The 72,089-nt window shown below is 34.3% G+C and overlaps 2 protein-coding genes across 2 annotated transcripts in view; both read left to right on the top strand.

Moving 5' to 3' along the window:
* LOC129230231 (DEAD-box helicase Dbp80-like) overlaps positions 1-9,454 on the top strand; it is a 10,468-nt gene extending 1,014 nt beyond the window's left edge. Inside the window, exon 2 of the mRNA XM_054864632.1 lies at positions 9,170-9,454. Coding sequence (XP_054720607.1) covers positions 9,170-9,454 — 285 coding nt within the window. The remainder of the gene's footprint in view (positions 1-9,169) is intronic.
* A 6,030-nt stretch (positions 9,455-15,484) lies between these two features.
* Positions 15,485-61,456, top strand: LOC129229877 (uncharacterized). Its single transcript, XM_054864255.1, has 3 exons — positions 15,485-15,620; positions 48,807-48,887; positions 61,016-61,456. Exons 2-3 carry the CDS (start codon positions 48,824-48,826, stop codon positions 61,345-61,347), a joined length of 396 nt encoding a protein of 131 aa, XP_054720230.1. The 5' UTR covers positions 15,485-15,620; positions 48,807-48,823; the 3' UTR covers positions 61,348-61,456.
* The last annotated feature ends 10,633 nt before the right edge of the window (positions 61,457-72,089 follow it).

The following is a 72,089-nucleotide window of genomic DNA, read 5'->3' as shown; positions in this document are numbered from 1 at the left end:
ATTCACCTATTCTCTGCCACAAGAAAAAAAAAAAAGACCACTGTCGAAAGTGTGTGAAGTCGTTGAAAGTCTTGTAAATGTTATATGTCAGTCCTTCAAACACTATTTACAAACTATCTGTACAATTCCTAAAATATCCACAGCGTTAAAGCGAAACGGACAAAGCACCTCAAACACATGGTAAATACGTATTCACAATTCAAATACACAATAGCAGGCACTGCAGCCGCTGGCCAATGACTGATGAAAGAGGTATAACAAAGACCCACCCACTTTCACCTGTCCAATCAGACAGCTACCTTATCCTCACCAAATCGCAATATTTTACTGTTTCACCTCTTAGGCTAGTTTCATACACCACCACAAAGTGACGCATGCAAGCTCTAGATCTGCGAATTCACACAAATTCGATGAAACAACAAAATCACAATTCCAAACAGCACATAGACAAAAGAAAAGAACTAAAGAAATCACAGCAAAGAAACTGAACTGAACTATTACAACAAGCGCAAAACAATTATGATGTGTTGTTTACTGTTTTGTTTTTGTTTCCAAATTTGATGCATTCTTAAAATTCGAAGAAATTTCATATAAACTGTGAAATTTTAATGATTTGCTATTATTATTATGTCGCTTTTACGCCACCACGCACCAGTTATGTACGCTATCTTTGTATGAGTTTTAGAGCAAGAAGGAACATTAAATTTTGAACATCAATCAATAGGCACCAGTAACAGACATGCTTAAGACATCGCTCTCATGCTAACTCAATTTTCTGCCCCTTTTAATGTATTTAGACTTTTTAAACTAATTTTCTCTTATGCAACTACATCTCATCTAACGTTTGGTTGCTTCTGGATCCTCTGAATTAGTTAATTCTATTTTTATTTGCTTAATTTCGAAAAAGGTCCGACCCCCAGTAATAGACAACGACAATTCTGATGATACCCAGGAACAGACAGAATGAGTAATAGACAGAATTCCCCTTATCTGTTTAAAACTTGCAAAAGTTCTTTAGTTTTTAGATCTAAAATTTTATTAAATTGAAATGAATGTGAAACACCGGCAGACCTCGTGGTGGCTGTTCATAACCTTTCACCACTGCCTTAAAAATACCAACTGGCTCAAAAAATTCACTCTGACAACACTAGATGGTTGCACCGTATTCATGGGCCACAGCAACATCAGTTTTTCCCGCCTAAAATTCTTATTATTAAAATCGAAACTTATAACCGAGGAGTAATTAATCAAAAGGGAACATAGCCACTTTTGAGAAAAAATCATTTTCTGACATTTTCTGAATTTTTCAGATGACATTTATCAAATCACTTACTCTCAAAAAGTCCGAACGCGGAAAACCCTATTTTATTTAATGGTAAATTGTGGCTTTTTGATCAAAAGGTAACCAATCCTTCCTCTGCACGTTTTATTTTAAATAAAAGGGGACATATCCCGAAAGAATCTGTACACTGTAAAAAAATTCCGAAACGTTACTGGTTATTCCCGTGGAACGTTTCGGGATTTCGCATGTTTTCACCTATTTCCTCGTAAAATCAAATATCTTCGCAAAAATGTTTCCTGAATTGCTACAAGTTACACGAATGCAGACTTTCCACTGTTGGGAAAAACATTTTTACTACCAGTTTTAAAATTGAAAGAGCGTGTCTATTAATTGTATCGGCCTATTAAGTCGCTTGTGGCCCATTCAGAGTGACCAAGCTCTCAATGGGAGCGAATGAGTCACTGGATAGCTGCAGAAATTGCTTGGTTCTTCTTGCAATTCTCGCATAGTTTTGGTCTTGGTTGCTCTAATGCTTCTGGAGCTTTTTTTGGTAAACCAGGAAGGTTCTAATCAATTGTATTAAACCTACTTAATATTTCTAGAAGGTTTCCGGAACATGACAGGCTTTAACGGAAGAGATTTCCCAATTGTTCAGAAAGTTTCATGGAAAATTTCAGAAAGGTTACTGACTTTTAGCGGAAAACATCCCTATTTTTTGAAAGATATGTTGCTGACAGAACTTGGGCATATCAGCTGCTTACTATTTTCCAGGAACGTTTCTGAATCGTTTTCACAGTGTAGTACGAAGACTTTTAGATTCAAAAGAACACATGTCCAAAATTCTCAAGTTTTAATCCACTACTTTTAGGTTCTTGTACTCCGATAAGAGAATATGAGAAGGTGAAATATTAGGGTTTGGTGAAATTGGAATTGTTAAAAAGGGCACATATCCAAAATTAAAATGGCGATATTTCCTTGTTTCTTTTTTTTTTTTTTGAACACGAACATTTCGTACTCTGGGCCATGATTTGCTGTGCTTTCGTGCTCAAAATTCTGTACCTAGAGGAGTTGATAAAACTATTTTGTTCTTACCCTAGTTCGGTTTTCTCACCTCCTGAACATTTTTAGAAAATGGAAATGTCCCCTTTTGATAAATTAGTTCTCAACTGTCTGTTACTGGATCGTTGTCTGTAACTGGTGCCGTAACTCTTTCAGTTGTGTCACTTTCCTTGCCGGGGTGCCCCGAAAAGTAAGGTAATTTTTGGAGGAAAAAAAAATAAAATAACGGGTTAAACGCCAAATTTAGGCAAATAACAACAAATTAAGCACATAAAAATAACTCTAAAAAGCTTTGCAGTTATCTTAATATTTCGTTAAGTTTAGTAATTTACTCTTTATGAACGAGGAAGGTTAAGAATGTTTTCGTCACTTGATGATTTGTTTCTTATGCAACAAGTTTGTACTACCAGTAACAAGTGCTACTTTTGTTTTAACCTACTGCAAATCTGTAGCGATGGATCTGGTTCAGAATTTTTCAGCTTGAAATTTAAAATTTGCTTACGAAATCCAGCACGTTGTTTCTACGTCATAACTAACGTTTCAACAATTTCATAGGCTGCTGCGACACCATTATTCGATTTTATTAGAAACTAGGGAGTTCTTCCCCCTGTTCACTATCGCTCACCAACCCCCGAAGATTGCAATCTTATTTAGTTCGCAAAGATTTAAATCGTCAATTTTAAAGAATCAGATTAAAAACGCGTTTCAAGTTCCGTTTGGAACAAAAATCACCCCTTTCACGGGTTTTAAACTAACTTGCAGAGCTATAGGTGCTAAGAGGCTTCTGAGCATTGCAAAACGGCAGTTTTGTACGTTTGAAAAGTCGTTTTCAAAGTGGTGGTATCTAGTAATATATTTTGCTTTTTATTTAAGGACTTAATAGAGTTGCGCCTAGGATTTTCCGTTTAAATAGAAACCCTTATATATGCTGTTCTAATTAATTGAGAAAGTTAAAACAAGCTTTATTTGATGCAGAAAAAAAAATCTTTCGAACGACATGGAATGTTAAGGGGTGTGGGTAATTTTTCACCCATTTAATAAGCAATTTACGTGAAAGTTTAGCTTAAAAATTAATTAAAAAACTAATTCGAAATTTAAAATAAAAAACCCCAGGTGCAAACCCCCCGGTGCTCAAAGTAATTTTGTACCAAATTTCAAGGCTGTAGGTGCTATGGAGTCTCCTGGACGCAGGCCCGCCACAGACTTCCTTTAACAATTTCTTTGACGTCACTTTTTTTTAAAAATATATAGAGACAACTATCTCTGCCTGCATTCCAAACGTGCCGACTTTTCTAGAATCTTACAATTGTTTGAACATGAAAAAAAGGGGAAGATAGTTTGCAATCAAGAATTTAGTGTAAATATTCAATGGCAGTCCGTACATCATGGAAATGATTGATAAACTTGTTTTTCAGACTCATCTTTTCTTGAAAGTTTGGATTTCTTACAAGTGTAAAACGCATGGATAGTTGCCAACTCTCCCGATTCGTTCGGGCCCGAGATCTCCCAAAATATTTCCCTGTTCGGCAAATTCGAGATACATAATTGCAATACAGCAATTTTAAACGACCAAATATCCCTTTTCAATAGATGTACAGTCATAGAAAAAAAAAAACGAAACACTCGATCGTATTCAAAGACTAATGACACTAGAGACACGTGTAAAGTGTTATTGTTTTAGGAATAAAAAGTTCTACATCATTATGTTAAAAAATTGTTGTTAAGGGGTCGTCTTCATATTAAAACGAGCATCAACTTCAGATTTTTCAATGAGAATCCCCCTTTTTTATCACATGTTTGTGATCAGCATGCTTTTTTAACTTCGTATACAAAATTTTGTTGAATTCGATCCAGCCGTTACTTCAGAATCGAGTTTTGAAAAATTCCTCTCGTAATGTTAAAACGTAATGTGATATTTTTGCTCATAACACAAAAACTAGATTAGGCACGGCAAAGATTGTTTTTTTATATCAAAATATGAATCGACCCAATAATAAAAACATCCTTTTCACCACCAAAAATATAAATTTAATTTTTTTATGAATTATTATAATATTTTTTGAAAAAAATATGATCTGAAATCATATTAAATTTTAACAGAGAAACAATCTAGAAGAGCTCTTATGAGGGAATCCAAAATTTGAGCTCAAAATATTCAGTAGTTTTCGCGCTATGCTTAAAAATTCATTTTTTCCCACTTTAGGGGACCGTATACTTTTGTAAAACAGAAATTATGAAAGTTAGTTTCTTCGTAAAAAAAGAAAAAAAAAATTGTTCAACAAAATAAGCAAACCAATTATAACGTGGTTTTTCTACATTAGAGTTAAGTCTACGAATTTTTTAAATGTATAAATGTATTCGCTGTCTCTGCAGAAGAACAACACAATATTGCAACCTTCAGTTTTTTGTGGATATCGGTCAAACGTCAATGTGTAAATAATGCGAAACACTACTTCATCGTCTAATAAAAGAATATTTTATAGAACTTTTAAAATTAAAAGCTACAGTTAAAATACTTTTGTCTTTTTTTTCTTTCTGCGTTTAGCCATTGCCTTTTGTAAAACAATAACTCAGAAAAAATATTAACATGGCCAACTTTTTCATAGAAACATACAATAAAACCTCGTTTTCTTGCTAGTCATGTTGCAATAGGCGGTGTAGAATTAATGACCCTTCCCGGTGATAATTTGCTAAAAGGAAAAATTATTACCTCGTCTAAATCGGGAAAACGCACTCGAAAATTAGCCGACAACGTGAAATTTCCTCTTTAACAGTATCCAGATAGGTCAATAAGTAATATTTTCTTTTAGATAAGTTTTCTGGTTTTTAGGGTTTTTTTTTTTCTTTTTGGTAAAATGTTTGAATAATTTTCAATGTTTTAAGATCTAGGAGAGGAAATGTCAGTCGCAGTAGTAGGCCGCGTGCCTTGAGCCCGTATTCTGAACGAAAGTAGTAGTTGTGGCTAATTGTAAACTTCTTTTTTTTTTTTTTTTTTTTTTTTTTTTTACTTCGTTAAATATTTAACAAAACATTAATTTGGGTGTTAGATTAAGTTGAGTTTTTGTCTATTCTTAATTATAATTTAAATATTATTTTTCTACTTACTTTCTCTGTCATTGTCCGTGCATTTCACATTAAAATCATTCTCGCAAGACAAAGATAAAATTTCAAATTATTTTCTTCTTTTTTGAATAACATGGAAAAATATCGAAAAAGAAAGAAAGTTATAATAAATTAGTGTTATCTACTACTAAATGCCTGTCTTATTAAATGCATGTTTTTCAGAATCCAATATCTGAATATTCGTCTTCAACTTTATGATACTGGTAGTAGTTCTCCTTTCTGATCTTATTCTTTTAGCAAACAACGGGCCGCGTAGACCAGCTTCGCGGACCCGAATGCAGCCCGTGTCTTCACTGCGATTTAGCTATCCCACTCGAAGGCTGCTGTTGGTCCGAATAATGAGCACAACATCCTTGATAGAGGTTTAAACGATCAATGAAGCAGGTGTCATGTCATTGAAGCTGAAAGTGCCTAAAAACTGGTGGATGAAGAAAATTTATCTCACCACTGAGAGGCCGTAAACATACAGCAGATAAATTTACTTTACCTACCAGTTTGTTCGCACTCTCAGCTTCAATGAAGTGACTTCTGCATCCCTCCCGCTTGATTCCGAATCCAATATGCGAAATCCACAGCAAGCTCGAAATCGTAACTTTCTGGATCGATTGAATCGCCTGTCGGGTGTGTTGCGGTAGTTGTGCGGCAGCCTAAGGCTCGATGCTACGGGAAATGTTCGTTTACAAGTATATGGCGCGCGAAACAAAATTAAATAATGCTATGCTTTATTTGCAAGAGCAAAGTTATGAAATCAGAGAAATGATAAGAAATCTGATTTTGGTTCACCTTGGTTTAAGATAAAATAACTTTCGTCTTTTTAAATTACGGGTTGGACAATCTCGTTGCTAACAACAGCATTGGGAAAGTACTTTCCTAAATTGCTTTTAAGAAACATTACATGTTTAATTAAAACCGCCAATTGTGTTATGCTTTTTAAATAATACCACACATTATGATCTTCTGCATCAAATTTAGATTTTAAACAAATTCTCGTTTTTTTGATTACAAAAAAGCCGCTAGAACAATTACTGTGTTTGTCCACTGTGTTAATTCAAATAATCAAATTTTTCCCAAATAAAGTTCGAGCAAGAACGGTTTGCTCATTAACGGGTATTTGTATTCTCCTGTTTCTGTTTTATTTTTTAGATTAATGCTTCGTTCATTTTATGTATTTAGGGCAAATTTTCACGGAATAAATCGACCTTGCTTCGCTCGAGTATCCAATCTATTTAACGCAGCGTCTTTCCACGTTGTGCGGTACATTTTTTACATTTTTGTATGCGATGGCCCAAACTTCTGCTAATGTTCTGCGAAATTAAAAACGCGCAATTATATTTTACATCAAAGACTTTCTATTTATTCCAAAATAAACCTGTAAGATAGGTGAAATACATTTATCAAACATATTCACATCATGACTCTAGGTATAAGGTTGGATATTTACATTTCTTTGAGGCTTGAATGATTATATAAGCAATCTAATAGGTTCATATTTGAAAAAGTCAAAAAGTTCCATTAATTTAAATTTGTCATTACTCGATTTATTAAACAACGATCTATACGATGGCCCAGTCAAACCCCATCCGTCTTTCTTAGGTTAATCCAGATAGACAAAAATCAGTTGTTCTAACCTTTTTCTCAAAAAAAAAAAAAAAAAAATCGACCGTAAATCGCTTTGTGGCGCAACATTATCGGTCAAAAAGTATCGAATTACGGAAAAAAAAAAGAGTAAAAAAATCATGCATTAAGCTGGATAATCTCGAACTTTTTTTTTCTGTTTACACTTCGTTACTTGATAAGCCGTGACCTTGAAAGAAGCGTTTTCAATGTTGTGACGGTCCCTAAATCGTTTTTCGTTAATAACTCCTGTTCTACTGCACGGAATTCAATGAAATTTCGTACCCTGGCTGCATTTTGCTGTCTAAACATAATTATTTAGCAAAAAATAAGGGTTCCTATTTGAAAATCAAGAGTTAGTGCTAATTTTTCTTTGTATATGGTCCCTTATCAAAAATTTACCTAAGTAGTTTTAAAGAAGACTTTAAACCAAGTCGGATGACACCTTGTGAATTATGTAGCAAAAAATAGGGTTTCCTATTTGAAAATCAAGAGTTAGTGCTAATTTTTCTTTGTATATGGTCCCTTATCAAAATTTTACCTAAGTAGTTTTAAAGAAGACTTTAAACCAAGTCGGATAACACCTTTCTTTCCTTTCTAGCATGTATAATGGCCGAATAAATAGAAGTGTTTCGTTTTTTTTTTTCTATGACAGTACCTACCCGTGTGTCCACATTCGTATTTTATCATTCGGCAAAATTTGGAGTTCCCTTCGGCCAATTGAAAAATTTTCACCCTCCCAAAAATTAAGTTCAGAGCTCTCCATGTGGAGACTCCCGAACTTTCATGCCTTCTCTCAAACTCTCTAATAAAGTAAATATAGTCCCGAATTTTTATCAATTAAATAAATTCCAGAAAAAAAGTTCTTACAGTAATTAAAAATTTGGGGGAAAACTGACAATAAAACGATTGCTATCGAAAAAAAGAAAATTTTTCATACAAGAGAATGATAATTATTGAAACATACTTATTTATTCATTTTTATTCTATTTAAAACTTTTATGTCCCGAAAAATGCAGGAAAATATTCCTGGTTTTATCCTAACTTACTAAAATTTTCCCTACTGCAATGAACCCTTATTATGCCTTATACGAGAAAACAAACTTTTTTAAATCTAAAAGTTGTAATCATTTTTATTAATACATCAAAGAAGTAAAAATAGGTTTCTCCATTTCCATATTACTGTTAGTGTCGGATGTCCGAATACTGGCACTGTAAATTTATTTAAATTCGAAATCAACTTAATTTTCATCTTTTAATGCTGACAGCTATGCGCGCGTATGCAATAAATTTAGCCGTAGCAGTGTTAATTTAGTAGTTACTCAATAGAAGGCGCAACTTACGTAAGAACGAACAATTCATTTCAGTGGCGCCATCCATTGAGGAACTATATAACTAGAGTGACAGATTAGGGGGCCATTTATTAATTATGTAAGGATGATTTTGGCAAATTTTGACCCCCCTACCCCCCATTTAAGGGTACGTAAGATTGTTCAAACCTCTCCCCCCTATTCTTATGTAAAATTCCATTTCGATTTTCAAAATGATAAAATAACGAATCTTACATCACTGGAATCGTTATTAAATTCGTTTATTATTAAATTAAACCTTTTAGTGCAAAGAAATAGTTACTAAAAAGTTGGAATCTAGACTGAATGTTTTTCTGACATTTTGTTGTATAAAATGTGATACCGATACTAATTAAAAATGTCACACTCCATACATTTTGCGATCCTTTATTATATTTTACACTTTCATTCTTTGTAAAATAAATAAAAAACAGCTCATCTTAATACGTTTTTTATTTCAGACGCAAATGAAATATGATAACTGCCAAACCGTTTGACCGCGCGATTTCGAATGTAAAATATCGATTTGGAAAATATTACGTAAGAATGGGTTCGACCCCTCCCCCCCCCCACCAAAGTAAGGGTATGTAGAGATTTTTCAAACACCCCTCCCCGCTCGGGACCCTTACGTAATTAGTGAATGACCCCTTACCTCCTACACCATTATCAACATTTCTTCCGTCATAATGGTTATGTTGGAGTTACTGCTTTGTATTTATTCTTTATTCATGTCTTGTTACAGGTTTTGATCACGACGAACGTGTGTGCCCGTGGCATCGACGTGCAACAGGTCAGCATCGTCATCAACTTCGACTTGCCAATCTTGCTGGACGGTAACGCCGACTGTGAGACGTACCTTCATCGGATCGGTCGTAGTGGTCGTTTCGGCAGGCGCGGCATCGCCGTCAACATGGTCGTCGACAATAGAGACTTGAACGTGGTGAAGGAGTTGCAAAGTCATTTCAATAAGGAGATACAACTTATTGATGCTGAAGACGTGGACATGCTGCAAGGAATGGACGGATGATTTTTATTTTTCATTTTTACCATTTTTAGCCCATGTCTTTAATGAGATTTGTGTATTATAAACTATTAGTGTTCAATTGATTCTGCTTTCATTTGGTGTAAGTTTCCTTGTTTTGTGTCATCACAAGCTTTTGCTGGGCCATGAAGCTTTTATTACCTAAAAAATAAAAGCAATAAACATGTGATTAGTAAAAGTATTTCTTTCTCCATTTAACACACGCAAAACGGTTTCATTATTGGAAAGGTAGAATTCACGAAAGCAGTCGAGTTCTCCCCCAATCCCCACAACATACAAAACAACTGCATGCCTATATAACTGAAACCTGCGAAAGCAATCCCATTATCCCCAAATAGCAATATGAGGATATAACACAGCGTCATAACTGTATGATCGAAACTCACAAGAAATTTTCCCAATTCTCCTCCAATAGCAATAGGTGCATTTCACGGTATTTGTGACATTGGGGTGTCCGTAACAAAACTTATTAAAAGGTTAAAATTTTTATATATATTGAAAAAGCACATTCTTAAGGACATAATTGTCATTTTTTTTCTTTATTTCATATTTTCCATGTAATCGCAATCAAAACATCAAAAATGAAACTTTTACCGTTACGGACTCTACATTGAATTTTTCTTCAATAGTGACTTGAACTGAACTTCAAGCCAAAACTGGTGCTTGGGACAAATAAAGTAAAGGATTATCTTTAATGCATATAATAATTTTAATCAAAAAGTGAATTCATTAAAAAATTATAAGTTGTGAAAATGGTGATTGTAGAGTCCGTAACAATAATTACAAGAGAAGTTTTGTTAAAATTTTTATTTATGCATTTTATATCACTAAATTGAATATTTTCCAATTTCACCTATGGTGTTAAAATATTCTAAAATAAGTTTCATAAAAATTTAAATTCTAAATTTTTTATTAATTTTCTAAATTTAGTTACAGACTCTACAAAACGTTGCGGACTCTACATTTGGCAACTGTTAAAACACAGTTCTTTCTTTATCAAAATGCTTGAACAGCCTGCACAGGAAAAAAAACAGTAAAAGTAGCCATTTAAAGGGAATTGCAACTTATACTTTAAAAAATTTTTGACTTTCAGAAGAATTTAGATTGCACAAGTGTATAGAGGGAGTCAGGGCATATTGGTCTGGCTCTCTACTTTCCTTCTTTTTTCTCATCATAAATTCAATCAGTAGTTTTATTTTCTACCATGAGTTACATGAAATATTTCTCATCATCGCAGACAATTTTCAATTAATTAACTTTTTTCGCATTAATATTTTAACAGAACTTTGTGAAGTGAACAAACCTGCCACAGCACGGGGTCCCCACATTACAAAAACAACTTCTGTTACAATTTTAATGATAAATATTATCCAACATTTGTACCAAACAAATGTTGTTTTGTGATTAGAATTATAAACCAAAGTTCAAAGATCAATATAATTAAAATTTACCAACATCTACTGTTAATTTTTTTCAAGAATCAGCACAATTTGTGTTTTTAGCAACTTCACTATTGCTAATACTAGAGTATTGCTTTTTTAATTGTTCTAAACTTTTTGTGGGTTTCCCAAAAGTGAACCAACAGACCCCAGATTCTTGGTCTAAAAAGAGTTGTCCTGATTTTTTCCTTTACAACAAAAAATAACTGCTAATACTTAAGAACTAAAAGAACTTATTTTAGGAGAGAAATTCAATTTATTGCTTCATTCTTCATGAAAACCATCTAAAAAAATTAAGTTGCTTAGTTATGAAAGTTAATCAAAAATAGCTCTGCCAAAAATAACAGTTTCTGAAATTTGTTCAAAATAACTGTACCATATGATTTTATTATAGGAATTGTAAAACTATAGTCGCTACTTTTTGTTGGTCGTAAATTAAAAAAAAAAAATTAAATCAAAATTATCAAGGTATAAAAATTATCAAGGCCGGTCTAACGAGCCCCAATTTCCCCTATTATCTTAAGGTATGTTGACTGATCTGGTGGTCCCGAATTTCAGTAAATTTCCAGTGTGACATTTGAAAAATTTCCAGTGTTATATCATACCAAAAAAAAAAAATTCACGATAAAATATAAGAACAAAGTAAGGCATGTCAGATGTCATGAAGTATACATTAATATTAGGGCCATTTAACGAAAAAACAGATCTTTTGAGCCATACATGATCAATGATACATTTAATTAATTAAATGCAATTATTTAAACCGGAAATGAACAAAGTTTTGTTGCTTAAAAATATATGTGTTTTTTGAAGCAGGAAATATTGCTTTTTTAAATTGAATTAACAGAAAATTTAACTTACCTTAAAAATACAATTTAAAAAGTTTTGGTTTAAAAACATCTTCTCCCTAACATGTCCTGCCCCCCTTAAAATTTATCGAGAAATTTCGATTTACCGAAGATGGTCCGTTATTGATCACATCAGATAACCAAGGTTCTACTATAAAAGTTGAATTGCTAGTAAAATTTGAATAAAAACCTATCACTTCAAATAACAAATTCAAGACTGAAGAAATCAACATATCACTTGGTCTGTTCCAAAAGGAGGCCAATCAATCTGGTCCCCCCCCCTCCAAGAGCTTGGGTGCACCTTCCTTAAGTATCCCACAGACCTCCCCCCTGCAATATCAAGAACCTCCTCCCAAAAATGAGAAAAATTGTACCCCCCTTAAAAAACTTCAATGGCACAGTCAGCGGCATGACCCCCCTCCCCCCGTGGGCGCCCCTTACATATATGATGAAGAAATAGCCATAACAGTTGATTCTATCATTGAAACTGTTGAACATTGAGGTAGTATTGTTGTCGTTTAGATTCTATCAAACAATACTCAAACGTGACAAATATGTAGAGTCCGTAACATGTTCACAAACTTGTAGTTCTTTAGTAAATAATTCCGTAAAAAATATTTTTTACCTTTTTAAAAATTGTTATTGTGCTTAAATGTATTATAGATAAACTGAGACATAGTAGAAAACCTTCATTTGGTAAAAATAGTTATTACTTTCACAGAAAATTTGAAGATAGTTTAAGCAAAAATTTCCATGTCTTTTGAGTGTAGAGTCCGTAACAAGCTATATATCTTCCTATATCTTTAGAAATTCAGCTCAAATCTCAACTTTTTTCAAAGTATACATAAAACTAATCATTTACAAGAAGTTTAACTTTATTATTTGCACTAATCGTGAGTAGGAGACTAAAACATTCTTATGAAGTGTAGAGTCCAGCCAAATACTGTGAAATGCCCCAATAACGAAATAATTGTTTTTTGACTGTATAATTGAAACTTGCAAAAGTTGTCTATTTCTTCAACAAAAGAATAATGTAAAAACAGGTCCATTGTTTGCAGAAGAGAAGTTTTACTAGTGTTTCAATCTGTGCTTAGAAAAGCAACCTGGGGAAAAAATGTTGGTTTTTCATACTATGAGGATTTTAAGAGATCTCTTTATCGTTAAATTTCTCATTAATGCGTCGGCATAAGCGAGGGATACAAAAGGTTAAAGTTATGAAAGTAAAATAGAAGTATAAATGAAAAATAGCTGCCAACACTCGATTTTTTTCTGGAGGTTCCTTAATTTGGATATCTTCTCCCGTAAAAGTCTCATTAATATTCATTAGAAAAAAATTAAAATTTAAAAAACAAAAAAAAAAAAAGATTTCCTATATATATATATATATATATATATATATATATATATATATATATATATATATATATATATATATATATATATATATATATATATATATATATAGGGTGGTTATAATTAAAGTTACCCTGTTTAGACCCCTCTAGTGACCGTTCTATACATCGGATTTCGATGAAACTTGGAATATAGATTATATAGACCATGGGGAGCAGGGATTATGCAATAAGAAAAATTAGTTCAAAAAACTACCACCAGGGAAGAAAAGGTCGCGTGTATCAAATAAAACGGGGACTGTGTCACAAAATCAATTTTATTTACAGAATTGGGTAAATGTGCATTCCATCTGCGTCAATCACGTGTTCAAAACGTGTTATAGCGTAAGTCACAGTTGCACGAAGGGTTGCCCTATCAGTGGCATGAACATGGCACCTTAATGCTATCCTTCAGGCACCGTTCGTTTGCTTTCACCATAGACTCGATCTTTTTCAAGGATTGCCTTGACATGGGCCCTTTCCGTATGCCTTTCAACCTTGATATTCACGCAGTGCGGCAGTGTGATTACTATCCTTCTAATAGAAGACCTTGATCAGTAAGGCTCGCTCCTTCTTTTCCAAAGTCATCGTGATGAAGATGAGTGGTTTTCTGCCTTTCTATAGCTCATTTAATTTGCATAATGCATCGGCGGTTGTTGCTGAATGTTTTACGTGTGTAGAGCGTCCCCTATCGTCGATTTTCGAACTATTTTTTTATTGCATAATCCTGCTCCCCATGGTCTATATAATCTATATTCCAAGTTTCATCGAAATCCGATGTGTAGAACGGTCACTAGAGGGGTCTAAACAGGGTAACTTTAATTATAACCACCCTGTATATATTTAAAAAAGGGAGTTTTTTCTCACATGGAAATGATAACGATCGCAAAAAGGAACGGTCATTTTTTATGCTTGTTTATTTCATTTTAATTCTTTTAAAATTCATATTTCCCAAAAAATGCGGTTAAACAAACGTTCCCGTTTTTTCTCCGACTTAACTAAATCTTTACTTGCTGCAATGAATGTTTATTATCATTTGTAACAGAAAACTAACTTATACCTATTCTAAAATAGTTTTTTAAACCTAAAAATTTGTATTTTTCTAACTTCAAAAAATTAATAATAGTACTCTCAATTTCAACATTTCGGATACACATAAAAAATACAGATACTTGAGGAGCTACAAGTAAACCTTTTGCCATTGCATTAAAAAAAAATATTATGCAAGTCCATTACGTGCGCGAAAGCTATCTATTAAATCATATTAAATCAGAGGTGTTTATGATTCGACATTTTTGAAAATTTTGGGTTGCCGTTTCCGAAAGTTTTGGTCTGGCAACATTCTAAAACTGAAAAATTATAATAGGAAAAAAAAAATTAAATGTTTTTTGTATGCATGTTTGAGGAGTTTTCACGGGAGAGGGAGGAAAAGTCGAGTAAATATAAAAGTTTTTTAAAGTAGATTTTCTTTTGCTTCTTAACTCCAGGGGTAGTAGTATATAAGACCATAGACTTAACATGTTGGCCCTCTAATTCTGAAATTGTACTTTTTTCGTACAGAAGAAAGAACTTTTAATTTTGCTATAAATGATTATTAAGTTGAAAGTCTTTTGGTTCCGTTCTATGTTTAAAGATTTTTTTTTTTTTTTTTGAAGCATTTTGACAACGAATTGAAATAATTATTTTCCTGTGATAATTCCAATATTATCTCTTTAAAACTGGGTTGGGTTCTTTGTAAACTGTAGCACAATAATTCTTTCGTTTGTTTTACCTACATTTGTAATCTTGTACGTTTCAAAGAAAAAAGAGTTTAAAATGTTCCTTTTATTAAAAGTTTATTGGAGAAAAAATGCTTGCCAGTTTTAAGGAATGAATTTCGTATCAGTTTTAACCCATATAAGAAAAAATCCCAATGATAATTGTTTAACTGTTCAAAATGTGCATTGAAGATAATTCAAAACCTCAACAATTGAGAGATATCTATGGCTGATACGTATTTAAAAATCTATGTAACTGTAGAGAAAATTAGACTGGTTTAGCTCTAGATTAAATTGTTTACATCTAAAATGCTTCAAGAAATTTTTATCACATACATATCGAACAGTTCTTGAATGTATCTACATAGAGAACACATGAGAAACAATAGACATAAATTATGTCAGGCATGGGGGAGAAAAAGCTGACCGGCATTTATTTCTAGACAATCTACATTCCACCACCACAAAATGCGAAAGTAGTTGTAGCTTTTTCTTCCTACAATGGCCATCGTTTCTTCGTAGCAGACGATTGTTAAGCTGAGTTGACAGACTGTAACTGTGACTGAGTCTAGTAAGTTTCGTTTTTCTGAGCTGCGGCGACGCTTCATTCAGATAGTTATATCGAGACTCGACTGTATGAAAAATGTTTGGGATAATTGGATAGAAGAAAAGAACTTCTATCTATTGTGTCAAGTAAGCTCGGGTGATATTTTCAGGTAAGATTTTCGTTACATTTGTGCACTACCTCAAATAATACCTGTCAATAACGATATTCGCAACTCCAGGAACTCGAATACGCTACCTTGCGGTGATTAACGTTACTGCCGGAAAAGGTAAAACATTCCATTCCACGTGTTTTCTTTGGGGTAAATTACAGGTTTCAGACAGTTTGTGGTAAAATGTAATATCAGAAGAACAGAAAAAAAAAAAAAGCTTCCCACAAACACGATGAAGAATTACTGTCATTCACTAAGAGTCAAAGCAAAGTTATAAGTTTCGGCATTTGTTTGTTTTACCTTTTTCATCCGCCATTAGACAGTAGCTCCTGCGCCCCCCTATAGTTTATTGAAGTTGGGAATTGCTGCCCAGGGTTGTAAGATTTTCGGCCAGTGGTGATTTTTAACCGTGGATAAAACCGGCTTAAGGATAAAATCAGTTTTGTCCAGTTTTTGCCATTGCACGTGGGTATAGGAAATAATAAATTTTTAAATCAAAATAAATGAGTACATGCTATTTAAAAGAAATATGAAACATCAGTCTCATAATCAGTCACTGTTCATTATTTAAGTAAACAGTTAATTTTACACTATGCAAGTAATAACACAAGGCATGTTCCTAAAGGTTAACCACATAATAGGAGAAATATGTGATAAATTTTTAAAAATATGTTTTGAACAGTAAATAGCACAATATACTTACTACTTGTTTCATAGTTTTATGCACACAAAATAAATTTTAAATTTAATGAAAGTATATTACTTATTTTTAGTACATTGAATATACGTTACAAGTTTTGTGAATAATAGCTATTAGATTATATTGCAGGCTGTTTAGTATTCCTAATAAACGAAGTCATAAAATAATCTTACACATAATAATACAGAATACAACATAAATATTTAGGTATGGTTATAAACAGAAGAATCTGGTGTAATTATCACACAGGTTGGGCAATTTTATGTCATTATTGTAATCTAACTTTTTCACTTTGCAGCCTTGCCTTAATCTGCTGTTAAAAAATATTCCCTGTTAATTTATTAAAACATTTTTTGCAACAACGAAAAAACAAAACGTTTGAAAGTGATTGAAATAGATAATTTTAATTAATTGGAGCATCCATAAGCACTTTTAATACTTTAGAAATTGTTCAGAAAGAAAGATGGTAATTTCTGGACTTGGTTTTGAATAATTTAGTTATAATCATTAGTTTGTTGCTGAAGTAAATGTTTCAATATTCTGTAAATTTTAAAAAACCCACGCTATCGAGATAGTACGATTTTTCAAGGGGGCCCTTGTGAAAAAAACCCTGGTGGTTTATTTTGGGCTGAGCAAGGTTTGGCGAACCCTGTTCATGAATGAATGAAAATAATTCAATAAATAAAATACACATTTTAAATTTCTTACAACTTTAAAATAATGTACAGCTTTGATATGTATACTACAAATTTGGAAAGAGATATTTTCAAAATAAAATAAAACAACTTGTTAGCAACTTTAGTAAAAATATCATGTGTCTAAAAATTTTTAGGAGGAAATGTTTTTAAGTGCTTACTTCTCTTTTTCCAGTTGGTCTGATAACTAATTTTTAAAATATAAAAAAGTTTACTTTAATAAAACTTTTTGATGAGTATATTTTAAAAAATATCTCAAGTTTTTAATGAATTAAACCTGCAAAGTCAATTTGCGTTTGAGATTGATTTTAAGGGCAATTCCACAGTATTTTTTACAAATGTAGAATCCACAACATGATACTTTTTTTTCCATAGCTATTTAATTTACTGTTTGATTAGCACACTGTTTTATTTTGATTTCATACGTTGGTAAGGATTAACTCAGAATAAAATTTTGTGCTATTCAAAGAGCAAATTAAATAGTTATTGCAAAAAAAAAAAAAAAAAAAAGTCATGTTGTGGACCCTTCATTTGGACAAAATACTGTAAAATGGCCCTTAAAGAATTTTTTGATTAAAATCCTTACTTTCCTACTAGAGATGAGTTCGGGCTCATTTTTGAGAGCCCGAGCCCGAAAATTTGTAACCGAGCCCGCCCGAGCCCAAGTGATATTGTCTCGGACCAAAATCCGAGCCCGCCCCGAGCCCGAAGGAAACTTTCTTGTATCAAAAGCCTTCTACAATCTGTTACGTCAAATGTTCTTCATTAACAGAAGTTTCTAAATTTTCTTAAAATGCTTCACTTCAAATGCAATACTGTATGACATATTGCAATAGTAATCGCAAAAAAAAAAAAAAAAAAAAAAAAAAAATTTGAATTTTTGGCATCTTGAATTCAAATTATGTTTTTCGCAATCACGAGCGTGTGTGTTTGTGTAGGCGCATGTGTGTGGGTGCGTGGGTGCGTATGTGTATGTATGCATGTGTGTGAGTGAGTGTTGTGTACGTGCTTGTCTGTGTAGGCGTTCGTGTGTGTGTGTGTGTAGGCGTTCGTGTGTGTGTGTGTAGGCGTTCGTGTGTGTGGGACATGGACGCCACCGCCCAGCAAAAGTGGATTCCGGGGGACAGTGCTCAGGACCAGCCGCGCCGCCGCCGGTGGACGGTGGTGCTGCAGGCCTGGTCCAAGCTGAAAAAGGCACGGACGCCAAAAACGGTCAAGTGAGAACAATAAGCAATCGTGATTGCTCAAAAAAAAAAAAAAAAAAAAAAACACTATAAATAAGCGTTAATTTATTTATTCATTTATTTATTTATTTAATTTTTTTTTTTTTTGGGGGGGGGGGGTAAATTTGACATTGATTGAACTGATTTAAATGTTCCTTTCATTTTCTCACAGTAGGAAAATGTTTATTTGGTTTGAATTTGTATGGAGATTGGCAATAGAATATCTGTGCTTGAGCCCTAGCCCGAAACCTATTTTCGAATCTAGAGCCCGAGCCCGCTTCGGACTCGGGATCGGGCTGTCGGGCCCGGGCTGAGCCCGTCTCATCTCTATTTCCTACCCCTTCTTCTTTTTCTTTCTGTAAAATGCAAGTAGGGGAATATGGGGCAAAGGAAAACAGTTAAAATGACTGAGCTTTTATAAAATGAACAAATTGGAAATTTATTTTGAAAATTACAGTACATAAAGAAAGAACAGTGTATTTTATAATAAAACTTGTATGGAAACATTTCTTTTTATTTTTGGCAGTTAAATTGTGTCTTCAAAAAAAAAAAAAAAAAAAAAAGCGGAAATGTTTCACTTTTTCTTTCATGGGGCAAAATGAAAAATAAAATATTTTCCAAATTAATTATTTTCTATTTGATTATAAAAAATAGTTAAGATCAAATAACTCAGTAAATAAAAGTCAGGATTACAAAATTTAAGAATAAGGAAACAATAAACGAGTAATTAAATAGATTAATTAATTGATGCATGAAGAAAAATAAATAAGTAAAAGAGTGAATGAATAAGAAAATAAGTGCAAGAATGGATAAATAATCGAATAACTAAATGAAGGAATGTTAATGAATTAATTAACAAATGAATACGTAAGTGATTTAGTAAATGATTGAGCGACCAAACGAAATAAGCTATTTAACTTTGCCCAGCAAGTACATGCCTAATTGTAAAAAATATTTAAAATACAAATCAGCTGAATATTAACTAAAGAAATACTGCACCGAATATTAGAACGCCTCAATTAATGTGTTAAATGTTAATAAGAAGAACTTCATCATTTTATAATAACAAAAATAATTTTTTACTTGCTACAAAATATATCAATATGAGTATCAATTTTTAAAAACTGCATGTATTACCAAATGTTTTTATCTCCGGCGGTTTTTTTTTTTTTTTTTTCTTTTTTTCCTGACTGGAGTAGACAACATGTGCTACTACATATTTAAAATACTACCAGATAGGTTTCGGTAAAAGCAGAGTAAATATTTACCATTTCACTTTGCCCTGCTATTTCACTTTACCCCACACTCCCCTACGTTTATTAGACCTCAGAAATAACCCAATGAATTATATTCTTATGTTCGTTACTAAATAAATTCAGAATAACATATTCAAACAAAAATGAATTAAGAAACACATAGTCAATAAAAAATTTGATTAATAAATATCCTTTATTTAACATTATACATTTTTACACATATTTTAGGAACAACCAAAAAGAAATTTTAAAAATGATATCTGTCCCGTTTATGGCTTTGAGTTCCTTATATTAAAATGAAAATAAGTAGACGAAATTCCCAACTAATAACATAAGTGCATTAACAATTAGAAATACAGTCAGAAATTATTTAACTTAATCATTCATATTTTTTAGTGACAACTTAAGCTAAATAAGTTGAACACAAAATTATTATCCGAAGCGTTCAACACAAATAGTGCAGTAAAACCCTTGATAAATACAATAAATTAGGAACACAATATTTTTGTCATTTCTGAGGAATAGTATTATAAAATGGCAATTTTTTTTTTTTAAATCAAAAGACAATTTATTTGTGACAGGTGCTTGGAATTTTAGTACTTGTTACATGAGGAAATAATATAATGCTGTTTTAAGAAGTTTTTTTTAAATCAATCATATTGATAAATTGCTTTTAGTTTTGATTAAGTATGAAGGAAAGAAAACCATGAAAGAGGTTTCACGTTTTTCAGTTCTCTGATCACAGAAATACGATATAAGATTATGCAACATTTAATGCAGTAATACAGTGGCTCCCAAAAGTCTTCGTACACCTACGACTTTCAACGAAATAGGCCCCAATCCATTGGTTAGAATTAATATTTCGGAATAGGTATTTAATTATAAGATCTATGATCATCTTTTAACAAAACTACATGAAAAGTTTTTAAAAAATATTAAAACTTGATTTTTTAAAAATCGAAAACCAAAAAGTGCCGGTAATTTTATCTCACAAAAGTCTTCGTACACTTTATAAAATGTCTATATATTATCAAATAATCTAACTTTTGATTAAGTTATTAATTAGTAGAATATCATACGGTATTCATAGCACCTTTTAAACGTCTGGGAATAGATTTCATTCTTTTTCTTTCTTTTTTTTGCGTAATTTTTGAGTAAGTGTTCAACCACACTTCGAGTCTCCTTGTTTCTAGTTCGGTTTTCGTTTTAAAGCCCAATTTTCGTAATCTAGCCTCCAGATATCTCTAAATACGTTACATTAAGTTAAAATCTGGAGATTGAGGGGGTATTTACTAAACTTAAGGAAACTTTTCGAGGCACTAGACGCAAACGTTGAAAACCGTGTGCTTCTTATCGTTATCTTGATAAAAAAACAAAGTTGTTTCCAATAACCAAATTTTCGGCTAAGAGTTCAAAATTGGTTTTTAAAATATTTAAAGGAACAGCATGATTCATTATTTCATCAAAAAATTACAAACTACCAATTCCTGATGCTGATATGCACATTCACTCTAGAACACCTCCACCGTCCTGATAAACTGATCCAAATAAGTTCTTAAGATTAAGTTCCTAATTTTTTCTTCCACTTACAGTTATACAACAATTTAACCAAAAATGTTAAATTAATGTTTATCTGTAAGTAAAACATGATTCTAAAACGATTTTAGCTTAATTATCATTGGTTTTGCAACGAAAAGCGTAAGCTTTCTGTTTTACGCACGACCAAGAAAATTTCTGCGGGAAGAGGTCCTATTCATTCCAGCTAATCGGAGAACTTGACAAACAATTTTAAGTGAAAATTAAATGTAAAATGTTTCATTTAACTCTGCAGAAACTTTTACAGCACTCAAATGTGTATTTTTCATAATTTTTTTTGATTTTAAATCTCCGATCACGTTTCGTCAACTTTGCCGGTTGACCTTTTCTTACCTTGTTTTCGGTCCGTTTCCTTTCTTTAAATTATTTTATCAAGCACTTTACTATACAAACAAATAAATTAACTAATTTAGAGACATTTCAAACCAATTTACCACTACAGTGGGGAAAAAATTCAAATTTTGAATGGTGTTTGCTGTTTTTTACGAATACTAGCCTTTTTACAGTAATAAGCACAATATTAAGGGATAAATAAACAAAAAATTAAAGCCAAATGACTTATAAGGGTCAACACAATGCAAAAATATTAATAAAATGACATATGATAATTTTAATCATGAATTTCTTCGAAAATATTTGAGTGTACGATGACTTTTGTGGCGTGTTATTTCTCTGTTTCTTCGTTTTCTGACCCATTTCGAAAAAAAGATCCGTCAATATTTTGAAAAAACCAATGGGTTGTATTTAGAATGACATAGGAATGATCTGAAAAAATATTGGACTTCATATTCGAATTCGGTTTTGAGTAATTTTGGTTTTACTAAAAAATTTCAAAGTGTACGAACACTTTTGGGAGCCACTGTATATCCGTAAATTATTCACCAAATAGTTAATTTTTTACTTCAACATAACTACGATTTGGCAGCCAAAATGGTAAAATAATAGGCAGAATATTTTTCAAAGTGATAATTTTAAGTCCAGTAACCTTATGAAGCGATCACTTTAATTTTTTTTTTTATCCCTATCCGTTTACAATTCTTTTTATTAATTTTCGCTGTCTGTTGAATCATAAACAAGAGGAAATTCCAATTGGCAGGTGATATCGTTAAAATCAGACAAATCTGCAACATATGGCTACTCGCCATTTTGTTTTGGCTGCGGTAAAACAAACAATACTGTTTTAGAATAGAATGAATTCAATTTTATCCCCTACGAATTTTATTTTTATAATCTTGACTAATTAGAGATACGTAATACGATCTTTTTTAAATGCTATTTGAACTAGGAATATTTTCTATTAATCAAATATGTTATTCATAATGAATATTTTTAACTGAACAAAAATTCTTTAATACAGTTCTGTTATTTTTTTCCCCTCAATACTCATTTTGTTTTAATTTATAATACGTACAGGTACCCACTTACACACTTAAGTTAACTCGATTACTTACTTTTGACAAAAGTTAATCCTTCAGTGTGTTTTTTAATCTTCCAAGAAACATCCAATTTTACAGTATTTAATTTATTTGAACGGGGAAGAGAAGATCACAAGGAAACTTCTAGCTCATTACACTGTTTCGCGGTAAACACAGATAGAGGGCGCTCGAATTAGGTGGCATTCGCACTAAAATTGAACGGTACAATTAACACCAGTTTTATGCCGTCAAATTTACATTCTATTAGCACGGGAATGACGCCGAGATAATATTACTGTTTTTGTAGGTCGAATATAACGCACAAGTGACACTTAACACCGTCATTTGACCAATAACACGATTTCTGTACCAAATTTGAACGTTCTGGTGCTACCGGGGAAAAAACTAATAATAAACAAATCGCAGTAACGATTATTGCTTCTGAATTGATTAATTTATTAGCATATAATTCAATCCATTAATAATGACCATGGGCTAGACACAGACATACGTCATAGTATAAAGGCCCAAAATTTTTCTCCGTAAGGTAATAGCAGGTAAGAACGGTTAGCTATTATTAAGCTGTCGCGCTGGATGTGGCAGGAAATAGAAAGCAAAAGGTGCGTCATAAATAACAAGCACATATTATATGCAATACACAATTTTTCTTCAAAGAAGGTTACTTTTGGGATTTATTTATTTATTTTCCTTACAGTAGTTTGCTTTCTGATAAGAACTGAATGGGGGTCCTGTTGCAAAATAAACCTCGAATTATCCAGCATGCCGGAAAATTCAAATTTCCCGGCATGCTGGTCAACCTCGCTTTTTTCTGGCATGCCGGATAATACGGGGTAATACGGTATAAAATTGCGCTCAACTCAAAGATGGTCGGGTGGAGACGACGAGGTCACTTGACATGGAATGACTCAGTTTTTGACGCACCTTTTGCTTTCTATTTCCTGCCACATCCAGCGCGACAGCTTAATAATAGCTGACTGTTCTTACCTGCTATTACCTTACGGAGAAAAATTTTGGGCCTTTATACTATGATGTATGTCTGTGTCTAGCCCATGACAGGCGACTCGTTGTTATGATCTATGTTTTTGTAATCCTAATACCGGTATGCTAATAGTTCACATATCTCCTTAAAAGGCCGTTTGTTGATATAATTTTTGGCTGAACTAGATCTTCATGACCATATATTCAAGTCGAAGTGGGCATACACTTTTTCAAATAAAAAACATTTGAAGAAATCCTGTAAAATAGGAAAAATATTTACATTTTCTACCCATGAATGACAGGAATCAAGATCTGAATCCTCCCGAAACGTTTTAGGAAGAAACATCCTAAATTCTCAAGAGTTATGAAAAAACAATCTCCGTGGATGAGTTTGAAGGTAACTTAAAACACATATTCAATAGAATTTTTATGCAATTTGAACAGACGCTTATAAAAACATCGTTACGTTTACAATGAAAAATTCTCTGCGACTCTTCTCTTTATATGCGTAGGAAAATGGCAAAAAAGATATTCATTCGAGAACAGTCGAACTCGCTGATAACGAATCCGGATTTAATGAGAACCCGGATATAGCGAGGAAAACAGGATTGGTATAATGTTAAATCTATGGGAGCGTAACTCGCTTTTAACGAGTAAACGCCGCTTAAAGCGAGAAATACTTTTGTGATTCATAAAATTTCTATTGACTTCCAGCTCAGCTTATCTTTTTTGTACTATTTTTTTTTTCACTCTAAAGCCAACCAAAGTTAGAGATAAATCATAAATCCTGAGAACAAGCAATGACAGCCCTTTTCTTAATTTGAGGAGTAAAGAAACATTTAAAAAATGTATATGTGTATATATGTGTATTCCTTAAAAACAATGACATAAAAAAAAATACATTCAGACACTTCAAAGCAAAGTAACCAGCTTATTTGGTACTGTACAGTGATTAAAATGAAGGAAAAAAAAAGCAACTATGATGAATTTTTATGAATTTTTATTCAACACTCTGTTTTTTACTCGGTTATAACTAGCTCTTTTTGGTTATTAAAAAACATTGAAAATTTAATAGACGCAAAAGGAAATAGTATAAGGTCCACACTAGTTTTTTTACGTGGAATTTTAGCTTTTTTCATTTGCCTTAGAAGCAGGGTTGCGGAGTCGGTGGGTAAATTCAATAACTTACTGAGAGGAAAGTAGGGTTGCCAACCTTGGAGGAACACTTTGATGAGCATCTGTGGTGATTTTGAGGAGCAATTTAAAATTTTGCGGAGCAATTCAGTGTTTTGTACAAAAATCCATGAAAACAGTTAAAATCGCTTATCTAAAATTGTTTTTGAGCTTTAATATTTTTTTTACTCACTAGTAAGAAACAATCATTTTTAAATTAATAAAACAACCTAAAACAATATTGCAATTTTTGAGTATAAGCATCGTTAATTTCTCATATTTACACGTTTTTCATAATAAAATAGCAAAATATAAGCTTGAAAACGTTCGGGCAGGAAATGCGGAGCAAAATAACTTTGCGGAGCCGCCGAGTTTCGCCATTTTTGAGGTGCAACTCCGCAAAATGCGGAGCAGTTGGCAACTCTGGGAAAAATGTTGTTTTGGCTACTGCTGGTATATGGATCAATTAGAATATTCACCGTACACTGTAAAAACGATTCAGAAACGTTCCTGGAAAATAATAGTCAAGCTGATGTGCCCAAATTCTGCCAGTAACATATCTTGGAAAAACCAGGAACGTTTTCCGCTAAAAGTCAATGACCTTTCTGAAATTAAATTTGAAACTTGTAGAAGAATTGCGAAAGCTTCCCTTTTAAAGCCAGTCTTGTCTCTAGAACCTCCTAGCAATATTAAGTAGGTTTAGTGTAATTGATTAGAACCTTCCTGATTTACCAAGAAAGCTCCATAAAAATTAGAGCGACCACCGCCAAAGATATGCAAGAAAGAAACAAGCATATCTCTTGCCTGCAATTCCTGCCTTGCAAAGCTGTAGCTATTAGTGATGTTCCGGATATCCGTATCCGCGGATATCCGAGGGAAAATAAAGATCTGTATCCGTATCCGTTACTTTTTTGACGGATCTTAAACGGATCATTTCTATTTTAAAATTTTTTAAATATTTGAATAAAAGACTCTTAAATTCCGTTTAAATTAGGCTTTGTTCCCTATTTAAATTTTGAGGTATCATTTCAGAAGCCAATTTGTATCCCCTCCCCCCCCCCCCCCCCCCCCCCCCCCCCGTTGCAAAAGGAAGGGGAAGTAAGTTTTAAAAGTGTGTTTCAGTGTGTCTTTTTGTGGCATCGTAGCTCCTAAACAAATAAACCGATTTTGATAGTTCATTTTTCGTTCAAAAGGTGACTTAATCGAAAATGTTCTTAGCTTGGCCTCGTTTTTGTAGAACTTTAATTACTGGAGATATTAATTAAAAACCGACTTAACGTTTTTCACAATTAGGGTAGTAAACATTTACCCGTACGTAAAAAATGCTGGCTCTAATTGAAAGAACGAAGTTTTCTGCGTTCGATATTTATTTGAAACTTCCAACTGATATACAGTAGAAGCTATAATCTTGTTAAGTAAATTTTAATTGCAATTCTAAGCCTTTATACGCGTGATTGGTAGCGATTTCATAGTCGGATGATAAGGAGAAAAATCTCAATGATTTAAAATTTTTACCTGCTGTCAGTTTATATTTGTTAACAAATGTGTAATCTGACCCGCGAAATTCATCTTAAATATGAGGTCGGCTCCTTGGGACATGTTTTGGTTTTTTAATTTTTAGTTTAATATTAGTTTTTGTTATTGATTTGGGGTTTCTATTATTCTTTACTTTTGTTTTTCCCGGCATCCTTCAAAAAAGTGAGATTAAATTCTCTATTGTATTTACTGTTTGTAAAGGTGTTCCCGGCTCTGTATTTCGTCGGTCGGAGTAAGTTCGGTGGAATGCGTCAGCGCTGCATTTATGCTGAAATAAAATGCGAAAAATTATTTCTAGCCTGTCCAGTAGCAGCTTTACTCTTGTTCCTGTATCCTACACCTACCGAGCAAGCTAGAAATAATTTTTCACATTCCATCTAATCATTAATGCAGCGCTGGCCCATTCCTCCCAACTCTCCCTTAACGGAGATTTCTTTAAAGAGTAAATCATAGTCTTGATTATATTTTTGCCGCAGTTGACATTTTTTTTGTGAAGAAACTGCCCTTATTCTGACGGGAATACCTTTCGTAGCAAATTTTACACTTGGATAGCTGAATTGGGTTAAAAAAAATTGAAATCCGTCTCCGGATCCGCGGATCTACTTTTTTAACGATCCTGCACATCACTAGTAGCTAGCTATTCATTGACTTTTTTTGCTCTCACTGGAAGTTTAATCAATCTAGACAGACTGCAACCGTGCTTTGGCCGATACACTTAATAAACACGCTCATTCAATCTTTAAACTGGTTGCTAAAAATATTTTCCTCAACAGTGAAAAGTCTGCATGCGTGCAGATTGTAACGATTCAGGAAACTTTTTTGCGAAAATACTTGTTTTTACATGGAAACAGGTGAAAACCGATGAAATCCTGAGACGTTCCACGGGAATAACTAGTAACGTTTCGGAATTTTTTTTAGTGTAGACTGCGTTGAATATCCAACGGATCAACGTTGCTCCAACGTATTCAACGTAGCTCCAAATTTTTTTGAAAGGAAAAAATTAATCCGAATTTTCAATTTCTGACTGGGCACGCGTCACGTATCCCCAACGAGAATGCGTCAGTTACAAAGAGTTTACTTATCGCCCCGCGTCCAATTACCATACGAATGCCAGCCTCATTTTTCTTTTTTATCTGCATACAATGGCATGTCTCAGGCATGCCTCAATGCGCGACTCTTTGGAGCCACAATGAGTGTTTCATTTCAGGTGGCTTATTCAGAATCCCATTTTCTGCTGCAACACTTCACCTGTGGAGCTTGAGACAAGTGACGAATATATCATTTTTAATATTCGCTATAAGCTGTGCTCTTTAGAAGGAACAAGATGCAGTCAATTTGCAATAACTCGAAGTCTGATAACTCAAATATTACTATAACTCGAAGTTTTAAACATGTTTCGACCCCATTGTCTTATTCCATGCTAATTATTCTCATTATCTCGAAGTTAACTCCCTTTAACTCGAAGTTTTTTTAAAGATGACTTGAGATTTATTTCGAAAGAAAGAAAAAAAATTAATTTGAACTTTGACATCTTGAATTCAAATTATGTTTTTCGCAATCACGAGTGTGTGTATGTAGGCGTGTGTGTTTGTGTGTGGGGGTATGTGTTTGTATGTAAGAGTTATGTGTATGTGTGTGTAGGCATGTGTGTTTGTGTCTGTGTGCAGGCATGAATGTGTGGGTAGTTGTGTGTATGTTTTTGTGTGTGTATGTGTGGGTGTCTGTATGTATGCGTGTGTGTATGTGTTTGTATGTGTGTTTGTGTGCGTGTGTGTGTGTGCGTGTGTGTGTGTGTGCGTGTGTGTGTGTGTAGTTGTGTATGAATGCGCGTGTGTGTAGGACATGGATGCAACCTGGAGACTGCTTTCGCTATAGGAGCAGCATCGTGAGGAGCCCGTCGACGGTGATGCTGCGGAGGGTGGCGGTGGGAAAATAAAATGATAGGAACGTCAAAAACAGTCAAATAAGAACAATAAGCAATCGTGATTGCTCAAAAAATAAAGAAAGAAAGAAATAAGGAAACAAGTGACTATAAGAGAAAAATTAATTCACCTTCACTTGCAATTCCTGCACAATAGACCTCTAAAGCAAGAAAAGCACCTGTTGAGCCAATATGTTATAAAGGAGTTACACGTGCGGAAATGAGTTAGCTTGTTTTCTTTTTCTGTACTGTACTGTTTACACTTTGACATGTTGCTGGAGTACGAATTTGCTTTTTAGCTATCAAGTTGTTGACTGGTTGTAGCTTTAGTCAAAGGCTGACCTAAGTTAAGGTGCGTTCCATTTCATTCTTTAGTTCGATCATTTGCTAATAAGTTCCAGAGACAGAGTGAGTTTTCTTTACTATTAAAGATGTCTAAGCAAGTACTCTGTTAATGACATTAAAAGAAAAAGGAAAACGTCTAAAGCAGTGGAATTCATGAATCCGAATTTAAAACGAATGAAAATGTGCACTAGGGTGGTCACAAGGTACATGGGGAAAAACTTTTTTCAACTAATCTTTTGCGGCACCCCCCTAAAATGTGCCAATAGACAGTAAAATGTGATTTGTAAAGTTTCAAGTCATTTCGATGATATTAACACGTGCCGAAAAGAGGCTAAAGTTACAAAAAATGGCAATATTTAGCAAAAAATCGTAGTTTTTCATCTGTAAAACCAAAACTATTCATTCTAGAAACTTCGTTCTGGTTTCATTTTATAGGGAATTTTATTCTCTTTAAGTCTTATTTCATTTAAATTCTTGTAAAAATTGATTGGACATTATTCAGGATTTTCCAAGTAAGGTCGATGCTAATATTTTCAAAATTGCGTAAAAAGAATGAATCATTAAAAAATAAATTGTATTAGTTCTTTTAGTTGATGGTTGTAACCCCCTTACAATGCTAAGTAATCAGAACAAAAACGGCAATATTATCGGAAATGTATACAGTGAAACCCCGTTACAACGAATACCGAGACAACGAAATATCCGATTTAGCGAAAGAAATTTTCAGCCCTTATTTGATTTCCATTACGTTGCTTGAATTTCATTACTACCTCGTTACAACTAAAAGTTCTGGTAATTCGAATTTCATTGTAACAGGATTTTACTGTACAATAGTTATGTTTCTAAAACTCAAAGCTAAAACAAACAACTGCATGTAAAACTTAAGAAATTAGCTGTAGAGACCATAAATACGGAACGTTGCTTTATTTTTCGGTGGTCAGAGCTAAGCAATAGCTTAAAAATCCCAGTCTTATAATGGCTTTCATTCCTTTAGAGAAAGGAAAATTTACGATTTCCTGGAAAGTGGTCTGTGTTCTTAGACAGGAACTTGCGTTTTGTGAATACAGTTGTTACAGAAAGAGTTTTTGTATTTAGCAAATATCTATCACATTTTAGAAGTTGGTTTAAAAGAAGATTTGATTTTGCAAAATAGGTACGTCCACTAATCCTCAACCAGATATTTTTCAAGAATTTCAGGATGAATGGTATAGATAAGAAGCAATCCAAAGCAAGTATAGAAGATTAAAAACAAAATAAGCAATCCTGGTAAAATTTCAAGCTTTCTTTTTGAGAAATAAAATCAGCAGCAGCCTAGGGATGACTACAAGCAATTCATTCATCTTTGCCTAACTTGATTAGGGAGACTTTTTCCAAACAATGTTACTTTTCAAGTACCTGGCGCTATTCATCGCACCAGATAGATGACAAAGGCCATATGAGGTAATGAGAAGCAAAGGGATGTAAGTGGACTTTTTATAATTAAGTTCTTTATACAACGTGTTTAGAGTTCAGATCCTAGGCTTTCATTGAACTTTTTTTTCTAAATCATGCTATATAACAGTCCCTACCAGAGCTACTAGTACCATCTCTTGCCCCAAAGCAGTGTAGAGGTTCCCCTATTATTTGTTCTGATTATCTCCAAAATTTTTATTCTGTCAATTACACCTCAATTACATCCATTTGCTTCTCACTGCCTCATATATTCTTTAAAAATTATATCTTTTCATGGTTCAGATTTCCTTAATTGATTTAGAGATAAAAGGTATTGAAGATATTTGGTTGTTTATCATCGATATTTACGGAAAAGTATGGTTTATGTCTGCGATTCAGCTTTGGCCCCCAACCAAGATCTATAGTTAGTAAAATCATTGGTTCAATACTAGAGTATTTATGAAGATGATGTAGGCACAGAACTGCATAAACTAATTAGACATTTGTGATCCTGAACTCAGAGAAAGTTGCATTTCCCTTTTTTGATGATATATTTTTAAAATAAGAAAGATCAAAACAAGGGAGGCTGCAAAATTAGTAGGAGATAATGAAGATGATTGTGATGATAGGGATACAAAAGCACAGCTCAATCTGAAAGAAGCTTAGTTTATTGGACCAAGAAGTAGATTTTTTTCATTTATCCTCCAACTATTTAGGAGATTCAATTTTTTTAAAAGGGATTCGAAATCGATATAAAGTTTTTAAATACTGATCTTGATGAATAGTGTAGAAACCAATATTATATTAAAACTAAAAAGATAGTAAACAGTTTAAGGGTTGTCAATGTCACAGCTGAAAGAGGTGTAAAACTAATTTCTAACTAACTTATTTCTATTACAAGTTATGTCTGAATGCAGACCCATTTTACCACATTCATAAAAATCTACCATATTGAAGCCATTACCACTTTAATTTGTCAATGAAAAATAATAACATAATGATGTATGTCTTTTCAATGTATGTCATTTAACAGTGTAAGTAATAAAATGCATTAGATTTTTTTTCTTTTTTGCAGTTTAAACTCTTTGCTTTCTCTTCTAAACAGCTTAGTTACTTTATTTTAAATCAGCAATTTGTTGCATTAAATACCTAAAAATGAAGCCTTTTTAATGGATAAATTAAAATTAACAAAGAGCAAATAAATGTAATTGAATATTGTAATGCTTTTAGGTCTTTGCATGAAAATTCCTCATTGATGATATCTTCCATAACCTGATCTGAATAATGCCAAGAACCATTCTGTAACTTTTATTTAAAAAAAATGCATAAAACATCTCATCACGAGAATAAAATTTCCCATAAAATGAGGTCAGAACGAAGTTTCTAGGCTGAAAAGTTTTTATTTTAAAGAGGAAAAACTACTATTTTTTGCTAAAAATCGCTGTTTTTCGTAACTTTAACCTCTTTGCGAAACGTGTTAATATTATCGGATTAGGTTGAAACTTTGCAAATCATGTTTTCTAGTCCATTGGCACATTTTAGGGGGGTGCCGCGGAAGAAATTCGAAAATCGATTTTTTGTGACCACCCTAATGTGCACCTTTCTTGAAGTAGAAACAGCTCTATTCAAGTGGTTCCAGCAGTGCCGAAATCAAAACCATGCTTTTGATTTTTTTCTCTCAATATTTTTGATTAAACTGTGCATATTGTGCTTAAAAACTTTAATGTAAACGTAATTTTGTCTGTTATATGTACATATTAATAAAAGTTTCGATGGTTTTTACTGTTAAAATGTCGAAAACCAAAACTAGCAGTAAGTCGTACTTACGATAAGTCGAAGTTTTCCGTCGGTCTTTTTAGATTCGAGTTATCGCGAATTGACCGTATACAGTGGACGCCGGTTAATTGAATCAGCCGCTTTAATGAATTAAATCGTCAAAAACAACAAAATCCAGCTTTATTGACTCAGCCATTTTATGTAATCAAAACTGTTCAGAACAAACGTGATTCACGGCGCTCACTGTAAATCAAAATAGGATCATATCCATTTCAAGTGCTCTAGAACCTCCTTCATTTGGCTCTCGGTGATCCGGACCTCTTGATAATCCGGATCAACTTTCGCAAACTGTACTTTTTAATTCTATGTTCACATAGGTAATAATTTCAAATAATGATGACAAGAGCAATTAAACAAATAACATAACACTTAGTACAACACTTAGTTTGCTTGACCATGCCTCATACGGTTTACAAGTGCTTGAAACCGAAGACAACTGGACCAATGGGGTTGTTTCCATCAGTACTACATACTTTTTGTCATTAAAGTTGATAGAGTAAGCAAAAAAAAAAAAAAAAAAAAAAAGCATAGAGCGGGGGAAAACTTTTATTTTCAAAACGTTTAATTTTTTAAAGTGTCCGATTTTTCAACTAAGGTGTAGTCTTTATGACGTCCCAAGTGGTGATTGCTACTCCACTGACGCGCTAAATGCTTATGCTTGCTGTCTACTGCGCTTCCAGAAAATGATAACTTTGAAACGAATTAAATATTGCGCTCTACTATTGGCATCATCCATATCGTTGCCAGCTCATGTGACTAAAGAAGCGAATTAAACATTTCGCTCAGCGCTAATGGAATCAGTGAATGCATTTCGTCACTTGTGATGTCATGTGCAGAAGCGTAAAAAATGAAATTCAATCCGCGCACTGATTAAATAAATTGTTAAAAATATTAAACTTTGTCATTTTTTTTAAACATAGTCAAATCATGTGTTTTTAAGCATGCTCTTTCAAGAAAAAATAATTTTAAAATTTCGGAAACGACCCCACATCCTTTGTTAAGAAATGATGTAAAAAATTATTTTTATGAATTTTAACGTTTTTTAAACAATGATATGTTGTATTGTGACAAGGTATGGTTTTTTTTTTATCGTAATGAGTGGTAAGTTGTTTTTTGCTGTCGTGCTTTCAACGACACGATATTCATTTGTTTTACTTTGATTAGTCAGCAGGGATTTGTTGGAATGTTTTGTGTCTAATCGCTCAAGGGCCTTTGCAAGCTATATTTTTCTTTTCTTTCCCTTCTAACTCTCGACTTTCATACAACGAAACTTTGAATAACCATCAGGAAAGCGTGCTACACCGAAAAAAAAAAGCTAAACGTTCCTGCAAGGCAATGGAGCAATGGACAGCTAATATGAATGTCAATAACATATCCGACAGAAACCAGAAAAGTTAGCAACCTTCCTGAAAATAACCTGGAATTCATCTGAAAAATTCAGATAATTCCCCGTGAATTGCTCTGCACCATTGCACGCAATGCAATCAAACGCTCACCAACCGTCATTGCCAAATTTGGCACAGAGGTCCTTTGGTGCTCACTTATTCACATAAAGGGTTTCTGAACTCCTATAGGGTTCAACCCTCCTTGTTCTCAAATTCAAACCCTTTTTCCCATCCCTACGTTTCCCATTCCTTCCTCTTTTTTCCCTTAAGTTGCTGAAAAGGAATTTTCCATGCTCTTTCTATCAAACACTTAAATACAGACAACCACTATTCCTCTAGAACCGGGATTTTGAACTAGGGGGAGGGGGCCTCCTTATGCGGGGGTTGCGTAAATGAATTTCAAGAGAAGCGAGAATGTTTAAAAACAAAACAATGAAAAACTAAAACAAACTATGATGTGGCGACTCTGGTAGTCACTTGTAAATATTTTCGAGTGAGGGCATTTTTTTTTCTTTCTTTTTTTAATGTAAGGTTTTTAGTACAATTTTCACCTATACACTTATATTTCACAGGTTTTCATCTATTTCTCCGCAAAATCAAGTACCGTTGTAAAAAAGTTTCCTGAATTGCTACAAGTTGCATGAATGCAGACTTTTTACTGTTGTGAAAAATATTTTTAGCCACCAGTTTAAAGATTGACTAAACGTATTTATGAAGTGTATCGGCATTTGCTTGGTTAAGCCCGCTCCTGATTGACTAAACTCCTAATGAGAGCAGACAAGTCTCTGGGATAGCTGCAGTTTTGCAAAGCTTGGATTGCCTGCAATGGATATGCCGGGTTCCTGCTTGCAATTTTCTTTTAGCTTTAGCCATGGTTGCGTTAAACTTCTGGTGCTTTTTTAGTAAATCAAGAAGGTTCTAATCAATTACATTAAACCTACCTGAATTTTCTTAAAGGTTCCCGAGACAGTAATCGGTTACTGGCTTTTAGTGGAAAATGTTCCTGGTTTTTGCAATGTATGTTTCTGGCAGAAATTGGGCAAATCAGCTGCCTATTATTTTTCAGGAACGTTTCTGAATTGTTTTTACAATATTTCTCTCTAAAAATACTAATTTTTTTTTTCTCATTTTAACCCAGCTTCAGTTATTCAAAGCCGTTTTAGTTAATAATTCTGATAATTCAATTGAACTACTTGTATTGATCACATATGGCAGTGGTGACAGCGGCAGGGGGTGGAATTTCTCCTGTAAAAATAAAAATAAAAAAAATGAAAAAAACTAAAAAAAATTTAAAAAAAAAAAAAAAACACCACTTTCGACGTTCTGAGATTTTACTGGTTTCCACCAGCTTTCTGAGAAAATCAAGTATCTTTGCGAAAAAGTTTTCCGAATTGCCACAAGTTGCATGAACGTAGACTTCAAACTGTTGTGAAAAATGTTTTTAGCTTCCGGTGTCAATGTATATTCAGCGTTTTTATTAAGTGTTTCGCTTTAGCACAGATTTAGTAGCACTCGGAAGGAAGCCCGCGATGAAGAAATGGAGTGGAAAGACGGTCAGAGCTTGGGTGCCCCACCCACCTTGCAGTTCGGATCTCGCCTCTAATGATTATCACTTGTTCTACAAGTTTAAGAAACATTTGAGAAGCCTGTATGCTTCCGATAAAATTTACTGTAAAAAATTTCTGTGTTGGTATCACCCCATTTTACAATAGTATTTACCGTCAACTTTTCATGAATTTTTAACACAATGGAAATTACCAGCACACGGACCCTTCCTTGCTCGCGGATCGATAATTTTCAGCCTGATTAATCTATTGTGAGGAAAAATAGCAATTGAAAAAAAAAGTTTCTAAATCGTTTGTTACGTTTTAGCAATTGAAAAAAAAAAAAAAAAAGAAAGAAAGAAAGAAAAGAAAATTCATCGGAATAAATGGATTGGAATAATCGGAGGAAATGCATAGTATGAAGCGTAATTTATAGTTTTCAGTTTCCTCCAAATAGCAAAGCTTTTAACCAAATATAATTAGAACAGTCATTGACCCCACGTTAAGTGCGAAACGAACATTCTCCAACTAAACAACCTTGCTTGGACCTTGCTGTGAATTCCCAAAACTATGAATACAATGGAAGGTTGTTTATTTTTATACGGTCCTGGAACAATGGCAAATTAACTCCCAATAAGAAACCTGTATTTTTTTGCTCAGTTGCTTGTTTCAGCAATAAAATATTCTTGTGTCTATTTCTTTCCATATAAAAGTGAAGAAAGTACAAATCGAAATATTGACAACGGATTGAATGCGAGTAATCAAAGCAAATGGAAATTACTTACTTTAGATCACCTTTTGGCTCATTGACTGAGCCGGAAGTATAGGATATGTAACAACCAAATCCTAATGCAGAGTTCGTATACTCTTAAACTGCGCCCCATTTTCAAAAGACCCTTCGACTAGTAATTACATAAAACTATTAATGAGTCGTGAGTTCTTAAGAAAGCAAACAGGTCTTTCAGTGGCGTCGCTACAGGGGAGGAGGGATGGAGGAGACGATCCGCCCCCGGTGTCACCCGTCTCGAAGTTGACACCCAAAGTGGAATTGCAAGTTTTTGAAAAATTTAAATATTTTAATTCAGGAAACTTCCTTCAATATTTAGAATTATATTTATTCTGTCAAACGCAGTTGTATCACCACGCTGGGGGGGGGGAGGGTGCTTGCACTGGAAGATACCCTCTCTTGCTAATACCAAATTAGACCTAAGATTTTATGAAATATATAGATACTTCAGTTCTGATTTTTTTCCGAACATTTTAAATAATAATTATCTATCAAGTAAAGTATAGCGTCACTACAGGAGGGGGGGGGGGGAAGCTGAAATCCTTCTGACAATCCTTTTGACATTTAAAATGCATTTGAAAGTTTCTTAAACAAAAAAAATTGGTGAAAAATTGAACAATAGTTCTAAAACTGTAAATAGAGATTCACAGATTAGTCGTTATTGTTTAAATATATATCTTTGATAGAATAGATTTTCCGAGATATTTCTTTGTCTCGGCTTTTTAAAGAGTTGTTTTAATAAATTAAGTTAAGCTATTGTTTCGAAAAATTGGTGGTCCGCTAAACGCTTCCAAAGATGGCCTAAAAACGCGATTTTAAGAGTTCAATATCGAAAATTCCCTGGAGTGAACCCCCGACCGTCTTCAACCAAGAACATTCTCTAGACCAAAGACAGTTCAAAATGCCTTTTTAAGACTGTAAATTAGACATTTGTCCAGGGTGAGTCCTCGAACCTCTCCACCCCGCAACATCACAAATACAATTGTCTAAAACTGCGTTTTAAGAGCTACAATTTCGAAAGTTTTCTGGGGGACTTCCCACGAACCTCCCTCTCCCTAACATGTTCTTGGAGATAACATTTGCGTTTTTAACGGTTCAATTTCCGAATATGAACGTAGGAGATCTCCCGATCCTCTTCTCCCCCTAACATTGTCAAAGTTTATCTAAAATGTATTTTTAAGGCTACAGATTTGAAAAATTTCAGGGGACCCCCCCCCCTCCACCCTTATTATGGTGTGAATATTATGCTCAGGATTAGGTTCATATTGTCTTAAACCAAAAAACTGAACCCCATTATCTTTCTTTGTTCGAGATGCGCTTGAAATACCTTTGGGGCCATCATTTTTATACACTTTTTTTTTAAATCTCGAGACGGTCCTGCCCGGCAAAGTTGCACAAAAAAGGGTTCGCAGTTTTGAATTGCCTTTTGTGCATTAGCCAACTTAAAGTTTCGTATAACACAAATGTAATTGTTTGAGAAAATTGTATGAATTTTATGTTTACATAGAATATTAAAACTTTTTTTTTTTTTTTGGCGTTTGTGTGTTTGGGAAAGGGGGGAGATCGACACTACAAATTACCGCACCGAGTGTCACCCATGCTAGGTAAGCCACTGGATCTTTCTAATGTCCCATCAAAATTCTAATGCAGGGTTCGCATACTCTAAACCGAGCCCCATTTTGCAAGGACGCTTCGACTAGTAATTACATAGTCACGAATTCTTAGAAAGCAAGCAAATCTTTCAGTACACTGGTGGTAGAGTCCTCGCAAAATAAGAGTGTTCAACTTTGTTATGGGGAAAAAGTTTCATTAAAAAATATTTCCCAATGCTCTGTTATGTTTTTAAATGGTTGTTAAATAATTCTAAAATTATAAATTCAGCGTTATTAACTTGCAAACTTCTAAGAATATTGTATGCACTTATTTTGAGGCAACAAGGAACCAATTTTTTAATGTGAAAAAACGAGTTTGAACGAAAGGACTTGTCGGGTATGTAATTATTGTTAAAGTTCTTATTGATAAACCTCGTCTCCAATTGCAAATGTGGAAATTTTCTTGGGAGCTGTTTACAAATGATTTCACTCTTTGAGGAGGGGAGGAGTGTTCGCGAAATTGTGACACAGTTTGTGACAAGGGGAGGGAGGGGTTAGCGAAGAGTGTAACAGGCATTTTTATAAGAGTATGTTTAGGAAAAATAGCGTGACGTATGACTAAGGGGCGGGGAGGAGCAGGGGGAAGTGTGACACGCGACAAACGAGGGAGTGGATGAAGAAAGTGACATCACTTATGGGCAGCCCCTTACCACCGTGTGGATCTGAAAAAGTGGACCAAACTTTACAGCTTTAACTTTATTCGTTAGAATTTTTTAAATCGGTTTAGTCCATCTGCGAAGGAACTACTAGGGGACACATCTCATCCCAAATTGTTCCTCTTCCTACAGGAGATTGACTTTTTGTCTCTAATTTAGTGTTCGTTCATATGTCTACGTTTCTTTGTTTTGTTTTACGTTTTTCATGTTACTCAAAATTGTTTCTCGGTTAATTCTTTCTGCTCGTCATCATTCAAAATTTAAAACTTTGTTTATGCGTTTATTTCGGCAAAACTTTCAAAATTCTAGATGTTTATGTCCTCTGCTTCTTCATAAACTCCTTTTTTTTTCTGGCACCTTCAACTTTCTAACAATCGTTTAGCGCAGTATAGCGAGCCTATTAAGACTCTTGCGCCAAAAAACCTAATAGAACCAACCGACCAATCTTTACGGGGTGATAGAGCTAGCTTCACGAGCATTTTTTTTTTTTTTTTTTGGCACAGAATGTGAGGTCAGAAAGCAAACGGTGGTTTTTTCTCACATTAACATTTAAAGAATTAACAAAAAGATTGAGAAGAGATACTTCAGAAAACATTTTTTTCAGCGCCCCCCTCCCCCCGCTTTAATGAAGGCTTCACACCCGTGGGATACTGACGCACAACTGCACGAATATGGGAGGTTACAGGAGGTCACTGCGACGAAACGAAGTTTGTTTCATGAACTTCCCTCATTCGGAAAACTTTGATGATGATTTGGCAAATTCGGAGACAGCATTGCAAAATTGAAATTTATGACCCCCCCCCCCCCTCCTTGTAATAACGATGTTTAATCTCTCGTCTCATTCGATGTTCGTACATGAGCTGTCTGATGATTGGGCAAATTTGGAGACATTATTGCAAAAGAGAAATTGATCCCCCCTCCCCTTACTTCTTATAAGGATGTTTAATGTCTTTTCTCAGTTGAAGTATGTATATGAGCTGTCTGGTTATTCGACAAAATTGCAGACAGCATAGCAAAATTGAAATTAATCCCCCCCCCCCTTTTTGTAGTAATGATGTTTTCATGCCTCTTATCATGTGATGTACGTATATGTGCTGTTTGATGATTCGGAAAATTTGGCGACAGCATTGCGAAACGGAAAGTTAAACCCCCCGCCCCCTTTTTGTAAAAATGATGGTTAATGTCTCTTCTCATTTGCTGTACGTATATGAGCTGTGTGATGATTCTGCAAATTTGTAGACTGCATTGCAAAATTGAAATGAATTCCCCTCCTCCTCCCTTTTTTAATAAAGATGTTTAATGTCTCTTCTCATTTGATGTACGAGTATGTATACGTGAATTCTTTTATATTTTATCATTCGATAAAGTTCGAAGTTTCTTCCTGCAATTTGAATATTTCCCCTTCCCCAAAACTGGTTTCAATGCAAAAATGCAATATGCTGATGCTTTTCCACCATGAATAGCCACGTAATCTTCCTCCTTAGCATCGCTATCGCCAACTTAAAAAAAAACCCTTAGCAGACATGTGAAAGACAATGTACTGGTGACACATGCCGCTTCCTGTCCAAAAAAAATAAAAAAAAACTGCGCATTTTCTGTTCTTTATCAAGAGCACCTTTCGATTCCACAGAATTAGACTAATAATTCCAGGGATCTGCGATCGGCTCTTTGGCGAAAGGAAACAATACTTTTTCTGTGGTTCTTTGTATGCAAACGACGCGGCGAGTGTCATGGGATTTTCAAGATATTTATTTCTTGAATTATGTTGCCATTATTGAAAACTTTTTGCGCTGTGCGAGAGGGTCAGTCTGGCTGTAAGTGTTGGCCAAGAAAAATGGCTAACTGAGATCTCCAGTGTGGAACTTACAATTTGGATTCTGTATTTGGTAACAATATTCCCTGAAAGATGTCTTCTCTAAATGGAGGTAATTTTATCTTTCTTTTCTGCTTAATTTATCATTTATCTACAGAACTTCTGCCTGATACTTTGCGCTTGCACGAACAATTTGAATGAATCATTGAAACTATCTTAACTAATAGAGTTAATTGTTTCAAAAAGATTAAAACAGAAACAAATATTTCGTCTACCAGAAAAGTTTTGCCAAGTGTGACACCTTTGAAAACGATTATATTTGGTGCCCCAAAATCAGCTGATGTATGTGGCAGTGTTTTCATTGCACAAAGAAACACTACAGCATATTAGCTGGTTTTGGAACTAAGAAGAGCGCCAAATATCATCGTTTTCAAAATAACGGCAAAGATGTCACACTTGGCAAATTTGTCTCAGTTAAGGGTCGGCATATTATATATGTTAGTCCTAATGGAAGGAGCAACTTCTCTCCAAATTTGCTAATGAGCATGCTAGATTAACTACAAGAGTTGCATCGTATCTTGATGAAGATTATATTTTAACTTGGTTTTCATCAACTATAATAGTCTTATTTATGCTAACTGCTCAAACTGTAAAAGATATCATGACTACCCAATATCATGAGCTTTTGATACATGATCCATTGGGAGAAGCAGCTTCTCATCAAAGTTGCTAATGAGCATGCTAGATTAACTGGTACAGTTGCATCTTATTTTGATGAAAATAAAGTTTAACTTGGTCTTCGTCAACTATGATAACCTTATTTATGCTAACTGCTCAAACTGTAAAATATATCATGACTACCTAATATGATGATCTTTTGATACATGACCCAATTTAAGGAGCAACTTCTCTTCAAACTTGATTAACTGTGAGATTTACACAGTTATACCTAGTATGCAACTGATCTAAAGTCCTGTCAATAAGCTATCTAATTAAATGTTTGCAATTTCTTGGTTGTTGCATTTGTAGGAAAAGGCGTCATGATGCACAAATCTACAAAATAAAAAGTACACACGCGTTTTGAGGTTACAAGAAACCCATTCATCAACATCAATACATGTACATGTGAGCTTCTGGAGATGAAGTGCCCTGTAAAAAAAAAATTACGAAACGTTACTGGTTATTCCCGTGGAACGTTCCGGGATTTTACAGGTTTTCACCTATTTCCTTGTAAAATCAAGTATCTTCGCAAAAAAGTTTCCTGAATTGCTACAAGTTACACGAATGCAGACTTTCCACTGTTGAGAAAAACATTTTTACTTCCAGTTTTAAAATTGAATGAGTGTGTCTATTAAGTGTATCGGTCTATTAAGTTCGATTGTGGCCTATTAAGAGTGACCAAGCTCTCAATGGGAGCGAATAAATCACTGGATTGCTGCAGGAATTGCTTGGTTCTTACTTGCAATTCTCGCACAGTTTTGGCCTTGATTGCTTTAATGTTTCTGGAGCTTTCTTGGTAAACCAGGAAAGGTTCTAATCAATTATATTAAACCTACTTAATATTTCTAGAAGGTTTCCGATATTTGACAGGCTTTAACGGAAGAGATTTCAGAATTGTTCAGAAAGTTTCATGGAAAATTTCAGAAAGGTTACTGACTTTTAGCGGAAAACATCCCTGGTTTTTGAAAGATATGTTGCTGACCGAACTTGGGCATATCAGCTGCCTCAGGAACGTTTCTGAATCGTTTTTACAGTGTGTAAAGCTTGGAAAGTGCTTTTATTTACATCTCTATTCCTTTATGCATTGGCAGAATGTAATTTGGAATCGCATAATCCCCAAAACACGAATATGCGACTTATAATATCCACCTCACTTCTCTTTTGCACTGATAAAGCTGTTTCTTGTAACTCCATGCGTTTTCACATGCAATTAGCAAGTTGTAGCGTTGTAATGTTGTTTCATATGATGAGCTATCTATTTGTGAATATATTACCAGGGCGATGAACTCTGAACGAAAGCCCCCCCCCCCTCTTCTCTAAAAACATTATTTGTAAGCTCAACGTGTAAATATTTTTAATTCTTTGCATTCATAAACGGCAGAAAATGGCGTATATTTTTATAGTTTAAAAGATATTAATTGTATTTTTATTGTGAAAATTAATTTTATTATGTGAGGGAGAAAGGAGTAAGTTGAAACGCTTTTCAAACTTTATTTTTTGTGATTAATCACTTGGCTTTTTTGAATTAGCAAAAACACATTCGTTTACTTTTATCCTTTTTGTTTTCTCTTTCTTTCTTTTTTTTTTTTTTGAATCAGTAAAAGCATATTAGTTATACTTTTCATCCTTTCCGCAATTAATCACGTTACTTTTAACTTATAAACATTACCTGCTTTTGTAAAATCTTTTTTTTTTTTTTTCATGAAACCCTCGCGTGTATCAACCTTTCCCACACAGATTCAAATTATTCATTAGCCGGGGGCATATTGATATTTGTATATAGTAACACTTTATGTAAAGTTATTGCAGTAAGGTAACGGTGATATAACAGTATAACGGCATTGTGCGAAGAAAATATACATATTTTATGTAGCTGAAAGACCTTTCAAATGTAAAAATGAAAATCGCAAACTGATAAATAAAAATACAAGGCTGAAAAATTTGTTTCAGACAGCTAGTCGGGATCAGAAAGTACAAAGGTCAGATTTATAGTAAATACTGTCTGCCTATGATTGCTACGGAATTAGCAATCGTCCAGCTAAGACCAGTCTACCTGAAAAAGGGAGAAAAATAAAAATTTCGTCCACCTATTTCTTTCTAATTAATGAGGCTCTGCCTAATTTAGAGGCTAACACACATATGTGTGTTAGCCTCTAAATTAAGCAGAGTCTCATTAATTTGAAAAAAAAAAAACACGTTAACATCATTTTTTTTGATTTATTTATTTTCATTATTTTGAGGGGAAAAAATTTTTTTTTTTCAAAATAATGAGATTCTGATTAATTTAGAGGCTAGCACACATCTGCAAAAGTTTTTTGGCGTACATGTGTTAGCCTCTAAATTAAGCAGAGTCTCATTAATTTGAAAGAAATCTGCATCAATTTTTTTTATTTTTTCGATGCGCGTGTTTCTTTCAAATTAATGAAACTCTGCTTAATTAAGAGGCTAACACATAACTTTCCATGAAATGCACTGTATTCCAATCTTGTCCTGGATTCGAATTGGACCAAGCAGACTAGCGTTATCCTTCTCTTCGAACTGAAATTCAATTTCGACCCTTTTCTTTGGAATTAATTTCTTCTTCTTTTTCCCCCCTTTCATCTCATTTGTTTTCGTTCCAACGAAGTTCTACGACCTTTTCCTTGTCTTTTGAGCACTATTCTTTTGAGCTATATCTTGTTTTGCTTCTTTTTCTGCAACTTCTTTCTCCAATATTTCCTTGATGACTTGTGTGCTTGGGAGGATAACATGCTTCTAAGGCTCCTTTTCTTCTATTTCTTCGATGGTAAATCCCCGCGTAAGGCACTTCAATAAGATGCCTGTTTCCCATAGCCAGTTCATAAAGTAGTTTAATATTTTCTGAAATCTGTCCATCGTTAATTTTGTAGGAATCCTCATATATATATAATAGAGAGAGAATTCACAGATCGAGCAACGCTCTGGCGTCACTAACAATGAAAATTGCGCCATAGCATGATAAGTTAATGATATTTCTTGATAATGTTTGACATGCAGAGAAAGGCTTTATTGTGACAAAGCTGAATTGGATCCGGGAACTTGACTGTTTTACTGGTATTACTGTCATTTTAGGAGAATGAAGAAGCGAAAAAAGTGGTCAACAATGAACGCTATCTACCGGAGTTGAGGGTTCATTAACTGAAGTTAGGGTTAAAATTTCAATTATCAAAATATCACCAAACAGGCAATTTACTTCGTTCAATTGTAGAAGCAACTTTCACCCGTCATACTTTGGCGGGCGATTTTCCATTCTTTCTATTCTTCTTTTCTATTCGTGTTTATATATTCTTCCAGCTCAAAGTTCTAGGCTCTCCAGGAAATTTTGCCTAGTCTTATTATTAGTAGCGCAAGCATAGCATTCTTATTCTAGTATTGGTAATGTTAACATGTTAACAGAACCTGTATGAGGACTCGTGCCCAGCAGGGCCTTGGGTTCTCTTTTAGTAAAAAAAAAGTTCAGAAATTAAAAAAAAAAACATTATGGTGCGTTTTTTGTGATTACAGGAAGATTTTTCATTATTTCAACATTTAAAACAAATTTTAAAAAAAAGATAATAATAATAATAAAAGAAAAAAAAGATATTATTTTAGAAAAGGTTTTGTTGAATTTGTTTTCAATTCATTACCTAAATAATTCGCATTTTAGTACTATTGCCCAGACGCTTTATATTTTCGTAGTTAAATTTTGTTCTTGTTTCGCTTATGAGAAAAAAATGGAAGAATAATTAGAGAATTATTCTTTCATTTTTTTCTGATAATCAAAATAATGTATGAGGACGCTCCGCGGAAATGTCATGATAAGGCCCTGCATGTCAATAATGCAGTAGTAAAATTAATACCGAAATCATCACCCGTACTAAATAATACACCGTAAAAAAAAATTCCGAGACGTTCCTGGAAAATAATGGTGCCAAAAAATGCCTAATGCTAATAATGCTAATGTGCCTAATTTCTGCCAAGAACATATTTAGCCAAAAAAAAAAAGAAAAGAAAGCAGGATAGTTTCCCGAAAAAGGTCAGTAACCTTACTGAAATTCGCCTGGTATCTTCCTGAAGAAATCAAAAACCTTCTCGATCAAAGTCTGTCATGTTTCTGGGAAACACAGGAACCTTCAGTGACTACTTGGTTATGTATATGTAGTATATAATAGAGCTTGACACCTTCCTGATTTAACAGGAAAGGGGCCATTCATTAATTACGTAAGTACGATTTTGGCAATTTTTGACCCCCCCTCCCCCCATGTAAGGGTACATAAGATTTTTCACCCCCCCCCCCCCATACTATTCTTACGTAAGATTCCATTTGTTTTCCAAAATAATAAAATAACGAATCCACGAATCTTCTATTACTGGAATCGTTATTAAATTCACTATTATTAAATTAAACCTTATTTTATCAAGAAATATTTACTAAAAAGTTGGACTGAAGACTTTTAGACATTTTTTTTTTTTTGGACATTTTTTTGTATATGATGCGATACTAATGAAAAATAAAACATGCCATACATAGAGCGATTTTTTCATCTCATTTAACACCATTCATTCTTTGTAAAACAAATAAAAACAACTCACCCTAATAAGTTTTTTTTATCTTAAAAAGTCGCAAATGAAATAGAATCCCCGCCAAACCACTTGACCGCGCGATTGCTAATGTAAAATATCGACTTGAAAAATATTACGTATGAATGGGTTTGGACCCCCCCCCCCACTAAGGGTATGTACAGATTTTTCCAACCCTTCCCCTCCCCCCCCCCCCTCGGGACTCTTACGTAATTGATGAATGGCCCCAAAGCTCCTAAAGCAAATATGGCCGAAGCTAATACGAAATTGTGAGCCATTTCTAGACAGAGAGTGCATTTCGTCTTTGATTGTGCTTAGTCAGTCCGAATAGGCCGCAGCTACGCTGAATGAAATAAAGAAGCTGAGTGTATCTAAAAATTTACTCTGGTGGCTAAAAATGTTTTTCATCACAGTGTGAAATCGGCATTCACGGAACTTGTTGCGATTCAAGAGATATTTTCACAAAAACGCATTTTTTTTTAAACAGAAAACTGGTGTGAACAGCTGAAATCCCGGAACGTCACCCGGAAGTTATCAGTGACTTTTTGGATGCTTTTTACAGTGGAAAGCTCACTATCATGCCAAAAATAAAATTCAGTTACGTTGTAGGAAAATAATGGCCAGTTAGTGCGTCTAATTTTTGTCAGTAGCATATATGCCAAAAAACATAAGGTTTAGCCGGCCGCCTGGTCTATTGGTCAGAAGAGTGACTGCGATGGGGAAGTCCCGAGTTCTAATCCCGGCTCTGACATGGATGTACTTTCTCTCTCCTGTCCTTGTTCTTTCTTTGTGTGAATATGTTGTTACGCCGTGAATGGTTTTTCACCCTATAAACGGTTCACTGTGGCATGTGTGTACTGTGGAAGTCGGACTTCGCACCAAATTACGACACTTTTGGGAAAATGAAGCAGTGCACCAAAAAAAAGCCAGCCTAGCTGGCACACAACAACAACAACAACATAATAAGTTCCCTCAAAAAGTCTGTAGTCTTTCTGAAATTAACCTGGAATCTTCCTGAAGAACTCAGAAGTCTTCCCTATAAAAGCCAGTCCCATCATTTCCGGAATAAATCAGGAATCCTGCCAAGGAAACCTAGATATGTTTATGTATAGCAATTGCTTGGCACCTTCGTGACTTACCAGGAAGGCTCCAAGAGCATTTTAGCATATATGACCAAAACTAAGGCCCCTATACGCTTAAGGGGAGCCGACTCTCATCCGACATTTTGGCTCCAAAATTGTCGGGGGACAAAATTAGTATTTGTACTGGTGTCTAAGTTTTAGATGTTGTTGTCTGATTGATGTTTGGCTGTTTTGTTCTGTAAATGAAGAAGATATAATTAACACAAATTAAAAACAAATGAAAAATAAAAACAAGGTCCATTACAGTAAACATTTTCCGATGCACTTTTGTTGAATTTGTGAACGAAGTTACCTTTCTAGATTTATTTTAAGGGACATTTTACTCAACTTATCATCCATTCATGAAATACACCGCCAGCTCAGTCAATAGGGAAGTTTTCGATTTTTCAATTTTATTTTTATATGATAGAGTAACATGTATGAACATCATAGGGGAAAAAATTTTTGCGATACGATAAGTAGTTTTTTTTAAATTAATTTTTAAAAATTAAGCTCTTGTGACGTCAAATGGCATAGGAAGTGACGTCATCCCCTCTTCTGATAGGGGAAAAGCGAAGGTCACGCATTCGACTTCGAAGATGAAACGTAAAAGGCTTTCTCCTCGCATTTAACTCCTCGCGTTTCCGGAACATTAAACCGCTCATCCTCTCGAAAATATTCGAATATCTCATTGGTGTTACTTGAGGAAGATTATTTAGATTGTGCTTTAACGAATCCGGCCTCCATAGTGTGTTCAAAAGGATTATTGAATTTCTAAAAAATAAAAATATCAGCGCGCTCAAAATGTTCCTAGCGAAAACAAGGGATCTTCGGCGGAAGGCTGCCCATTCGCGCCCTGTGACGTAGGCTCGTGACGTTTCAGAAGAGCGCACTTTTGCGCGTGGATTTTTAAAAATTCATTAAAAATCAACCACGGTGTTTTAAAATTCGGCGATGGTGAATTTTTTAGTTTTGAGGGTCAATTAACAATATCCAATAGCCAAAATATGAACATTTAGCTGAGCTGGCGGTGTATTTCATGTATTTCTGCCTTAGCCCTGGCTATAGGACGGTAACTTACTGAAATTATCATCCATTGTTTTACGACACAGCAATCAGCGAATATTATAAGATTTCTATAAATACTAGAAGCAAGATTATATCCAAAGCTGTCTTGGAACCAAAATGTCGGATAAGTCGGCCTGTCCTTTCAAGAGGTTCTAATTAATTTAGCAAAATTTCAAGCTTATTGACCTGTAATTCCAGCATTTCGCCATCATTTGGTGCTCAGCTATTCCGGTAGACCCGAAACAGAACTATAGGCGAAACACTTACTAAGCATATTTTAACTCTAGTAGCTAAAAATATTTTTTAATTTCATGCTCTTAGTAGCAATTTAGGAAACTTTTCGCAAAAATACTCGTTTTTCACAGGAAATGGGTAGAGACTCGTGAAATCCTGCAACGTTGCGAGGAAAAAAATTATGACGTTTCGGAATTTTCTACAGCACAGATTTATTATCTAGTTCTCTCTTAAACATGTGTTTCAAACAAACTGACTGTTTGAATTGGTCACCGTTTTTTTTTACTTAACATTAATATCAAATAATTAAGTTATGAAAAGCTACACATTTTCAATGCATTAAAAAAGCATGAATTTCACTTCAAAAACTGGGGACACATTTAGTAAAAGGGTCTCATCATCATGTCACCGTTGGATTTTTTTTCTGCATGGCTATCTTAAAAACAAAACACACATCCATAAAATTCGTTAAGTCGTAAATCTTATGATTTTTGAAGTATTGAATTGTTCTTTGTTATAGAAAGTAAAAATTAATTTTCTGCTAGGTTTATGCAAAAGGACATGTTTTTCCTAAGCATGAAAATGACGAGCTGAGCTAAATCAAATTAGCTATGTTTTTAAATTCTAATTGATGTAATACATCTGAACAAGGGAAATCCTCGATATTTTTGAATTCATGAGTTGTAAGTCATAAGATTGCTATAATTAATGAATAAATAATCAAATAATGTAAAATCAAATGATATAAAATAATTCAATTAATTTAGAACAATTAATGATTTTTTCAGTAAGTTACCGCCCTATATCCAGGGCTTAAGGCAGAAATACATGAAACACACCACCAGCTCAGTCATTCCATCCGAGGACTGCAGTTTCGTGCTTATTAGTACTCATCAGCCCGGAATAGGAAGTGACTGAGCTGGAGGTGAAAAAATCTTAAGCTACCAGTTTGTTTGGCTATCTTGGATCCCTTAAGATTTTTCCACCTCCAGCTCAGTCACTTCCTATTCTGGGCTGATGAGTGCTAATAAGCACGAAACTGCAGTTTTCGGATGGAATGTCTGAGCTGGTGGTGTATTTTATGAATTAGTGATCTGTTTTTTTTTTTTTTTTTTTTTTTTTTTTTTTTTTTTTAACTGCTTTATCCGTAATTTATTACTTCCTTAAAACCTGCCATTTTAAGGCAAAATTCAATCATTTGGCACTTGTTAATTTCTCCTTTGAGTTTGTTTATGATTAAATTTTCTCTTCTCAAGATGATTGATATAGTTGTGCCATGGAAAGATGGCAGATGAATTGGAAGCGGAAACAGACTTCATTTTGTAAGGGATCAAAGAGAACTCACTAGTAGTGAAGTTTTTACTGTTCGCGCGTTCTCACTGATCCTACCTATTACAAAATGAAGTGTTATGTTTTTGCTCCCAGTTCATCCGTGATCTCCCCATGACACAACTATACCACGTCAAAATACGTTAGCATAAAATGTATGTTTTACTTTTCAGATTACTCCTGTCAAATAATGAAAATTTTTGTATTGATTATTTTGGTGGTGATTTACACTAACGCATGTTGCAAGGAAACTGGTAAGCACTTTTCATAAGATCATTAAGTTTCTTTTTTTATTTATTTATTTATTTATTTATTTATTTGCACAAATACTTCTGTACGCTCAGTATTGAATAAATGGAACATGATTTTAGTGTTGCAAGTTCAGATCATTCCCCTTTCTTTTGCATGAATTGAATTACATTTTGTACATTATGTCCTAGATTGCAATCTTTGAGAGTAACTGGATGTAAAACATTTGGCTTTGTGACTGCTGTTTGTTAGTGAATGGATTACTGATTCCTTTTACCCCAGTGAGTTTCCTCTTATTCCAGAGTGTAGGGTAGGGGGTAAATTGTATGAAACAATTGACTTTATGACTGTTATAGCGAATAGATTAATGATTAATTTATCCCAGTGGGTTTCCTCTTATCCCAGAGAGTAGGGGGGTATGAAGCATTTGACTTTATGACTGTTTGTTAGCGAATGGATGACTGATTCCTTTTACGCAGTGGGTTTACTCTTAACCCAGAGAGTAGGGGTAAATTGAGTATGAAACATTTGACTTTATGACTGTTAGCGATTAGATTAATGATTAATCTTATCCCAGTGGGTTTCCTTTTATCCCAGAGAGTAGGGGGTGTGAAGCATTTGACTTTGTGACTGTTTGTTAGCGAATGGATTATTGATTCCTTTTACCGCAGTTTGTTTCCTCTTATCCCAGAGAGTAGGGGTAAATTGAGTATGAAACATTTGACTTTATGACTGTTAGCGAATAGATTAATGATTAATTTTATCCCAGTGGGTGTCCTTTTATCCCATTTGACTTTATAACTGTTTGTTAGCGAATGGATTACTGATTCCTCTTACCGCAGTGGGTTTCCTCTTAACCCAGAGAGTAGCGGGTAAACTGGGTATGAAACATTTGATTTTATGACTGTTAGCGAATAGATTAATGATTAATTTTATCCCAGTGGGTTTCCTTTTATCCCAGAGAGTAGGGGGGGGGGTATGAAGCATTTGACTTTATGACTGTTTGTTAGCGAATGGATTACTGATTCCTCTTACCGCAGTGGGTTTCCTCTTATCCCAGAGTGTAAGGGGTAGATTGAGTATGAAACATTTGATTTTATGACTGTTAGCGAATAGATTAATGATTAATTTTATCCCAGTGGGTTTCCTTTTATCCCAGAGAGTAGGGGGGGGGGGTTATGAAGCATTTGACTTTATGACTGTTTGTTAGCGAATGGATTACTGATTCCTCTTACCGCAGTGGGTTTCTTTTTATTTCAGAGATTAGCAGGTAAACTGGGCATGAAACATTTGACTTTATGACTGTTAGCTAATAGATTAATGATTAATTTTATCCCAATGGGTTTCCTTTTTCCCCAGAGAGTAGAGGGGTATGAAGCATTTGACTTTATGACTCTTTGTTAGTGAGTGAATTACTGATTCCTCTTACCCCAGGGAGTTTCCCCTTATCCCAGAGAGTTGGGGGTGAATTGGATATGAAACATTTGACTTTATTACTGTTAGCGAATGGATAACTGATTCCTTTTACGCCACTGGGTTTACTCTTATCCCAGGGAGTAGGTGTTAAACGGTTAAAGCGATTTCTTTCCCCATGAGGTTGATGTAGGTAAATAGTTTCAATATGCACAATCAGTTGAAAAGTTCAGAAAGTTCTACAAGAATCAGGAACATGGCTCAATCTGGAACCCATAGGTTGCTTGCAACATGCCGAATAATCCAAATGTAGCCTAAAATCAGTTTCAAGGAAAAAATCATGCAATAAATAAGTAAATAAATAAATACCTAAAATAAAAATAATTTGAGTTTTGACATCTTGAATTCAAATTATGATTTTCGCTATCTCGAGCTGCGAGAAGACCCTACTCGTTGGGTTTCTTGTTTCTGAAATGGTTCCTGTCCCCTGGAATTGACTTTATTCATACTCAACTCTCTCGATTTTATACTACAATCCCCTTGAAGTAAAAAGCAGCACCCAGCACACCAGTGGCGGCGATTCGGGGGGAGGGCCCCTACTTTTTATGGTTATTTTTGTTTTGTTTATTTATTTATTTATTTATTTATTTCAATTTAGGAATCAAAACTAGAAATTATCAAAAAAAAAAAAAAAAAAAAGCAGAAACTCAAAAGTTTCAGAACATAATTATTTGTTTTACATTGTATATCTGTTTATGAAAAACTAGCAAAAATACCCGGCGTTGCCTGGGTCAGTAATAATTGTGAGAAACAATCGCTAATTTCTTTCGTTTTCTGTTTTAACTGAAAGAACTCAAAACACACCACTTTGACGTGATTAAAAATCGAACTTCTTCCTTACCCATAAAAGTGAAACAGCAATAAGTATAAAGAAGGAACGAGCATTCATTTAGAAACGAAAGCACGAATTGAAGCATATAAAAATTTGAAGAATTTCCAAAACATGAACTAACAAAAACAAAGATCACTAAAAAAACCGTCCGCTTTATTTAATTAAATAGTGCACACACACACAAAAAGAAGAAGGAAAAAAAAGCCCTCTACTCAGTTTCCCTAAGTGTGCAAAAAGTAGTTTCCAAATGTTTAAATGACCTGAAACTCATGTTTGCTCCGAAGAAGCCTTGATTCAAAATTTTCATTATGATTACTTTTAATATTGCTGTTGTAAGGCAACGAATTTTCTTTAACAATGAGTTTTATATTTAATCATATTTAATGGGGAAATTACATGACATTACTGTTGTTATATTATGACATTACTGTTGTTGTTTTGTCTGATAATGCTGTTTTCCATCATAACGTTTTTAAACTAAGTTTTCTAGGAATAAATTATAGCCTAAGGTGCTCCCTGATAATGTAGCTATCCATGGTGAAAAAATGATTAAAATCGGTCCAGTAGTTTTGAAGATTACCTCGGACATACATACATACAGAAGAAGACATTTATGTTTAAAGATTATTTATCACAAGCAGTAATTTTTAGTTGATGTATTCATTGTTTAGATATTAGTAAATCAATTGTTCAACTTAAACAAGCCATACTTGTTCAATGAAATTACTACCAAGTGTTTGTGACATCTGAAAATATTTTGGGGTAAATAATTTAAGTCTAATTCATGTCTAAGTGTTTCTTCGGGGAAAGTTATCATGTATCCTTCTTAATTAAATAACCGAAGATAGCCTGACGTAGCGTTTTTAAAATGTCAACTTTGGAGAGAGTCCCTAAAGCTCTTGCCCTAAAAAACAGCTAAACATTTCTTTTAAGAGCTCAGCTGCTAAAATGTTTTGCCCCCGCACTTGAAAGCAAGTCCAAGTCGCCTTACTGATGCTAAAAGGATATCAGTAAGTAATGAAGCAGATGTTTTAATAGCCGGAAAATCTATTGTTGTGATCACTAAATTCTTGACAGTAATTGTTTTGTTCTGTCAATATCAGAGTGCCAAAATGCATTATTAAATCTTAGAATTTGGTATCAAAATCTTTGGCGTCAATCAGGGGTTCATCGAACTTAAATTTTTAGGAGGATGGAAATTCTCAATTTGCCGAATGGAACTCAAAATTTCACCGAATGATGATAACTTTGCCGAATAGAGCTCTAAGTTTTGCTGACTGATGATAATTTTCCCGAATCGTCAGACGAAATTTGACGAATGAAGAAATGTTTAGGAGTTCACAGTGACCTCCCGTAACCTTTCATCGGGTCGCCATTGGCGACAACAGAGAAAACTGTCAAGGATCCAGTTATAGAAGTCTAGAATGTATTAATAATTTAAAGACTTTAATATTTCAAGTATTTTTTCAAATATTTTTTTACACGTTCACTTTACTTATACAGCACTTTGACTTATATAGCACTGAAAAATTAGAGAAATATCCAATGAAAAAATTTACAAAAGTCGCTGAACTTTCCATTGCTTCCGTTAAACAAATCTGTGTCGTTTATTAAGGTATCTTCATGGGCTGCTGTGACTCCATTGATTTCTAAATTGCATTCAACAAAAAATTCAAGCTCCTTCTTTGGTTCCCTGGAAACGATTTGTTTTTCATTTTGTCGAAATTCGCGTAAAGGTTTTTATGATTTCTTCCTTCGAACTCAATTTACAAACTAAGTATTTCTTTTACCTGTGACTCAACCAGCTAGTTGACAAGAGAAACGCATACAGGTACGCTCTTCTATTGTCCTCTTTGAGAGCATTGTTTAACTTCAACACGTAAGAAATAAAGAAGGATTCGGAATAGTACTTCATTGAAGAGAATGAATGGAAGTGGTGTGTGTGGATATAGTATGTGTTGGGTATACACGCCACATCCCTTGACACTTCATTTCTCTATTCAGCAAATTACCGCCCATTAGCCAGGGCTAAAGCAGAAATACGTGAAATACACCAGCAGCTCCGTCATTTCCAGCCCAGGACTGCAGTTTCGTGCTTATAAGGCCTATTCATCCCGGCATAGGAAAGTGACTGAGCTGGAGATGGAAAACTTCTTAAGGAAGCCAAGAGTGCGAAACAAACTATTAGCTAATACAGAATTAGCAGACCAGACGAGTGACCGAAGCAATGGTTCGGTTCAACTCGAAGATTGAACGCGAGGCAAGGTATATTCAGTAAATTACCGCCCATTAGCCAGGGCTAAAGCAGAAATACGTGAAATACACCGCCAGCTCAGTCATTTCCAGCCGAGGACTGCAATGGGGTCTGCTAATTCTGGGTCTGTCTGGTCTGCTAATTCTATATTAGCTACCAGTTTGTTTCGCACTCTTGGCTTCCTTAAGAGGTTTTCCATCTCCAGTTTAGTCACTTTCCTATGCCGGGCTGATGAGTGCTAGTAAGCACGAAACTGCACTCGACGTTAAATCCCGGTTATCACAAATTTGCCATTTCAACTGCGCTTGCGCGCGGACTTTGCTGATATCGAAACTCTTGCTCAAACTAATGAAAAACATTTAAATTTGTTAATATGAGATAAGAACAGGTAAAAATTAGAAATTACAAAGCGTTCTTTGATTTAGTTTTTACGCCTCGGTAAAGATTGAGTTTTGCGTCTTAATTATTAATGGATTCGGAGTCTGATTTTTCTATCAAAGGCCGTTTTCAGGGCCAAATTTTTAACCTAAGAAGAGCGTACTCGGTCTGCAGCATCACTTCCAATACAAAGTCGAACCGTCAACTTAAATACAAATGTATAATACTATTCTGTTTACGCCTAACGTAAAATATCCGCAAAAGACGGATATTTGTAATATTCCGATCATTTTTGAAGTACATTACGTGTTTTACGTTTACGTTAAATAAATATTTCCAAACCAATAAATATTGAAGGGTAATTTTTCTCTTTTCTTTATAAAGATTATCAGTTATTCATATCCATAGTTTCATATAATGTTTCCCGAAATTGCTGTGAAAACACTCTAATCGCATTCATTAATTTGTTGGGACTCTAGCACAGCTTAAATATAAACAAGCAACACGAAATCTTAAAACAGAAAGTCCAAAAAGCGAAGTCCGTGCGCAAGCGCAGTTGAAATGGCAAATTTGTGATAACCGGGATTTAACGTCGAGTCGAAACTGCAGTCCTCGGCTGGAAATGACTGAGCTGGCGGGGTATTTCACCGTACTTTATCTCTCTCCTTAGTAATATCATCTCATCTCGAAGCTTTGATTGAACAGTCTACACGATAAAACGATTCAGAAACTTTCCTGGAAAATAATAGGCAACTGATGTATGCCCAAATTCTGCCAGGAACATATCTTGGAAAAACCAGGAACGTTTTCCGCTAAAAGTCAGTAACCTTTCTGAAATTAACCTTGAAACTTTTAGAAGAATTGCGAAAGCTCCCCTTTTAAAGCCAGTCTTGTCTCTAGAACCTACTTAGTGTAATTGATTAGAACCTTCCTGATTTACCAAGAAAGCGCCATTAAAATTAGAGCGCCCACGGACACAGCTATGCAAGAAAGAACCAAGCATATCTCTTGGCTGCAATTCCTGCCTTGCAAAGCTGTAGCTATCTATTGACATTTTTTGTTCTCACTGGGAGCTTATCTAATCTGGACAGACCGGAACCGAGCTTTGGCCGATTAAGTTAATAAACACGCTCATTCAATCTTTAAACTGGTTGCTAAAAATATTTTCCTCAACAGTGAAAAGCGATTCAGGAAACTTTTTTGCGAAGATACTTGTTTTTACTGGGAAATAGGTGAAAACCTGTGAAACCCTGAGACGTTCCACGGAAATAACCAGTAACGTTTAGGAATTTTTTTTACAGTGTATATCAGATTACATTCCAGTTTAAAAAACATTATATGAGTGGCGTTGTATGGGTAGTCAACCCGTTCAGTAAGCAAGCCGTAACAAAAGCTGAGCTAAGATCCTGTCATCATGATCAACTGATAGAGATTTCTAGTGATCAGTCAGCTAAAGTAACTTTTAACGCAGCTTATAACAACAAATTTTGGATAGGTATTAAAAAGGAAAACCCAGAACTGTCCGCAACAGCATTAAAAACTTTGATGTCATTTTCTATGTCTTGTAACTGTGAACAAGGATTCTCCATGACCATGAATTTGAAAACAAAATCAAGAAATCGTTTGACACTGGAAAATATTGTTTTTCGTGTTACAAAGTTCTTTACAGACATTAAAAAATTGGTTGATTCCAAACAAGATAATGTATCCCACTAACTAGTAGAACACAAAAACCAACTTGTATGTGTATTGAAAGCTTTATGTGTATCCTTTTTAAAAAAAATAAAAACACAGCACTAAATTAATTTTCTTTAAATTGTTCTTCCACATCACGCAACCCCCCTGGGGGTCGTGACTTACCGTTTGAGAATTCCTTCCTTAGAGTATTGAGAGGTCGTGTAAATGATCTAAAGTATTTCTTTGGTATTACCTTGCGTTGACTTCATGGCGGTATTGCGGTATTATAACCCAACAGAATAACAAAACCAAACTCATTGAAAAATTTAGAAGTTAAAGCAATCGTCATTAAATAAATTTAAAAAAATTCTTCTTTTTGTTATCTTTTTCCTTGAATGCTTTTTATGAACGGGGGGGGGGGGGCAGCTGCTCTCCGTTGCCCTCCTTTGCACTCCCGTGCTGCGAGGGAATGACTATAGCAGAGTTCTACACTGTTATAACCAGAGGTTCCAGACGAGTGAATATATTCCCCCTAAGGTGAAAGCATGGTGACCAAGGGTGCCATACTGGCCAGGAAGTAAAGCAGAGGTGCGAAAGTAGCAGACAGTCGTAGACAGGGGTGCCAAAACAGCAAGCAATCGCTAAATGACTTGCTGGCGCATGCGCTTCCGGCATACATTCACCATTCAACCACTTCAATATGGCGGACGAATGATAGGTTGCACTACGCGTGGCTTCTACGTCTTTCACATTGAATGAAGTACACTATTGGATTAAATCTCAACTTTTGTAGGATAATTCTTTAAAATAACAAGTAAGTACAGCTTTTGATCACTTTGTAGCTCTTAGGGCTTTCAAACATAGTTAAAAGTACGTTTAATGCTTTTCAGTTACCGTTAGTCCGTTACGATACCGTAGTACCGTTAGTTGTTTATTTTCAGGTTACTTTTACTGTCGTGAAAATTCCATCATTCAAAACGCTACTAAATGTATCTATCATTATTTTCTTGAGCACTCGATAAGCAACATTTAACCACCGAAATAGTAACCACAATGATATTTTCAATAATCATCAAGTGAGAACCTAAATAAAAATGATTCTTGTGCTTTGTGTAGCGAGCGCAAAAAATAAAAAAGAAATCTCTCTCCGTCTATCTTTTTCTTTTGCTTTTTCGTTCAAGTGTTTGAATCATTTCCTGTTAGCGGTTATTCGATAGTGTTAGGAATTTCTTTAAATTTTTAACTGTCGAAAAATTTTATGCGCATTTTATTTTATTGTTATTTTGATTGAAATTTTGAACGTTTGAGAAACGATTTTGTTTTTCCGTAACTTTAATATCCCAGAATATTTTTGGCTGTTCTTGTAAATAATTCATAAGTACATCTACACTTTACTTTCGGTGCGGTTATTTCTCACAAATGATCATTAACTTAACTATGATTATTCAAATAATTACTCGTCTTTAACTTTAAATATATTTGTGACAACTCTTTGATACCAAATAAAGTCTGTAGATATTTATTGTTTTATTCATTTTTAATATTACTTTGTAAAAAAAAAAAAAAAAAAAAACTCATCAGTACGCAGAATTTTTTTACAAGTTTTTTACCGCCCCGAGAGTTATTATAATTATTATTATTTATTTTATTTATTTTTAAGAAAAGTATAAAAATTTCACAGGTTCGCAATGTTTTTCATTTGTTTTTACCGACCCGTGGGTCAAAAGAGGTTGAGAAACACTGATGTAGAGAACGATCAGATGAATTAAAGCAATGAGCACTTCTTAACTATGTTGAAAACTCTGAAATATGGTCAAATGCTGTAATTACAAGTTTTAATCATTTCCAGTACTGAATTCATGCAATGTGAAAAGTGTGCAAAACGTAGACTATCATGAATCAAAACAAAACTATTAAAAAAAGAAAAATACACAACTGTATTCAAAAACGCACACAATACGGGGGAGGGGGGGGGGGGAGAGGATCTACAGTAAGGGTGCCATTTCTCTCTCCGAAGGTTCATTTTTTTCACCCCGGCTGCCTATTTTTTAAAAGGTGCCTGTTTTTCACCCTAGTTAGAGGTGCAATTTCGGCTCCGTATTAGGTGCCGCTGGTGAACAAGCGTTTCACCCCTGAAAGGTGCCGAATGCAACCTGTAGTTTTAACAGTGTATCACTCAAACCCGTTTTTCGCAATGGTTCTAACGTTTAATTATATTTTCACTTTCTCATGCTCGAAATCGTGAGCAACTGTTCCTCAAACATAAAAACTTTTTTTTTCTTCTTCTTCTTCTTTTTTCAATTTGCGCGAAGTTTCGGAAAAAAAGAAGTTGTCCAAAAACAGTCACTAGCTTTCTGTGCTGGGTGGTCTCAAAAGCCGCCTAATCTTTTATTTTCTCTTTTTTTGTCTTTACTGATATCGTGATATCAGATCCTGAGTCTTGGTTTTGATCAATCGAAAATTTCTATTATTTCTGTGTCTATTGTTTTTCGTCACTTGTAAAAAAAAATGCTCATTTTCGAAAATTTGCGAATAGTAGACGAAAATGATCCAAAAATGATGATGAAAAAAAAAATCATTCTCTGTTTTTCGAGTTTTCATTTTTTAACCTTTCCTGTTTCTATGCCTTCAAGTAAAAGAAGTTTCAGTAAATTATTAAGTTTTTGAAAATTACTTGAGAAATACGTAATATGCCACAAGAAAGGCTTCAGATTTGGCCATCATCTCTATTGAATACGAAATTTCAGTGAAAAAAAGAAATTCATTTCACTGAAATTATTGACAAATTTGTTTTTTTCTGAATGTTGTGACTGGATACTGTTTTCCCGTAAAAAGGATTGTGTAAAGTCGAGAAGGCCGTTTATAAATACTAGTTCGATTCCGAGGCACGTGGACGCCTGCATTATATAAGCATAGAAAAATAAAATCAAAGGACGGACGACATTCGATTGGTTTATCCCCAGCCTCGTTTCCATTTTAAAGTCCCCCCCCCCCTATAATATCTGTACCTGAGTGCCATTAGGACGTAAGTCCAAAAATTGCGATTTTCTGTTTATTAGTACATTGTATGTAGAAACTTATCCCGCATTGACCCATGTGAACGTAATTCTTTAACCAAAAAATCCTTTTTAAATTTTTAGCAGGGATAAAAGAGCGCGCGTCCCATCCTTTGCATGCGCCAGAAAATAGATTTTCCTCTCTACTGTAAAATTATCATAATGTGACTTACGTTCCACTGGCTCTAAGGTACAGATGTATTAAAAGGTATGATTGAAACTGAAAAACAGACGGGCGGGGGGGGGGGGGAGGGTTCGTATCGGCGAAATCGGGGAGACTCCACTCAACGGTCAAGTGAAAACAATAAGCAATTCGAAACTGCTTAGGAAAAAAAAACGTTTTGCGCGATAGTTATTTTTCGCAATAGGTATATTCTCAGATATTACAATACGATCAAAACAATGGGGTCGTTTCCAAAATTTTACAAGTATTTTTTTCTGAAAGAGCATGCTTAAAAACATAGGATCTGACCATTCTTTAAATAATTTGTTAAAGTTTAATATTTTTAAAAAATTACTTAAATCGGTGCGCTTTCATTGTTTATGCTTCTGTCGTGTGACATCACAAATGATGAATACCATTCAGTGTTGCCATTCAAAGAATAAAATATTTAATTCGCATCTTTACTCATGTGTATTGGCAACGATATGGTTGATAGCAAGCGTAGAGCGTAATATTTAATTCGCTTCTTGATTATCATAACATGGAACCGTGGTAGAAAGATGTGCCAAATTGCATCATTTGTGACTGACGTTACGTTTGACTGAAGGAAACAATCCCATTATTTGCAATATTAACTAGTTAACTTATTAGTTTTTGGTACCTAAATTAATAATGTCAACTTAAAGTTCGAAATTTTTTCTTCTAAATTATAAAGTTTGAATGATGTATCACAATTGGTTACATCGTTTTTAAGCCCTCACGCACCAGTTATGTAAACTAAATTTGCGAGTTTTGTGATAAGAAGCATTAAATTTTGATTTTAAATCGATAGCTAGTACGTTTCCCACAAATTTTGAGTCATGTCACTTTTTTTTTTTTTTTTTTGCAGGGGTGCGATATTATGTCGCTAGTGGGGCTAGTGCATTATAGCCTAGCGACGTGTTCCAGCTCGAACACTATCATGATTTTTCAGATATTTTTGTGTACCTCTTGAGTGTATGCAGATAGCAATTTCTTTTGATAAGACTTTAAAAAGCTAAGATGTAAACCTGTGTTTTAATTATCTGTTCACGAGTTTGCACTGAGTTATAAAATTAACTTGAGTACTATCTGGATCGTCCATTGTACCCTGCTTTAGCTGTTTAACAACTCGAGAAGTCGAGAAGATGCTTTACTTTCTACGAAGTTATTTCTTTTTGTTTTCGTTTCATTTTACGCATTAATGCTTGAATAAGCTAGAAATCTAATCAAATCAAATTTCCTTAGTGCTAAAATAATTACTTCGAAATGAGCGTAGGAAAGTTATAAAATACCTTTGCTAAATTACATAAAATATCTTATTTGAGTTATTGAAATACCATGCCTTGCATTTACTGGTTTGAGCAACCAAGTGAGCATTCAAATTGTCTGATTTGATTAATTGAAAGGCAATATCCTGCATTTATCGGTTTGAGTAACCAAATTCTGCTTGAATCGGAAGCAGAAGAACAAGGGAACAAAGTTGTTAATCCCTATTCTAGCTTTGTTTCTTACGCCCGTATCCACCAGCAGACTATTCGACTCTCGGCTAGACACCATAGATGTAGTATTAACTAGATATGCAACGAGAAACCGGTTCCATGGGCAAATGAGCCCACTCAGTTTTTCAAAACAAACATCTGTAAATTTCAATCGACGAGCACCCGACATCTTTCTTTAACGTGACATAAACAGCCTTTTCCCATTTACTTTCGTGGTTCCCCAATCCTCCCCTATTCAGTGGCGGCCAGTGTCTGCCACTACGGAGTTGTGTATTTAGTCATACTACATCTATGACACACTTTTAAAACAGCAGGTGGCATGCGGCACTTTTCAGGATGAAACGTGGTAGCACCAGCAGCACCTCGTTCTTAGTGTCCATTGGCTCCTTATGGCACCCTTAAAGACGCCAGTTGGTTCTGTATGGCACTCTTAAAGATGTCTATTAGTTCTGCATGGCACCTCTAAGGGTGCTATTTGACTTCCTCAGCAACCTTAAGAGGTTGATAGGTGGCAAAATGCACCCTTAAGGCGATCTCTCTGGTGCTACAACGTTTCACCCTAAATGTTGACCTATGCAACCAGGCAGTTTTAACAGTGCAGACACCTGAACCGCAGATCAAAGCATTCTTAATGGTTGAAGAAGACTTCTACCAGTAGTTCGGTTGTCTGACCGAGGCTCGAATCCTCTGCTGAATGTGGGAGTTAGAGCTATTTCTAGCGCCCTTAACGCTTTCTGGTTCTATTTCTAACTATGATTTTTTTTTCTTGTCTTGCTTTAGAGTTCGATGGCTACTCGCAGGATGAAGTCAACAGCAACAACCTCACGGCAGAAGAGAGCATGTTTGCTTATTTCATGCAACCTCAGAAATTCACGGTCGGAACTCTTCTGGGCCTGCTTGTGGCGTCCTTGGTGGTTGTCATTGGATCATTCCTCGTCATGTGGCGGCTCTGCTGCGATGTTGAGATGGTCGTGACGCGAGAGGTTATGGAACCTCTACAAAGTATTTCGCAAAAAGTAGCCAACAATCCGAGGGCAGAAGGTGGAAGATCTGCTTCTGGGGAGTTACTGCTGTCTCAAAGTAGTTCCTCGAGTGTTCTGGAAATTGAATGAGTGAAGCATGTTTTGAAGATCCGTTTTTGGAGAATTATTGCTGTCTCAAAGAAGTTCCTCTAGTGTTCTGGAAATTGAATGACTGAAGAAGTTTTGAGGATCCGTTTCTGGGGAGTTATTGCGGTTTCAAAACTGTCCCTTCAGTTCCCTGGAAATTGAATGGCTGAAGTATGTTTTAGCAAACTGTTTTCCCGGAGAAATTTTGCTGTCTCAAAGTTGTTTGTCTAGTGTTCTGGAAATTGAATGACTGAAGTAAGTTTTGACGATTCGTTACTGGGGAATTATTGCTGTCTGAGCGATATTCCTTTAGTACTCAGGAAATAGAATGGCTGAAATATGTTCCCGGAACATTATTGATGTCTGACAGTTGTTCTACCAAGTTTCTGGAAATTAAATTACATGAATCTGTTAAGGAGATCTGTTTCTGGGGAGTTGTAGCTGTCTCAAATCTGTTCATTCAGTGTTCTGAGAATCAATGATTGAAGTCAGTTTTGATGATCTGTTCCTGGAAGTTCTTGAAAGTCGTTCGTCTAATATTCTTTGTGCTGATTAACTGAACTCGGCTTGAATAGAAAATAGTTGAAACCGTCTCTTACCTAATTATCTGTTTAAAATTGCATGAAAGGCAACATTTCATGGAAAAGGGAAACTGCAAATTTTTATTATTATATTTCTCCTAGAACAAGTAAGCGTTGCGTATCCCATACGAATATCTAAAGTTCTCATATAGCTCACAGTCTGATTTCATTCAGCATTCCAAAAGATTTGCGTCTTGGACCAATCAATCTGTAGGGCACCACATTGTCCGCAGACCATATGTCACATTCATACGTTTGGAACGCAAAATTCCCAATTTATCATTTGAAACATTATATACTGTACAAAAAAATAATTTAAAAAAAGCAAATAATAATAATTAAAGAAACAAGTGTTTTTTGTTGGGGGGGGGGACGAAAATAAAATAATCATGCCCGTGACTTCAGTACTGCTACAGAAATCAACATTTGATTGATATCTGAGCAGATGCAAAGAATTTTCAAGAGTCTGCCGCATTTTAAAAGCAAAATCATTAACCTCAACTTCAAAACACATAAAAAGAGAAATTTGTATGTTCAACGAGAAAAATATTTCATAGAATTCTTGTTTCACACTGTATGAATCAGCTTCTAGTTTTCAAACACAATGAAAAAGGAATGATTTTTCTGACCTAAAATTTGCAAATATATTCTCTAATAGCCAAAATGAAAATTATTTTGTTCTAAACTGCCGTATTTTACAATGGCATTAACTTAGTTTTGGTTCTTTCGTGGCCGAGCGGTGGAAAGCGCTTGCTCTGACAGGAGCCTGAGCGCAGTAAAAGAAGAAATGGGTTTGATTCCCATTAGTTGTGTGAGAGTTATTTCCTTATATTTGTGATGTTACTCTTTCCTGTGTATTTGTCGCCTTCTTCTGATGTAAGTGAAGTTGTTGAGCTTCTTGTGTACTAGGATAGTAGTAAGTTCGTTTTAGAACATGAGACTGTATTGCATTTGTTAAGGGAGGTTTTGCACTTGGAAATTACTACATAATTTCAGTCAACTTATCTGAATGAGATCAATTGCATGTTCGATCCTATTTAAATACCTTAACTGGTAGCTTTCAATTCTGTGTTTGTTCACTTGAACTTTTTTCTTGAGTTTTTCCTAACTTAACACATTAGAGATCATAAGCGTGAGATATCAATAGCAAACTAGTATCACTAACAATAGCTACCACTACAGGCGATCACGCGCGCTAGTTAAATCGTTCGTTCATAGACGGTGCCACTAATATTAGTTGTTTGAAGCGGAGTTGCTAGTTGCGCCATCTATGAACTAAACAACTAACTAGAGCGGAAGGTAACCTGCAGCAACGAAGTCCAGCACTGCTCATTTCTCATATAGTGTCATTAAACGACTTTTATAATCCTGAACAGACATTTCAGAAAAGATAATGTTTATTTTCATGCGATTTTTATGTCAAAAAAATTTTGAATGTCGATTTACATGGCGTAAAACCTATAATGATTTATTAACATTTTTGCAAAGATATGTTGTTGAAGAAAGACGCTGTAAAGAAAAATACTAATGATGATGTGCCATACTTCACGTATGCGTATTTTGAATTAAAGTGTTAGAAATCAATTACACTTCATTTGTGTACTTATTTCTTATAGATATTAGTTATTGTTGAAGTCATTTCTAGGAACTTTTGAGCTTAGAGCTAGTATTAATGAAGTAGATGTCTGTGCATATAAAATATCGACCTTTAAGCATATGCAACATTTCAGAAAAAATCATGCTTATATTCATGCGCTGTTTTACGTCAAAGAAATTTTGAATGTCGGTTTACAAGGCCAAAAAACTATAATGATTTATTAAATTCTTGCAAAGATATATTGCATCTGAAATTGCTAAAATTATTGAAATGGAGAGACACAACAATGGAGCCAACTATTAATCAACTTCAGTGAGTTAAATCTGCTTCCAAAATAACTCTTTAGTTACATGGACTACTTTTTCTCCATAGTTGTATTGAAATATATTATTTTTATATACTAATGGAAAACATTTTTTGCACCAAGCACGTTGGATTTTTTTTTTTTTTTTTTGAAACTTGTTAAGTAAGTAAAAATAGTGCCTATTCATTGACTAACATACACACTCATCGATCTAGACTTACATTAATGTTCCTAATAAAGTAATAACTACTTCTTTTAAGCATTTCTCAAAGATTTGTTGCATAGTTGTTCACCTGTGTAATGAATGTGGTTGCTTGAATGAGGATTTTAGTGTGAACAGTTTAGATGTATGTGTAAAATAAAATATTTTTTTTTTTAAGTAAACCGTGTTTCATCTTTTAACTTGGATGATGATTAATATATTTGTTGGGCAAAGTGAAATGGTGAAATATTTACTCCGCTTTTAGTGCCACGTACCTAGTAATATTTCAACTATTTAGTAACACATGTAGTTTATTCCAGTCAAGAAAATATTACCTCGGAATATAAAAACATATGATAATGCAAGAAATTTTCAAAAATTGATACTGAAATTGTATTGGAAGCAAAAAAATATTTTGATATTATCAAATGATAAAATTCTTCTTATTAACATTTTAAATATTCATTTGGACCTTCTAATATTCAGAGCAGTATTTATTTAGTTAATATTTAGCTCATTTGTATTTTTAATATTTTTTTGCACAATTATTCAAGTGCATGCGGGGCAAAGTGAAATAGTTCATTTCGTTTACTCATTCAATCATTTACTTAATCACTTACGTGTTATTTTATTGACTAATTCATTTACATTCCTTCATTTAATAATTCACTTATTAATTCATTATTTCACTTATTTTCTTATTTATAACTATCTTTTTCACTCATTTATTTTTTCTTCCGTATTAATTAATAAATTGATTAATTAATTAGTTAGTTGTTTCATTATCTTTCAATTTATTGATTATCCTTTTATTTACTCATTTCGTTCAAAAATATTTTTCCCTATCGAATGGAAAATATTTCATTCGAAAAATATTTCATTTCTCACTTTGCCCCATAAAAAAAGAGTGAAAAATTTCCACTTTTTTTTGAAGACACTATTTTACTGCCAAAAATTAAAAATAACGTTTCAGTGCTAGTTTTGTTTAAAATACAATGTTCTTTCTTTATGCTGTGTAATTTTCAAAACAAATTTCCAATTCGTTCATTTTGAAAAAGCTCAGTCATCTTAACTATTTCACTTTGCCCCACATTTCCCCTGCATATTATTGATGATTTCTTTTCAGATCTGTCAAGACCGAGTCTTTTTCTAAGAAACTTACAATGATTAAAGATTTAAAAAGTGGAAACTTAGTGATCTGACAAATTATGTTACATTGACAATTAACAAAACACACACACTATATTTTATAACTACTATTCTCAGAGGCGTAGGAACTTTGTAGAAGTAGGGGGAGCTGGGACACATTATGAGAAGTGTCTGTTATGTAAGGGGCAGAAGCAGTGGCCCCTTTAAATAATTGGTGGGGGGGGGGGACTTTAAATTTTTTTTCCACATATGAAATTAGCTTCGAAGCTTCCATCTCTTTTTTATCTTGTATCAATTGTTTGTGGAGAGAATGAGGTGATAGAACTTCTGGTTTTGAAAGATGGTCAGTCAGTACTCGATGATGAGCACGTAGAAATATAGGAGTTTTGGGGATCCTCCCCCGGAAAATTTTCAGAATTCTTGTTCTAAAAACGAATTTTTAGGCGATCTTTGGTAATGTTAAGGGGAGAAAAGGTTTGAATACCTTCCCTGAAAATTTTTCGAAATTAATGTCTTAAAAACGCGATTGTATACCATATTTGTTGACTTTAGTGAAAATATGACTCGAAGGATTGTCGATCGATTTTTCGAATCGATTTACATCTCCCGCCCAATATTTCGATTTTGGAGTCTTAAACATAATTGTAGACAACCTTCAATGATGTCAGAGGAAAAGATTGTACTAGGGCTCTACTTTGGAAACTTTTAAACTTGAAGTCCTACTAGAGAGCGTTTTTCAATGATGTTATCAGAAAAGGTTCAGAGGTTCCTTCTCGTTAATTTTTTCGAAATTGTAGTCGCTAAAACACGCGACTGTGGATCATATTCGTTGGCGTTAGGGGCCCAGCAATTTTTTTAAATTGAAGTCCCAAAAACGGAACATTACATAATCTCCCATGTTATTGGAGGGCAAGGTATCCAGGGACTCTCTTCCGGCAATTTTCAGGGAATTGGAGCCTTGAAAACAAAATTTGAGATGCTCTGTAATAATTTCGGAGGAAAGGGGAGGCTTCGACAGTGTAGCATTTAGAAGAATTTCTTATTTTCTGAGAACTAGAAAAAGGCGAATAGATGAAACAGGAGGGCGGAGAAACAGAACGTTGGAAATGTGTTAAAATGAAGTGTTCGTTATATATTATATTGTTCAGATAAGTTTTTGTAAAAGTCTTTGATAGAAACTATAAAATATTAATATAATAATATTGTTGGGGTTTTTTTCTGCAATAGTAGATGAAAAGTAACAATTTTGTCATGAAAATATATCTGTAAGTGACGAAAAAAATCGTAATTTAGAAAGCAAAAAAACAAGAATAACTGTAACTTCGTAAAGTATAATCTGAGGGGTCAGATAACTTAAAATGAAATAAGTTTTTGGAAAGTTGAAATTATTTGAACAAGTACAAACAACCTTAGCAATATTTTTTAGTTATATCTGGAGCACCCATGCTATTCATATTTAAATGCCAAACTGACTCATCACTCCCAGCTTGCTAGACACTTAATCTTTTGTTCTAGAATTATAAAGAAATTAGCTCAAAAATCAAAAATAGGATGTTTTTTCTAATTTGTGTGGTCTTAAAAATGTATTCTAGATGATCTTTGTTAATGCTAGGGTGGAAAAGTGGCCTGGGAGCGTTTTCCTCGGCATTTTTCGAAAATGAAACTTGAAAAATTTTATATTTTTTCTCTAATTACGTTAAGGAGTTACTATTTTAGGGTTCTTCCTGGAAATTTTTTCAAAATTGTTGCTCTGAAAACGCAGTTTTAGACATTATTCGGAGATGTTAATTAGAGGAGAAATCCGGGGCCCCCCCTCCCAGAAATTTGTCGAAAATGAACAATCTAAGAAACGCAGCTGTGTGCCATCTTTGATATCGTTATGAAGACTGGAAATTTTTGCAAATTGGAGCTAGAAAAACAATTTTATTTGACTTTTAATGATGTTAGGGGTGAGTTTTCGGGTGCTTTACCCCAGTAATTATTTGAAAGGTAAGGTCTTAAACGAAATTTAAGATTATTTTAAATTATATTGGCGGAGGTGGAGGGAGGGGGGGGGGCTGAAACTCATTAATTAAATTTTCGAAGTTAGTTGTCAAAAATCAGTTTTAGGTGATAGTTGGCTATGTTACTGGAGGAGAGGTTCGGGATCCATCTTCAGCAATTTTCCAATAGTAAAATTCCAGAAACGGAATTTTAGATGACTAGTTGACCCACGCGAATTATTCGAGTTCAAAGGAAGAATTTTCTGATTTCAATGCAACCTCGAGATGCTATAGACCAAAGCAATGCGTAGTAAAGCAGCAAAATAAATTGAAATTTATCCTTCTGCAAAGTCAAACTTCGATTTACCCTCTTAAAATCAATGTTTTGTTTCTTGATTTTAACAACAGATATACAGCTTAGAATTTTGCATATTAGTGGAAACAAACAAAAACCCATTAAAACGATATTTTTCGGCCCAGATTTGAACTCCCACCCTTTCCCTCATTAGCACGCTGCTTTATCCAACCAAGCCAATGTGTCTTCGCTCTCCGCTGCTATTCATTTCCAAAATTATTTGAGTGGTTTGGTTTTTTCATAATGAAATTTTCAATTTCTAGCCTTACATTTTTATTTGTTTAAAATACAAGCGTTTGCGGCCTCCGTCAAAAAAAAAAAAAAAATAATAATAATAATATTTTGAATTTTTTGGTAGTTCAGACTTATCTTAGTTTTCACACTTTCTTTTGTTTTAGATGTCATGTCTCCAGAACATCGCTATAAAATTTTTGTTTAATTTCGCCTTTTGTATTTAAACACTTAGAACTAGCACACTAGCAGTGGTGTGACTAGTCATAACATTTTTAAATCTCGCCTTACTCTGTTTCAACTTTTTCTCTAATTAAAATGTATTTTGGTGGCACATATATTTTTCTCTACTTAATCACTATTTTCATGATGATATTTTTACCAAAAAAAAAGAAAAAGAAACCAAAATTTAAAAATACCGGCAGCCCCTATGAAGTTATGTTTATTTACGTATTCATTTTTTACTTGACTGACGCTTGTCATAGATTTGTACTAAACAGTGAATACTTTCTTTTCGTTAAAATATGCTCGAAACGTACGTTTCAGCGCTCCTCAGAGGTAAATCATAATGCATAACCTTGCTTGGATGTTCCTAAATAATATTCAGAAATTGCATTTTGTTTCAAATTTTGCAGAAAAACTCTTTTTGACACTTTTATTCTATTTGTTCATTTATCATTTCTATTACATGTTCTTAAGATCGTAAAGGTTTCCTTTCTCCTTTTTTTTTTTTTTTTCATTTCTAATATGAAATTGGTGACGCCATTTCAGAAAAACAGGGCGGGGGGTAGCAAAGGCCTTCTTGGTGATGGCTATGGCGCCCCCCCCCCAAAATGTTCGGTTATGCTACGCCTCTGACTGGTACTAATTTTCGCAGGCCGCGGAGTAGAGTCCACTTTCCCGCATTTCGGCAATCAAGAGTGTCTAAACAGTGAAAAAAAAGGTGAAGGTGAATTCAAGTGCACTGACCACTCCATCTGCACTACATTTGTTGTTCATTGGGTAGAAATTCCGAAATTCCCAAAAAAGGCAGACCACATTTTTGAAATCAGGTTTGAGGTAAACACTGTACGGCAAAAAGCAGCAGTGCAAGAATTTTTCCGGGGGAGCTAAGCCGGTCTGAAATATTCCAGGGGGAGCTCAAGCTCCCTCAGCTCCCCCGGTTCCGACGCCTATGACTATTCTTATAGAGACTGACAAAAATTCTAAAATCTTAGGAGCGAGGAAAAAATAAGGTACCGACAGGGTCTAATTGCTGAATAAGTCAGCTAAGCAATGACCATAGGTGGTTCGTTAGGAAAGGCAAAAAGGGTGATTGCCCCCTCACTTTCAAAAGTAAGGAGGCATTGCCCCTCCACTTTCAAAGTAAAAAAATTATCGATCGACCGCAAAATGACAAAATTGATCGAAACACGTGTTTAAAAACGAAGAACCGACTTAATAATTGAATGTTTTATATATTTTTTCCTGTTATTATTTCATGAAAATAAAAATGAATTTTTAAATTGGAAGGAAGGAGCCTTATGGTGACCATATATTAACAACATTAATAAGTTAAATAGATATAAGATAGCCGAAAATAATTAAGTGTCCATTAACAAACCTGGACACAGAGGTGAAAACTAAATTTAAAAAAAAAAAAAAAAAAAAGTAAAATCTGAAGGGAAAAAATGAATAAAAAATAAATGAATAAATAAAATAAAATAAAATACTATTTATTAATATCTTCTTTTTTTATTAGCTTTTATTTGTACTTGCTCTGTCATTGGTAGATTAGGACAAGCTTCATTCAAGTCAAGTCATCAATTTAAAAGCGTTTTCAAAAGCGTTTTTTCACCATGTAGTTGTTTTCCTTTCAGAGTAATTTCGTAAAGACGTACAATTTAGCAACTAAATAAAACTTTCATCGTGTAGTACTTTATTGTGCGGAATATTTTCTTCGGTAAACTCATACAACTGCACCTTAACAGATACTTTAAAGCCATCGTAATATAAAGACATCTTAAAAGGGCTTCAGTCGTAAAAAACTGAAATTTTACGTCAGAGCATTACAAGGGACAACCAACAAAATATGTTTTGATGAAAACTCCGCCCGTCCCCGCTGACAGCTATTTATTTATGCGCAGTTATACGAAACAATAGACTGATTTGGAAACAATGGAGGGAACTTTTATGCCTCGCGATAAAAGATGTTTTTCAATTCGGATTATAAAGTTGTAAAAAGTTTTCTTAAATTAGAAACGCGGTGTAGAGGTAGGAAGGTTTCCAATCTTCCTTGACAAATATTTCTCACGTGAATGCAAGGCCGCAGCCAGCCAGATGTTACTCTTTAAGAGAGTTTGTTTACTTTCCTCCTGAAACTTCAATACTTTATGTCTGATTTTCCAAAATATTACTACGTTCATCTTTCATAGAGAACTACTGGTAACCTGGGGAAAAGTTGAGGAGTTTTTCCTGGCAGGGACTAAAATATTTCGGATGCTTGAAGAGGGTCAGCATTTTTTCGACATCTCCCAGATTCATGTAAACTTTTTTTAAATTTCGAATTAGTAAAGTTTTATTACACAGTTTTTATTTTAATAACAGACTTCATTAAATTTCAGGGAGGACTGCATTTTTTTTCTTCTGTTTTCAATGCTCTCGCTGTTCATCTATCGAACTACAAAATTGGTTTATCATTTGTAAATCATGAAAGACGTACACCAACCTCATTATGCTCAAATGAAGAAAAAACATTGAATAAAGATGGATGCAACAAATATTATTTAAAAACAAAGGAAAGAAAAAGAGGTTGACTCCTCTATGGAGAGAAAATTCTTTTGGGAAAAGATTTTTACAGCAGCTGTATTTTAAAAAGGGTTATTTTCAACCATTTAGTAAAATTTCCAAAATTAGAGATCAAAAAACCCAATTTCAGCCTTCTCTTTGGTCTGGTCAAGAGGGTCATGGCCGTTTCTGATTTTTTTCTGATCTCTGAGAGGGGCTTAAGCCCCTTAGTCCCCTCCGTGGGTGCATCACTGCGTGGGGACCGGCTCCGAAATTTTAGAACCTTCGACTCAGACTCCGACGCCTATCCACAAACTCCAAGCTCAGACAGACTATTCCATCGCTCCTGAATCTCATTCAAAAACTAAAATCAGAGATGCGGGATCGCAGGGAAGATAATCGGCTCCGACTCCGAAATTTTTGAGGCTTTGACTTTGACTCCGACTCCTATCGATAAAAACATCAAACTCAGGCAGACTATTCCATCTCGCACAAATCTCATTAAAACGAACTAAAAACTATCAGGGATGTGGAGTCGGGGGGAAAATGATCAATTCCGACTTTGACTCTGACTTCGACTCGTTTACCCTAAAAGCAGTCTGATTCCGACTCCGTAAGAACTGGCAGAGTTGCGAACTTTGAGAGAAAATGACTGATTCCGACTCCTACTATGGGAATTTTGAACCTTCTGACTCTAACTCCAACTTCTTCATTCCAAAATCAGTTCGACTCCGACTCTAATTCCGACTCCGAAGCCTTGTTAAAAACTATTCACCTTAAATACTTTTTACTGACGGCTCAAGGCCATGCAATTTGCATGTGCTTGCAGTGTTACTAAATTTCAAACATTTTAAATGAAAAACAATGTCTAAATTATATTAAAATGCATTGCATTCCAAATTCAGTAATTAAAATTTTTGGTGCCTTTCCAAAATTCTATTTTTTAAATTTTAATTACAATCTATTTTATTCACTGGTTGGGCTGTGGACTATCCTACCAATTAAAACAATAATTTAAAAAAATCCTCATTAGAAAATGAAGCCTTCATTGTAATTACTGCTTAGCTGTTGAAAAATTAGAACATTTTTTTGCATTGTTCCTCATAAAGCGAAATATTTGTTTGCAATATTTGATTCGCAATTTGTGCCGTATGACACTGAATTTGTCATTAATTGTCTTAGCAGTAAGTGAAAAGTTTTATTTCTTAATACACCTTTACTTGTCATAGAAAATTACTTTCCGATTAATCGAATAAGACTGTTGCTTACCCCAATTCACAGCAATGTCTCCTCAAAAGAGACATTCGCCATAATATTTCTTTTCTGGTACACTATCCATAGAGGCCATTGGAAACGTAGACCCCCTTCACACTACGACTGGGCTCATTACTTCCTTTCGCAAGCCATTAACCCAAGATTTATTTAACGGGCTCTTCCCAGTCTATTTTCTGTAATCGCACATAAGTAATTCAACCTCCGTAAGAGAAAATTTATCCTTTAGTGCATCTACTGTCAATTAAATTCGGAGAATATATTCCAATTTATACTATTGTGTATTTTTTTTCCCTAATTGTTATT

The sequence above is a fragment of the Uloborus diversus genome, chromosome 9, assembly GCF_026930045.1.
Source record: "Uloborus diversus isolate 005 chromosome 9, Udiv.v.3.1, whole genome shotgun sequence".
In the NCBI taxonomy this organism is placed as follows: domain Eukaryota; kingdom Metazoa; phylum Arthropoda; class Arachnida; order Araneae; family Uloboridae; genus Uloborus; species Uloborus diversus.
Note: the sequence above shows the minus strand (reverse complement) of the source record. Positions and strands in the feature narration are given on the sequence as shown.

Bases quoted from the DNA above. Each gene is read 5' to 3' on its own strand.
- LOC129229877 (XM_054864255.1), top strand. From the start codon at position 48,824: ATGAAAATTTTTGTATTGATTATTTTGGTGGTGATTTACACTAACGCA. The intron at 48,888-61,015 runs GTAAGCACTTTT...GTCTTGCTTTAG, and splicing joins CGCATGTTGCAAGGAAACTG to AGTTCGATGGCTACTCGCAG.